The 72089-nt window shown below is 33.9% G+C and overlaps 2 protein-coding genes across 2 annotated transcripts; both read left to right on the top strand.

The window, feature by feature from the left end:
• Nucleotides 1–3099: 3099 nt before the first annotated feature.
• Nucleotides 3100–11485, top strand: LOC128211888 (uncharacterized). The gene is made up of 6 exons (XM_052916999.1): nucleotides 3100–3556; nucleotides 5389–5666; nucleotides 6408–6597; nucleotides 6766–6837; nucleotides 7547–7657; nucleotides 9225–11485. The coding sequence occupies exons 1-6, from the start codon at nucleotides 3350–3352 to the stop codon at nucleotides 9540–9542; spliced, it is 1176 nt and encodes a 391-aa protein (XP_052772959.1). The 5' UTR covers nucleotides 3100–3349; the 3' UTR covers nucleotides 9543–11485.
• A 1936-nt stretch (nucleotides 11486–13421) lies between these two features.
• Nucleotides 13422–24495, top strand: LOC128212318 (uncharacterized). Its single transcript, XM_052917712.1, has 6 exons — nucleotides 13422–13822; nucleotides 19435–19694; nucleotides 20332–20521; nucleotides 20677–20748; nucleotides 21330–21446; nucleotides 23412–24495. The coding sequence occupies exons 1-6, from the start codon at nucleotides 13616–13618 to the stop codon at nucleotides 23724–23726; spliced, it is 1161 nt and encodes a 386-aa protein (XP_052773672.1). The 5' UTR covers nucleotides 13422–13615; the 3' UTR covers nucleotides 23727–24495.
• Nucleotides 24496–72089: the final 47594 nt, after the last annotated feature.

Below are 72089 nucleotides of genomic sequence, written 5' to 3' on the forward strand. Positions count from 1 at the left end.
AATTATCTTACTACTATATTCTGATTAAAAAGCCATATTTAAGGGGAATAAAATTATGGGCACATGTAAAAATAATCGTATATATACGTCTGACGCGGCTGCCATGTGTCGCTTTGCTGCATTTCTCGTCAAGATAAACTTCAGTGAAACAATACTTGAATATTTTAAGGATTTTTTCAAGCTGAATAAAACTTACCAAATCGTAACCAATTGGATTATCGCCAGATGAAAATGAGATGCTGGGTGACTGAAATTCAACATCAAAATTACCCTGACCATGATGTTCAAAGTAGACAAAAAATCAGTTTAATGCAAACATCAGTTTTAAGTCTACCCTACGTCTTCGTGAACCACCTGAGTATATGGACGTGTATAGATCAATTAGTATTATCTTATATGATATTACATAATCTTTTGTATTTTTTGTGTTTAAGCAGATAATTCAATTGATTGCGCATTTTTCCTTATGTACGTGTTATATATTTGTTACTTTGATGCATGTATGTTTGTGCGCTTCCATAGTTTGAAATATTTGTTTCGTTTATATAATAATGCTCCCGTTTACCGCCACATGGTTCTTTGTTTATTTGTTTAAATGGGGACTTCTTATTGTATGTTTCAGTTTGAATAATTTTAACGAAATTGTTCCCCTTCCGTTACCTGAATAACACTCATTTATAAATTATAAAGTGCTTGCAAACCGGTTAAAAATCGATAAAATTTTGAAAAATCAAAGAAAACCCATTTGTTTATTAGATTATTCTCCACCAACAATAGAAAAGTGGAATACGCAAATCAGTTCAATATTCAAACACCACATAGTTTGATAAAAATTAAAATAAATTATAAAGCTCCGTACTGTTTTATATTATTCGAAGTTAATAAAGTTTGAATACTTTTATATCTTAAAACAAAGTTTTACATCGAAAAATGGATAAATAATCACTCAAACAGAGTCGCCATGTTGTACAGCGTCTCGCCACGTAAGCGTCTCGCCATGTTAGCGTCTCGCCATGTTATACAGCGTCTCGCCATGTTATACAGCGTCTGCATTAAAAAAGGCTCGATAAGGATACAACAGTGTGACAATATTTAACAATACTAAATCACACCAGACAATCAGTGCGCGATTTTGTATCCGAAACGGTTAGCTCAGCTGGTAAAGGAACTGACTTCCAAGCAGAATGAGTTTGTGTTATACTGCTCAATTAGCTCATTTGATAGAGCACGCAACTTGCGGGCTGAAAGTTCCAAGTCCATTCCCCGTGTTAGCGACCCCTTTTCGAAATAGAGAGTTAAATCGAAAAATATAATGGTGTTCGGTACAAACCATTCCTCTACAAATTTTCATCATCAGGGCTTATCTTTCTGCAGTCGTTTTAATAAATAAAACTATTACCAAACCATCCCAAAGCCAATCGACAACCCAAAACACCATTTATATTATCACAAGTGTAAATTTTCTGAAGCCCATACTATGAAGAGCAGAACATGTGTATAGCCTAGCTATTGAGCTAGCTTTTATTGCGACGCGGTTGTGGTGTTAATTGCGGGTCGAAACTTATGGGGTTCAAAACCTCATTCGGAGATGCACTCTTCTTTTCACAATAGATGTTTGGACACTATCTATATTTCAAACTCCAGTGTTTTTATCATAATCAAGTGTCTCTTGAAATGCATCGATATTAGTGCATTTTTTTCAAATCATTTGACAGATTGCGGAAGATTACGCCCACTGAACTTTTAAACAAAACGGCATTGTTACCAGTAACGGATGCCATAATTTTGCATAACATCGTGAACTGGCAGATTTTTTTGTCTTAAACACTCCATAGTAAATGAAATATTACAGCTTTGAAATTATTTTTGTGGTGGCAGTCATTTTTATTATTCTACAAATTCCGTATGCAAGCCTTACCGATGTCGTATGAATTTCCGTAGACCTATGAAAACAGATGCACATTTTGTACTAAAAAGTTACATAAAACGGCAAATATTTGGGGAGATACATGTTTTGCTAATGTGTTTAACAATGCTTTAAGACCGCCAAGGTAGTAAATCACATAACTCAATTCTTTACAAAAGCTATTGATTAACACAGGAGTTTAACTAGACGAATATATTTGTCAATTGTCAACGTTTACCTCCCGTGTATATTAAAAAAGTGTTGAGTAAATCATGCTAAAGAACAATCGAGTGAAAACCTAAAGATAAGGGTCATCGCACCGTATTTAGTTTATGTTAACACGGAAGTATAAGCATACTAGTTGATGGGAACGAAACCATATTTTTTTCTACGAAAAGGAAACCTTACACCCGAAATAAGTATCATAAGAACTAACTGAATTTACGTCACTTTAACTTTTAACTTCTTTCGATGTCAATCTTTATTCGGAACCCTTTCACTCGTTTCGGTCTTAATCGTTAATATACCTATGGACGTCAAAATCATAATTGTGTTTTGTTTATTTGTGCATGAGTTGATTTCTAATGATTTATTTTGTTCGATTGTGAAATACGGCTAAATGTGATCTCGTCCGTTCCCATGGATGAAATCAGAACGGTGTCCCATTTCCGAGGTCATTATAATGCTAAAGCCAGTAACCTATCGAGTGAGAGGTGGACCCATTATACATAAGACCACTCCTCTGGTATAGTAGGATTTGACATAGTGGTAAACATTAAGTATATTTTTAGACAGGTATCAAATACACGTCAAAAAGCGTTTAAATTCAAGTTTTAAAACAAAGTTTAAGATTTTTAGAGAAAATTCTATATAACTGTTAAAAGTGCTCTTAACTGTGGGGTTAACGGTCTTTATATGACAAAAATTTCCAAGTATTTAAAGTTTTCTTTACAAAGCTACCTAAATCGAGATATGTTGTTGTCTTTTTTTTGCCGTGCACTTTACCAATAAGTCACTTGGGTCTTCCACCGCGTTATTAATTTTATCTTTATCAAAGTTTAAACTTTACCGTTTGAGCCTGTGTTTCACAATACGGACATATCTATCGATATGTAACGGGTATCTACCAAATACGTCATACACAGCAGTATTAAAATCAGAGGTTTAACAATCCTGATATTGACTGATCAATTTTACACTAGTATTGATTATCGTGAACAAGGAAGTAAAACACTATACTGTTGAAAGGGAGGACAATTAGACGAGTTCTTTGAAAACAATCTCTATCACACAAGATAACATTGTCAGAAACAATCCAATGGTACAATTCTAAAGGAATACTGAAAATAATGTGTTAGTATAAAAGGCAACCATCTTCAAATGCGGATATTTTGAAAACGATAGGGTACGCGTTATAAGGTTGACGGTTTATGTTCATATAAAATGGCCAAACCTTATGTGCCATTTGATTTCCATGCGGTAAAACCGAAACATGGACAGACATTTTATGAAGCATTGTTCGAACAATTTGTTAAACAGTGGTATGTAATGAAGAAAAATGCAGGAGCAGCCCTTTATGAAAAAATAGGCAAGGAGGTTGATCTTTTGACTGGCAAAAAGAAAAAAGAAAAGGCTGAAGGGAGTAGGAAGGTAAGTTTTCAATAATCAGTGTGCTGCTTTTTCATTGATAGTTGTAACTAAGTTACTCCTTCTTCTGCTGCTGAGTAGTAGTATTACTACTACTAAAAATACAACTACTACTGCTACTGCTATTGCTACTGATACTACTACTACTACTACCACTGCAACTGTTACTGCTACTGTTACTGCTATTTCTACTGTTACCACTACTACTACTACTAGGCCTACTGCTACTGTTAAATTTTAACAATATGGGTTATTACTTAATGTGAACTTGTTTCTCAAATCAGATTCCGCACAAACTATTTATTTGATTAAACACAGATTTAAGGAAAACTCTCATACACCCGTAACAGTGTGTAATTTACATCAAGTTATGTTCTATTGGATTCAAAACGAAAGTAGACGGTAACATTTGACTGATTATGTTAATTCTTAAAAAGACAGCGTTACTATTCTTTAAAACAAAGTTGCGAACGTTAAGTATAACTTGAGGTTTATAAACGGCGCTTGTGTGCCTCCTGTCCATAACGGTACTTCTCATTAATGGCCCGAACGATTTCGCTTTAAGGGAGGGCCGTTATTTGCCATTTGTTATGCATACGCTATCTTATAGTAAGAAATAGATATAGCTCACGTTTGAAGAACCTATATACTGACGCATTAGTTCACATTTCTTTCCGCGTATGTTTAAAGTACATTTACATAGCATTTCAAATTAAACACAAACTGAAAGTGAAATAAATTGTGTAGCATGAAACCGGTAAGTTTCAAAATAGTTAAAAGTGAAAGTGAAAGTTGAACGATGATAAATACTAACTCATACCGGAAAAATGCATCATTTTTCGAGTGAGTTAAATTTGAACAATCTTTGATTGATTTTCACTCAGTGGAAGCGAAATCTCTTTTAGTTATATAAATGAAAAGGTAGAAACCAGTTAGCTTACATATTTTATGCAAAATGAAACACAACAACAAACAGCAGCACAAACGTACATGTCTGCCATGTCATGTCTACTCATGTGAGACAGCTGAATCTTTAACGCACTTATGTAGTTGAAAAAGCTATAAAAGGAAAGATATACATAACAGAAAGAACGTCAAAAGTCAATGTATAAAGCACTCTACTTTAAAATAGGTCGCATCAACATACAATGCATCCTCTAACGATTAGTGTCCGTGACACTTTTCACCATCAAAGTAAGTGTATGCACACACAATCAACAGCTACTGATCATTGACTAACATGGCAGCTTCATGTGCACAAGTATTTGTTTGCGTTCGTGTTAATTTATTGCCTTATAACAATCGCTAATATTCTTTGGTCAATATGTGTTACAATAGTTTGTATAATTACATATCTAAGATCATGAAAACATTTTAGACCGGGCGATGTTAACGTGATTTCAAATAACGTTATGATAAGGCAGATTGCTGTTCTTATTATAATGCATCGACTCTACGTTATGACATAGTTTGTCAATAGACATGTAATGCTACACAACATATTTGACATAAAGTGGACATTTTGCAGCCTTCTTCAAGATTCCATATGATCTTTTTATTACACCAGCGCCCGAGAATTTTTTTTATAGCATCGCAGACTTGTTAATCAATAAAGAACTTTTAACTACAATTCGATAAAACAAACAAGAGTGATCAAATGCTGTTATTACACTATGGTTATTTAATAAAATACTTTGATTAAAAGTTATGCGGTCTGTATGCGTGGTAATCGTAATTGCTGAGATATTTCATGAATCAATTAGAGGCAGACAAAACATGTTCGGATCTGAAATAAACGAATGTCCATTTAGTAATAGTCTTTTTGGTACTTTCAGCCATCAAATACATATTCCACTGAGGCTGAAGAGGTACGGCGTCTTGCTTCAGAACAAACTCATGCGAGAAGGCAAAATACATTGAAACAAGACGAATCTTTGGCAACGAAAATTAGCCTTTTAGAAAGCGAAAACGCCAAGTTAAGAAACAAGACTATAAAGAAACGGGAAGAAATTGCATCGTTGGATTATGACTGGAGAGATGCCTTAGACCACATTGAACAGTTGAAGAAGCAAGTTGCCAATCTGCGAGATCAGAACAATGACTTATCTACAAGGTATGATTCGCCAAAATATAGTATTCATGATTTGCGAGGACTTTATTTTAGATATCTGCAGTGCAGAGACAAACATCATTGTAAGGTTATGGTTACATGTTTGCTGTAGGGCAAGACCATTAAAATTATTATTTACGCAGTAATGTCGACGTATTTGAATTTTCAGCTTACAATCATTATATAGATGCATTTTGACAAACTATGCTTTATCGTTCATTAAAATGAATATTGTGATAATGATGTCTTATAACAATTTTGGGATGTTTAATAGTATACAGTTATTTTATGGTTATTTGGATAACAGTAGAAACTGTTGTTCCGAGGTGGTGGGAATCTGAACTGGTGCTTCCATGTTATAACTGTTTGATAACTTGATCAAAAAGTGATCCAAACAAAAAAAGGTTATCACTGTTTTATTATTCAATCAAAAGTTTTTTCTATAAAATGTAACTGCTTGACTATCTGATCTAAAATGTTAATGATATGCCGTCTTCAAATACATTGGATTTTATAATAACGTCATAGCGCTAGAGGGAAACAGTTAAAACTGTTTACCGGGGAATAATTCCATCAAATACAAAGTTATAGCTGTAATGTTACACAGCAACAAATAGCATATGCATATTTTTATGATGAATCAGGTATTAATAGAAAAATCAAACAAATATACCACAATGTTCATACGCTTGATGGCTAAATACAGTATATAATAGACAAACTGTAAGATCCTGTGTATTGCAGGCTGAGCAAATTAGCAGGAGATAAATTAAGGGATGGGAATCCAGATATCGCTGATCTAAGCGACCCAAATAGACCAACACAACTTGGAAAGGAATTCTCTGAACTGTACGATAATGAGTGGTCCGACGCGTTTGAGGAACTGACAAGGAAAGACGAAGAGAAAATAAACGCATTGCATGTGATTATGAAGGTACATGTATTAAACTTCCAAAGAATGAATAACTAGCATTCGCTATATGACAAGACTTGTAAAAGGTATACACAAAACATTTACGTAATTCAACACTAAATATAATGTAAACGTGACTATAAGTTAATACTATACAATCACAGGTGCAACTACGTTCTTAACTTTCAGGATTCCTTCAAGACGGCTTGCGACGAATTGAGTGAACAGGATTTGACTATAAAATCTATTCTCCTAAACGATGTGAGTACCTTAAGTAATTCTCAGAAGATTATGATTTTTAAAATCTGTCGACAATTTCCATAATAATATTATAAAACCGTCTTTCAAAATTAACGTGACGTAAATAGAGGATATTATATGAATGGTTATTCAAAAACATATGTGGATCTATTAAATGAAATTTCATCAAATTTATTTAAACAAATTAAAATATTTTCGTTTTGAATGTTTTGAATCGTTTCAAAAAAAGATCATAAACAATTTGATGATAAAACGCTATTAAGCGTTTACATTTTAAATTATATTCATTTATGTAGTTATAATACACATGTTACTATTTATAGTATAATATAGGCTAAATCCCTCGGGCAATTATTCTTCCCACTGGGGAAAATATCAATCAAAAGCCATGGTCAACTATGTATTATTCTATAAACAAAAGCCTTTTGACCAGTATATAACATATTAAAATGTTATTGAAAGAAGGCGACGCCATTTATGAATTAAATACTATTAAATACTATTGTCTTTTGAATTTGTTTCAACACACATCAATAAACTATTACAGCACAATTACATTCAAAACATTTCATTAATACAAGTATTATATGTATATCTCTATCTAGCAGCGATATTTACAGTATTTAAGTATAACTTTTTTCTTTCTTTAAGTTAGTAATTGAAAATCTTCGCAGCGTCGTTAGTTGGTTGTATACCTTTATGATTACAGAGAGAAACGACAGAAACCATCCCTTCTTCAAAGTGCAGACAAAACGTCCATAATGTGCTTAAAGATACTAGAAAGTCGATGTCAACTTTGTCTGGTGAAAACTTTGCAAAGGTGAGGCTTTTTTCCTTTCGGTGGTTATATAATATCAAAACTAATTAAATTTGTTTTAGGTGAACACATATCAGTCCGCTTACGTGCTATAAGATTACACTATTATATTTTGACAAGCGGACACCTCGGTAATACATCTTCCGAAAAAGCTGTCTTATAAGAATTAGCTTCACGCTAATTTACAATATGTACGCTTTAAATGCTTAAAAAATCACGGTTAAAATCTTTGTGTCAGTCACCGTTTCGATTATCTGGTTAATTTCATTTCATGTCAGGTGTCTATATTGTGTCCCCAGTTACTGCGTCTGATTTTGATCCTGTCCGATATTTTTGTCGAAAAGTTGTACAGTTGTGGATTGAGCTAAATATTACTTTGAAGTACGCAAAGAATTATCAATTTCATGACAGAAATACAAATCATTCTGTATACAAATGCATTTCTTTTAAAATCTGCCTGTAATGCGCGTTAGCTAACATGAGTAATTTAACACGTAATACGTGTCAATCTATCCTGTTCCGCGTTTTGTGTAATTGTGTTTTGTTTAGATGTAAGCTTTAAGAAATAACTTGGTCTTTTAATGCATCCATCCCGTCCTTTTATTTCAATGTTTTTCTTTCAAGATTTGCTACGGAATAGCTAGAACTCTGACTGTTGTGTTCATACTTCTCAATCTGCTTTGTTTGGCGCGGCTGCCAGTATTTCTGACGTGTTAAAAATATTTAAAATATGTTGATAAATACAATCATACTTATACTTCTTAATAGCACGGATGCTTATACATTGGTACTTACGTGTTTCTTATAGCTGTTTAATGCACTTTAAAAATATGGAATGAAGCTGTAGTTAATCAGTGATAAAGCTTCAATTGGGCTTTTACTAGCTGTTCCTTTGATTAAACATTAAGTAATCGTGAATGTCTTGCGTGGTGCCTACCTATGTCACATTGACATTAGATAAAAGTGATTTTAATAAAGATGTTAGTCGATTTGAGTCCTTAGAATGAAATGACTCTAGTGTCACAATTTCCTGATTTTGCTTTAATTGTGTGTGAATTGAAAATAATCCCGATTTAAAGCGGACATGAGGTTTGCGCATTAACTTTTTTAACTCCTCCCCTCACCACCAGTAAAAGTACATTTTACTGATCGTTCTTAGGCGTATCGTTTTTTAGTCACAGACCCTATCGTTTGCTTGCCACAGGACAATGTTTTCCTAATGCTATATATTAATGTTCTGATATTTATTATTTTTATGCATTTCTAGTACCGCGAAACGACGTGGATGTAACATTTGATAGAGTTTCTAGTTAAGAAGACAAAATAGTCGCATGCCTGCGTTCGCTTAAAAATTGTTTAATACTATCATAACTCTCCTGGACTATAAAACATCACTACCTACAAACATACCCTTTTTGGCACTGAAATAGGAAATAATGTCATTGATCTTAAGCCGTGTGGTTGCTACTCTTAAATTCTAAAGTATGAATTGACACACATTGAACGCATAATTATGCACTTTTGTTGTTGTTTTGTCAGAAAAGTTCATCAAACACATTATGTTTTACAGAAATACGTAGCAAAAAGATTTCGGGATCTATGCAAGGTATCTTTTGGTCTATCGGATCCTGGTCCTAATTTGATGCAATTTTCCGCCAAATGCGCAAAACTTGGATGGCTCATGAATGTTTGCGATCCACCGATGGCTGTTTGCGACGGAAAAGCGGGCGATGAGTTTAAACCCGACTTGTACAAGGCATACACAAAGTCGGAGAAGGGAATGAAGAAACCAGTTGTAGAATTCATTGTGTGGCCAGCTTTACATCTGCATGAGGGTGGTCCACTGGTGTCTAAAGGAATATCCCAGCCAATTGAAAAGCATAAATAAACAATTATTTACGAATAATGGTTTTCTCGTACAGACTTGAACACTTACTAGTATTTTAAACAAGTGATCGCTGTACAATTTTAAATCAGGATGTTGTACATATAATCATAATCATGAATGCACATTCGACGGTTGATATGAAATACGCCGACCTTTGTAATTACTAATCATTTTGAATGCATAGCCTGATGAAATTCATATCTCGACTTTAAAATGATGACATCATATTTTCATTATTTAAAATCGTTTTTATGCCAATTTAACGGGATATACGTCTTCTTGCAGAGCACGACAAAATACGTCATATTTAGGCAAATATATTTCATATAATATTTGACTATTTGTAAGCGCATTCGTTAGTGCACTCGATTTTCGTTTAAGTTACCCGAGTTCGATTCCAGGCCTTGGCGCATGTGAATTAGGTTTGTGGTCACAAAAGCGAAAAAGTGGGTTTACTCCGGATAATCGGGTTTCCCCTCCAACACAAGCCCACACTCTCGCTTACAATCATGTAAACGAGAGTGATTGCTATAATGTTGTAAAAACTTGTTTCACAATCGCTGTCAAAAGAATATGTTTAAAAGAATGAGACTGTTATCAGTGTTGTATAGATAAGAACGAGAATGTCTAGAAAGAGAATACTTTACAAAGTAATTCAACTTGATGTTGTTATTTTATCGACAGAGGTGTCGAAGAGAAAATAACACAAAAAAACTTTCATTGCTCTTCTATGTTTTAAATAAAAGCATGAACACAAATATGGGTTACGTAAACATGCAATAATTGTTAAGGATTTGTTGGATTGCATTGTTTTGTAAATATATATTGAAAAGCTTACACATTCAAATGCAACAGTAATTACACATTCAAAGCTTCATTATTTCTTGCAAGTAACCCGTCTTTTTCTGTCGCAATTGATAACAAGGTTAACGCTTTTGAATTGGTATTTATCATCAACGATCATCTTAAATGTAGTAGAACTTCTCCTTTGTCCATTTGCTTTCCATTTACGGCAGAGAGATTTAGACAGCAGTCTCTACTGTCAATTACGGTTTGCTCTGGGTGGCAACCCTTTAAAGAGTTTAACTCATTATTTCCCGATAAAATGCATCACCTGAAGCTATATTTTGCAACATCTTACCATAATGCTATTGTCTAAGTCGCATTTAAGAATAAGGCACAAAAGACTTCTTGAACTAGATGGTACTGTAACATTTAATTGCATTCATGTCTTTAAATTACTTAGGCTTAGTGCAAGTACACATTTTGTTGTTTCAAGTTCCGACTTTGACTAAAATATCATCATAAGTTTTCTTTTAAAGTAATTCGAGTAAATTTGTTAACATCTCATTCATTATTTTAATTAGTCATTTTTCACACCAATTATCAGTGAGAACACAGGATCACGTCAATTGATGCACTTGAAGAATATAATGATGCGTATTGGTCTGTAAGGACAATTCATTGTTGAAATACATAAAACGTCGCGAAAATATGTTTTCAAGTTGGATACAATAAATAGTATCAAGTGACACGACAGACTGAGAGAGAAATGATATAGGATTTACCTTCATAATCGTGAATCATGAAAATGATTTTGAATAAGAAACAACTGATACCAGTTTTCTTTTGCCGTTAACGCAGATCCTTCGACGCCAAAATAAAGTTTGTAATATCATTGAATAAAACTTGAGACCAGATTGTCATTTGGTTTGAAACAAAATCTGATTTGTATTCTTGTCGTCGTAAAGCAATATTTGGAAAGTATTTTATATCAATGCGTTTTAAGTATTTTAGAATTATTTAAAGATTTTTTTTCCATCGTGCAACACATCCCAAACAAAGAACGCGGAGATAAAAGTGTCTGTCAGAGTGCTATCAGAGTAGTGTCCAGTTGTGCATCGACTTTTTCTTGTCAGCTGCCATCAGGCCAATGTGCGCTACAATATTATTGTGGTACAAATGACCCTACAGAGAAACTACCTCGTGCCGTTTTGGACACGGTTGACAAGTTTTCAACATATCTTTATCATCCCGGGCAAAATGTACGCCACACTATTCAAACAAAACAAAAAAAATATTTTGTAAACCAGTGTTAGGCATACAACTCGGTACGATAAGTTTTAAAACTTCTCATTTTCCCTCCAGTAATAATAAAGTTAGGATTATTTTATTTTGCGAGTTTTTGTAAATTTTAGACATTTGTGGATGACGGGCCTCTATTTTTACACTGATATACTATCATGTGATTCATACATGGCAGTTGTTTATTGGTCAACTTGGAAATGTGCACAAGGTATTCGTGTTCCACGTCGTGGCGCGAAAGTAACATATAGTATATATACGACGCCAAGGGACAGAAAAGACCGACCGTTACATTGACAGGACTATGTGTCCACAAAATACTGCATTTTTGGCCGGTCCAACTTAGTGGTACGTTTGGCAAAGTAGACGTCCGGTAATTGGTGCAGCTCGGCACTACGTGTTAATTTCCTATTCATAATGCAAGGTAACCTTAACTATTTTTGTATTATTTAAACGGTGTTTAGGCAGGGCTTCATACCTGCGTTCATGACACGGAATTTCATCGCATTGGATAACGGTGGCAATTACGTAGTATTAAGCTTTACAATGAGCAATACGGAGATAGATTTTTGACGAGTGCACAGCTTGGAAAACCATATTGGACAAACCGTTAGTCGAGTCCAAAATGGTTTTCCCAGATGTGTACGAGCCCGTCTTGTACAAACACACGGTTCAATTTCCTTATTAATTCAACTCTTTCAACATTTTCAAGTCAGATTTTCATTTCGTTAAAAAAATTTGTTCTACTACACATTCGTGCTTATCAGATTCAGATAACATTATGACGTTAAGGTTATAAAATCAAACAACAATTGATCATGTTTTACGGAGGATTTACGTCAATCTTTCTTTAGAACGTCTGTCAATCCCGATTTTCATTCGTAACCTTTTCACGCGTTTTGGTCTTAATCGTTGGTTTTACATGGGACATTTTATTTGGTTCGGATGTGAAGACAGCTGTAATCTGATCTCGTTCGTTTCCTTGGAGGATATCATGACGGTGTCCCTTTAGCGAGACAATAGTGGTGGTCGAGCCTATGACCTATCTTGTGAGGGGCGGACACCTATACCACTCCTCTGGTAGAGTTGGATCTTAAATAGTGGTAAACATTATGTATACATTACACCATGTACAAATACACGTCAAAATTGTTAAAAATTTAAAACACTGCCTGAAATATTAATTTTAATATGACTCTCATGAAAAACATCAAATTTTAACATTTTGTTTTCTAGTAATCTTTCTTTGTAAAAATCCAGAAAGACTTCTTAAAATTGAATAGAGTTGTTCCAACTGGCTTTCATGCAAAAGATCTTCCGATGGCCATAGTAGGTCAGAATTGTTTTATGTATTCCTAAGTTGATGAACATTATGTAACTCTATGATTCATTGTCATAGTATTATCTAAATGTTTAAGAACTCCATAAAAAGTTAACACAAATGTTTTTGTTATATGTATTCGTCGTAAACAATCCTTAATAAAGTTGTTTTCGACTACGCACAACTGTTAATTATAACTCCAAACGTAATAAGAAGCCATATCGTTTGAGATGTTGTTTTTATCAAATTATAATTTTCAACATTAGTTTCTAAACTTAAGATATTCCACGACCGATATATTAACTATATCAATTTTTATTTTTCCGTTCGTGCCAGTATTTCAAAATACAGACATCTGATATTAATACGTAATGGGTACCTTCCCAATACGCCAGGGTTTTACAAATCTTGATACTGATTGATCAGTACGATACCAGTATTGAATATTGTGAACAAGGAAGTAAAGACGCGACTCTGTTGAAAGGAAGTTAATTAGACTTATTCTTTGAAAACAATCCGTTTCATACAGGATCTTTTTTTCTGTAAACGAACCAATAATACAATCCTAAAAGAATATTGAAAGTATCAATTTTAGTTTGAAAGCCTACCACCTACAAATGTTAATATTTTAAAAACGTTAGACGGTTGACGGTTCAGTTCATATAACATGGCCAAAGCTATTCCGCCATTTGATTTTCATGCGGTTCAAGTGAATGATCGACATACATTTTATGAAGCATTTCTCGGACAATTTGTGCTACCTTGGTATGCAATCAAGAAAAATTCAGGGGCATACCTTTATGAAAAGAAAAGAAGGGAGGTTGATCTTTTTACTGGCAGAAAGAAAAAAGAAAAGGTTCATGGAAGTAAAAAAGTAAGTTTTTTAAAAGATCCTTGTGCTATATTTTATTTTTCGTTTTGGCTTAATTAGCATTGTCAATTAATAATAAGAATAATTCAGAACAAAATCTTACTGGTTCTGATGCTGCTGTTGTTGCTAATACTTCTTCTTCTGATACTACTACTTCTACTACTATTACTGTTCCTACTGATGCTGCTGCTGCCACTGCTACTGTAACTGCTACTGCTACTGCTACTACTACTACTACTACTACTACTACTACTACTACTACTGCTGCTACTCCTACTGCTTCTGCTACTGCTACAGCTACAGCTACTGCCACTACTACTCCTACTCTAACAAGTGACACCCATAATTTGACTTTTGTTTGTTTGGTGGATTAATGAAGTGAACAAGAAGCACACGAATTTCTAAACCTGATTTTCCGTGAGACACCGAAATTGAAAAAAAAAACGTATCAAATTAAACACAAACTAAAAGTCAAATAGCATGAAATCGTTGTCACAAATCTTGTATTGAATCAGCTTTTTGTATGTTTTGTTTTAAGTTTAATTATAAGGGAGGCATTTTTTTCTCATGAGTTATAGTGAATTTAAATCACTAAATTTTATTGTTAAGGTAGAGAGGTTTTTCTACCACCTCAGATAAGTAGATCCAAAAATTTGACCATGCTAGAAATTTTCATCTTGCTCACGGGCAAAGATAAAAACAAGTACCCGTATGGAACTGCCTTTTTATTGTCATCACACAGTTACCTTCCTTCTTGAAGACCGTCGTCTGTATCATAATGGAAACCTTTTCTTGTGGCAATATTTAGAATCCTTGATAATTATTTCTCGCTTCAAATGGCACTACAAAAAAGTTTTACGCTCCATTCAAGAAATAATGCTGCACTCTACTAAGAACTATTTTAAGAACGATTTGGCTTTAACATAATCTGAATCCCTGCGCGCATATCCATGACAACCACGAATATTACAAATGTATACGCATTTATTTTCACTACGCATAAATCAGTTCCAACGAAAAATTACAATTTACTTTATTTTGTTGAACTGAGGTTGGAGAAAAAACATCTATCATAGTCGCTCGTGTAAGAAAGTTCATCCCAACCCTCGCGCATTGTGTTCTACGGAAACTTGGTAAACATCGTTTCCGCAAAACACCTTACGCTCGGGTTGGGATGAACCTATCTTACACTCTCGGCCATGGAAGATACTTATAAGCTACCGATTTAATGATTTGCTTGGCTGCAACTAGACTCGAATATCACTATACTACAACCTGGACAGGACTGTTTGGTTGTTGGACGGACAAGTTGTTCGGCTTTTGAAGCGCATGTTTTTGGGAAGTGGGATGGGCTGTAAAGTAATGATTTAAAATGTTATTGAACACCTGACATCAGGGTAAGTACAACGTTTTATTACAATTTTTATTTTGATCAGTTATCATTGCTGAGTGAGGTAAATATGTTTAAAAAGAACATCTTTCAAAAGTAATTCAATACTTCATTTTTATTAGTAATAAATTGTATATTGTTATATATTTTTTGGTTATTTGCTATGCATTGAATTGTATTTCAATTTTTAGGTTGTTTTTCTTTCACGTTATATACATAAATCGATAGGAATTGTTCTCTTGTACATAATATCATAAATGTTACATTGAAATAATTGTCAAGGTCATTATAGCTTGCAAGATGCGTATATGTTCTTATCAATAATATATTTCTTTGATATTTAGGAGTAGCATTCTTATAGCTTCCTATAACTCATCAGGTTACTTTGGTGTACTTTTGACGATGTGGTTTACGGCGAGCAGGGACGTAACAAACACTCGTGGAAGTTCGTGCTTCCGGTCTGTGTGGACAGGACGTCAGCATAGAGCATAACTTTATGTTGGAGGTTTTGTTTTGTCACGGAAGAATCAGTGGCAATTGACGCTTTGTGGTCGTCCGTTATGCCAGTTTCTATGGACGTTAACATCGATTTACGTCGGAGGAAATGTACTGCGGAGCCTGTGACGCTGTGTGATCGTCTTTGTGGTCGGTTTGGCTTCAGTGAGCGTCAACATTCGGGTGACATCGGAGTATGGGAATAGGGGACGCTGCGTGATTGTCGTTGGTTTGTTTGTTGACGTCGGAGTGTTATTAATCCTTGTGATTATTCAGGCCTGTGTCGGCATTGTATGCTGCTTGTTGACTATACCAGGATTTGCCATATTAAGTACTAAATAACTGACTAAAATCACATCTACACACTGATGAACAATTTATTACAAAAGAAGGATAATTATTGTTTTGAATGACTGTAGCATATCATTTATTTTGTATTTTTATTACATATGTACATGATTGTTTGATATACTATTTAAACAAAAATTTCATTGTTTAAAACAATATTGTTTGGGTTGTTTGTCTTCCTTCAAAATCGATTGGTCTGCCACCGCTCCACACTCAGACCTTTGACAATCGTATCGTTTCAAAAAAGGTAAAAATGAAAGTTTGCACGCTTTGAACACAATATTGACACAATGTTAAGTGAAGAAAATTGTAACTGATTGGAAAAAAAGCAATTGTTTAAATTTTAAAGGTACACATATACTCAAAGGAAAAAGTATGTATACCGCTTTTTTCAGCCATATCATGGAAACACAAGTGTTAACTAGTCCTACAATAAATCCCAGTTTACGAATCGCGTTTACTAATCCGATTTTGATTTGCACGTGCAAAGCCGACTTTTCGCTTAGTCTCCTTGTACATGGCCAATATTTGAATGATTGCGCTTCTTTATTGTGTAGTCTCTGTTTAAGGACAGATAAAAGGCCAGTGTTAACATTGCATTTTCTGAAATGGCGAGACTTTCAGAGGCTGAAAGAAACAACGCTACTGGCATGCTACAGGCAGGTTTCTATAAACGCCATTTTGCGAGAGTCTTGAACTGTACGAAGCGCACAATTTACAATATGTTGTATAAATTTCGTCAGTTTGGCCATGTTCGAGACCACCCCAGGTAAGGAAGACCCAAGGTCACGACGCAGCGACAGGACTAGTACATTCGCTTGTCACATGCCCGCGGCCGCTTTCAGACGGCGTGTGCAACAGCACGGCAAACTCTCGGCACCCAAAAAAGACCTGACAGCGGAAGGACTGTACGGCGTCGCCTTGGAAATATTGGACTTAGAGCAAGACGCCTTTACAATGTTGCCATCCTGATACAAAGGCACCGCAAAAATCGCTTGACATGGGCCTTTTATCATAGGGGCTTGTCCTGAGACAACTTGAGTGAAGTTATCTGCTCCGATGAAAGTAAGTTTAATGTCATTTTTTTGCAGACGCCAGGCGATGCGTGCATTGGAGGATAGGCGAATGTTTCACACAGTGTTATGTTTAAGAGGCAGAGACCGATTGGGAGGTGGCAGTGTGACTGCGTTAGCATTGGCCACAAGATAGTGTTGCACGTCATGAGAGGACGCAGAAATGCCGTCAACTACAGGGACATTATCTTACTACCTGCTGTGGTTCCCTTTATGAGAGCACATGGTCTACGTCATCTCCAGCAGGATAACGCAAGACCTCATGTTGCAATAGTGTGTATGGATTTCGTACATCGCCAGCTTTTTAACGGCATGGACTGACCGTCACTGAGCCCGGATCTCACTCCGATTGAGTATTATGGGACAAGCTTTGACGACGGTACCCGGTCGCGCCCAGTGAAACCAGCTAACGTCAACTAGCTTGAGACCGCCCTTCTGGAGGAGTGGAGGAGACATCCGCAGAACGTCGTTCGACGTGTGATTCTTTCAATGTGTCAGCGTTGTCTTGCAGTGATGAACACACAAGGTGGCTACAATAGATGTTGAGCTCAGTTTCTTTTAATCAGCTGAATAACTGACCATAAGCTTTGCGGGAATATTAAGTTTCACCCCCATGTCATTTGCCTGGTAACCAAGCCTCCAAAAAAGGACGTGTCCGATATTTGTTTTTGCAAGTTTTTTTTAAACATGTAAATGTAGTTTTTGTTATGATTTGATATCCGTAATATCACAGTAGAATAAGTTAAGATAAGTATAAGGCTGATGTGCACATACTTTTGCCCTTGAGTAAACACAAGTTTATGTAAAGAAATAAATAAACAACAAACACCAGCACCAGCGTACATGTCTGCCATGTCATTCCTACTTAAGTTAAGGGTCGTAAGCGGTACAGAAGTCGATTGAGGGAACAAGATTTTAAATGTTTAAACAATCAACTTCAAGTTAGTTTTGAGATATTTATCAAGCATGACTCATATATCCGATGCAACGTGAAAAGCTGTATTTAGGAGTTGACCATTTTTTACGTAAGAATCTTTTATCAGATTTCCAATCAAAAAGAATTTACGTTTTCCCGGAAATGTCTTAATACAAAAATTATATGTTTGTGAGTCAAATGTATCGGAACTCTTCAATCAACAATGTCTTGTGACTTTGTGTTGATTGTATCTATTTTGAAAAAAGATATATGCATTTTTATAACCCGGAAATGAATTTCATCCTTGAAATTTCATTATCTTTTCTGAATAACTTTCTTATATAACAAGATATCATCAAGATCTCGCAAGACATTGTTGAATAGGTAGTCTGAGGTATTTTGACGTAAAAACGAAGAACAGACGTCGGCAGACTTTTCCGTAATAATGTGAATGCTTTTTTATCCAAAATCTATTGATTTGTTTTTTGTAAAAATTGTTTAACTCCTAACTTACCCAAACCATGTCGCCAAGAATAAATGTTTCACTTTCAAAAATAATCGTTCCGCAAAGCTAAATAAACATGTATTTTTTAAACATTTTAGTTTTTTACCTTCCCTACCCACTTTTGCATCGCTGCCGGCCCTTAATCAGCGGAATCTTTTAAGCAATAACGTTGTTGTAGTAGCTATAAAAAGAGAGAAAGTACGTTCAAAGTCACTGTTTCAAGCAGTATACATTATTAGGGTTGCATAAACATACACTACATACTCCAACGAATCGTGTCCGGGCCTGTTTTCTCCACCAAAGTATATGTATGCACATATTGTTAGAAAATGTGTTTGTTTACATGATCAACAACTACTGATCAATGCAAATAGTGGCGGCTTCATGTGCATATTTTTTTTCGTTTGTGTTCATTTATTTAACAATCGCTAACATTCTTTGGTTAATATGTGTTACAATAGTTTGAATAATGATATGTTTGAGATCATGGAAACATTAGGCCGGGCGATGTTTACGTGAATTGAAAACACTTTATGATGAGGCAGATAGCTGTTCTAATTATTATGCTTCAACTCTGCTTTAAGATAATAAAGAATCCATAAAATCTTTTTATGACACCAGGGCCCGAGAATTTTCATATACATCGCACACTTGTATACCAATATAAACCTTTATATAACCTCTCAAGAAAACAAACAAAAGGGATCGATTGCTGTTATTACACAATGTTAACTAAATAAGATATAATAAATAAAACTTATTCGGTCTTTATGCATAATAATCGTTATTGTTTAGATATTTCATGTATCAATTAAACGCTTAAAAAATCATGTTTAGATCTGAAATCAAATAATGTCCATTTAATATTATTCCTACCGGTACTTTCAGCCATCAAATACATATTCCACTGAGGCTGACGATGTACGTCATGATGGGAGGAGGCAAAATGTGTTGAAACAAGACGAATCTTTGGCAATGAAAATTAGCCTTTTAGAAAACGAAAACGCCAAGTTAAGAAACAGAACTATAAAGAAACAGGAAGAAATTGCATCAATGGATGATGAATTGAGAGAAGCCTCAGACCACATCGATCAGTTAAAGAAGCAAATTGCAAATATGCCAGATAAAATCAATGACTTATCTATAAGGTTTGCTTAACTGATAATTATTTAAGTTTTGCAACAACTTTATTATGATGTATAAAAATAAACATCATTGTAAGAGTATGGTTACATGTTGCTAAAAGACAAATCTAATATAATTATTTGTCTACGCAGCAATGGCCTAGACGTATCTTATATCGCTGCTTTCAATAGATCTATTAATGAATTTTGCTTACGGTTTCTTATGATTTGTAAAGATTTTATATTTGGGAAACAGTCAAAACTGTTGCCCGAGGCCGATAGGACGAATAACCATGAAATAACTGTTTTATTATTTGATCAAAAAATTATCTTAACATAAAAAATGACTCTTTTATTACCTGAACAAAAACGTTAATGAGTTGCCTTCTTAAAATAGAATTTGGAAATTCCAATGACGTCATAGCGCTAGAGGGAAACAGTGAAAACTGTTCACCGGGGAAATGTTCAATCCAAGACAAAGTGATAGCTGCCATGTTACACAGCAAAAAATTAAATATTTATATTTATATTTCAAATCAGGTAATAATATAAAATTTTGAAGATACGATTCAAACACATATACCACAATTTTTTACCCTTGTTGATAAGCTGACATAAAAATGTATATAAAATATATGTTGTGAAATCCTTTGTGTTGCAGGCTAAGAAAATTATCAGGAGACAAACTGAGGGATGGAAATCCAGATATCGCTTATCTAAGCGACCCAAATAGACCAACACAACTTGGAAAGGAATTCTCTGATTTGTACGAGAATGAGTGGTCTGATGCGTTTGAGGAACTGAAAGGGAAAGACGAAGAGAAAATAAGAGTATTACATGCGATTATGAAGGTATTAAACTTGCTTAAAACAAATGACAAGCATTCGAATAATGAGATTACATGTAACAGCTATTCACTAAATTTACGTAGTTCAACTCTAACTATATCGTATCTATAAGTTAGATGTTATACAATACAAAGTGCAACTACGCTCTTAACTTTCAGGAATCTTTCAAGACGTCTTGCGACAAATTGAGTGAACAGGATAAGACTATTCAATCGATTCTCCTAAATTATGTGAGTACCGAAAACCATTCTTAGCAGGTTATATTTTTTACAAAACTGTCGGCAATTTCCCTTTTATTATAAAACCGTCTTTCATATTTAACGTCAGGTAAATAGAGGATATTATATGAATGGTCATTCAAAACTGTCTGTTTTGAAAGGAATTTCATGAATTTTTTTAAACAAATGATGTATTTTTTCGTTTTCAATGACCACTAATGAAATATTCAATAAAATATCATAAATAAGTTGATGATAAAAAGTCGCTGTAGAGCGTTTTCATCTTTAACGCTTATTATTTATGACGTAATAACGCCAAAAACTAGTATATAACATAATACGTTATTTAAAGAAGGTGATGACATTGATAATTTAGGGACTATTGAAGACTTTTAATGTATTTTCAAATTTGTTTCAAAACGCATCAATGAACTATTACAGAACCATCAATTCAAAACATTTCAATAATACAAGTATTATATCTATTTCTCTATCCAGCAAGAATTTACAGCATTTAAGTATGACTTTTTCTTTTTTTGATTTCGTAGTTGAACAATTATACATTAATTGATTGTATTTCTTTGTAATTACAGGAAGAAACGACCGAAAACCTCCCTTCATCGTCTGAAAAGTGCCCACAAATTGTCCATAATGTACTTAAAGATACTAGAAAGTCGATGTCAACTTTGTCTGGTGAAAACTTTGCAAAGGTAAAGCTTTTATCCTTCTTTATCTTTATCGAAACTGATTAAATTCGTTTAAAATGGCCACATTCCATTATACGTGGTTTAAGATTACCTGATAATATCATGACAAGTAGACACCTCGGCACTATCTCTCCCGAAAAGCCCCTCTTATAATTATTTAGCTTCACGATAATCTACTATATGTAAGTTTAAAAGGTTGTACAGTTACAAGGTAAGAATCTTTGCGTTTAGTCATCAATGCGATTTATCTGCTTATTTGTCACTTCTCAGGTCCGTACGTTTTTTCACATGAACATTTCAGAACTCTCTCAAACAAGCCTTACATTGCATAGGCAAACATTTATTTCATACTTCTCAAACTCTGCCTGTAATGTGCCTTTGCTAACATGTGAAATTCAGTGCCTGCAAATGTTACATGGAACCCGACAATAATCAAATATTGACTTGACTTGACTTGCCAATCTAACTTGTGTAATAAGGGGTACTTATATAATTGCTGTTGAGTCTAATTGATGCTAGCTTTAAGAAATAACTTGGTATTACAGTTATTTCTTCCAAAGAAGTATTTTTGTGCATTCATTCCGTCCTTTTATTTCCATAAGGGGATTTGTTAGTTTTGCTAGAGCAGAGCTAGAACTCTGAATGCTATTTTTATACTTTTCAATCTTCTTTGTTTGGCGCGGCTGCCAGTATTTCTGATGTTAAAAATATTTAGCATTTATATAAATACTTATTGCTTGTGTTTGTCAGTTGTTATTTATACTAATGAATTTGCTTGACGTCGCGATCATTTTTCGGCAAAATATTATTTCATTCTTAAGTAAATGTTATATAAAGTTTGGTTTTGTTTATAGTATAAGTCACGGAATTTTATTTTTGTCTCTTAGCCATCACGTGGACACAAGCAATTGATCTGACCAGGCAATTGTTTCACACTACCAATTCTTGACGAGCCGTATTTCTCACTATTTATTCTTCCCTTAGAGCTGCAAGGGAAAAAAGATATTCATTTACTTCAAGTTTGTGTTATAATCGGTGCGATGTTATGTTTGACAATTACGTATTTCCTATCAGCTATGCATATATACTCAAATTTGAGCAAATACGTTGATAAATGCAATCATAATTATATTTCTTATATGCACGGATGCTTATACATTGGTACTTACATGTTTCTAGTAGTTGTTTAATACACTTTGAAAAAGTCGAACGGAGCTGTAGTAAGTCAGTGATAAAGCCTTATTTGTCCTTTTTACAAGTTGGTCCATTGATAAAACACTAAGTTATGCCGTGAAAGCCTTAAGTCGTACCTTATGCTACATAGACATTAGATACAAGTGTTTTGTTTCTATAAAATGTTAGTCAATCTTAGTAGTAAGATTGAAATTATTTTAGTGTCACATATTCATTTGCTTCAATTTTATGTGAATTGAAATCAATCCCTTATTATACCAGACCACAAGGTTTGCGCACTAACTAGTTTAACTCCAGTAAATTTACAATTTTACTGACCATTCCAAGGCCGAACCTAACAGTCCTTGTTTTTCACCACTAGTTTCATATATTAAAGATGTAGTGTGTTGTCCGGACCCTATCGTTTAATCGCCACTGGTCAAACATTTTCCTTATGTTTTATATTTATGTTTTGATACTTATTCTTTTTATTGTTTCTATTACCGAGATAAGGTGTAAATGTATCATTTCTATTGAGCCTCTAGTTAACAAGAAAAAATGGCGGCATGTTTGTGTTTGATTTTTCATAAATACCACCATAACTCTTCGAAACTAAAAAGCATAACCACTTACATACATACCCTTTTTTGGCACTGAAATTTGAAATAATGTCATTGTCAGTGTTGCTGCTACTTCTAACTTCTGAAGTATAAATTGATACAGTGATGGCATAATTGTGCACTTTGGTCATTGTTTTCTCAGACAAATTCATCAAACACATTATTTCTTTTACAGGAATACGTCGCAAAAAGATTTCGGGAGCTATGCATGTTATCTTTTGGGCTGTCGGATCCTGGTCCTTATTTGAAGAAATTTTCCGCTAAATGCGCAAATTTTGGATGGCTCATGAATGTTTGCGACCCTCCGATGGCTGTTTGCGATGGAAAGTGGGGAGATGAGTTTAAACCCGACTTATACAAGGCATACACAAAGTCAGAGAAGGGATTGAAGAAACCAGTGGTGGACTTCATTGTGTGGCCAGCTTTACATCTGCATGAGGGTGGCCCACTGGTGTCTAAAGGAATAGCACAGCCAGTTGAAAAGCATTAATAAATAATTATGTATGAATGATCGTTGTGTCGTATGGATTTGAACACTTACTAGTAGTTAAAACAAGTGCTCGCTGTACAATATTTACTCAAGATGTTGTGCATTTAATTATTTTCTTTCATGAAGATACGAGAGGTGATATACAATAAGCTGACCTTTGTAATTACTTATTATTTTGAATGCATGTGTGATGAAATTCATACTGTCCATGCTTGACATTAAGTTTTCGACTAAAGAATGATGACTTGCTATTTTCACAATATTAAATCGTTGATGGCCAATTAAACGAGATATTATTCCTTTTGCAGGACATGCTAAAACACGTCATTTTTAAGCATAAATATATTATATAATTGTAAAATCTTTATCATGTCTCATTTATTTCCTAGAAGTATCATGAGAAAATACATCTGCTGTTATCGAAACAGCACTTTAATTATTGGCGGTATATTTCAAAGACATTCGGTACTTTCATGTATATCGTTAAACTCTTTTATGGGTTAAAATCATTGTACAAAATGTCTTCGGTGCCACCACTCTAGCTTAGTCACTAGCTGTTTAATTCTTATTCTGAGTGTTAATTTATTGACTCATGTTAAATTTATACTCACAACTCTTGCTTAAGCTATTATTCCGAAAGTTGTTCTTAAACTGTAATAATATTGTTTTCTGAAACAAACTTTGTCTCAACGGCGTCTTGGTTGGAAATAATGCTTAACCATTTGAGCGTATTGATTGTATCATAAAGATTTTAGCCAATAAATACAGAAGAGCAATTAACAACTTGTGACCTTTTATTGGCCTGGGATAGCAAAAACTAAGATTAAACCGGAAATAAGTAAGATTAAACATACCTGATATTAAAGGTCTTTGAATAGTCGTATCATTTTAGTTATATTTCTGCACTCAAATATTTCTTACGCTACCTGGGTTTGTTTCCAGGCCTCGGCGCAGATGGGTTGGATTAGTGGTTACAAAGCCGCAGCATTAGTGGGTTTACTCCGGGTTCTCTGGTATCCCCTACTACACTATACCACGCTCTCGCGTAAAATAATTCAAACGAGAATGATAATTATTACGTTGAAAAAACTTGTTTCACAATCACTGTAAGATAAATATGTTTAAATTAATGAGACTGTTATCGATGCTGTAAAGGTAAGCCTTATTGATATTTTACCATCTCGTAAAGACCGACGAGAATTGTAATATCTAGGATGAGCATACTATACTAAGTCATTCAACTTGGTGATTATTTATTAACAAAGGAGCCGATGCTTAAATGTCACAAAAAAACTTTCGGATTTGTTGGATTTGCATTTTCTTACATGTAAAGAAACATTGAAACGGTCACAAATTAAACTACGATAGATATTGACCATATCAAAGCTTCCTAATTTCTCTTGTATTTAACGACAATGTTTACGCTTTTGTATTGATATTTATCATCAACAATCATCTAAAACAGAACTTTGCAAAGAATGTTCTGTGACATTCTCCTTTATACATTTGCTTTCCATTTACGGCCTAGTGTTTTAGACAGCAGTATCTACTGTCAACTTCCATTTCCAGCAAAGGAAACAGTAAAGCATTTATTTGATGAACTTGCAACCAATTCCATGTTACAAAACCCAAAAGCCTGTCATTTTGGTCATTTTACGGTATATGCCTTTTTAATGCTAATATACACACAGAAATACAATAACAATAACAGTATTTCAAATCGATGAACCGATCCATGGGTAAATTCGCGAATTAAGGTTACATCTAAATATCCTTACAACGGCTCCAATATGTCTATCTTTTGAAGAGTTTAACACATTGTTTACTGATAAAGTGCATCAGCTGAACGCATCGTCTTACAATAACGCTTCTGTCTCAGTTGCATATAATAACTAGGCGAATTAATAGTACTGCAACAATTTAATGCATTCAGTTCATGTGTGTAGGATGCGTGCAAATACACATCTAGTGTTCCAAGTTCCGACTTTGACTAGAATATCCTCATACAAACATTTCCGAAGCTATTCGCGTACATTTTTAAACGTCATATACATTATTTCCAGTGCGAAAACAGGATCATGTGAATTGATGCATTTGATGAATGTTATTGTGCGTATTCATCTGAAAGAACAAAACATACGCAAAGTACGTTTCCAAGTTGGATTCGCTATTAAGTATCGAGTGGAACGAAAAACTGCTTGACAATTGGTAAAGGATTTATCGTCATAATCGTGTTAATATACTATTAATGTTTTTACAAAGAAAAAACAGTAACCTGTTTACATTTTCCATTTACGCAGATCCTTCAACGCCAAATTAAATTGGCGAAATAATTATTTATAACGGAAACGAAATTGCCATTTGGTTTAACACCAAATGTGATTTGTGGTCTTTTTGACAACAATCTTCATAAAACAATATACGGAAAGTATTTTCTTTTCATGCTTTTAAAGTATTTAAGTATTGGTTAAAGAAGAAATATTCATAATGCGACTATTCCACAGAAGACTACAGTTTAAACATATGTTGCTGTTCAGCGAAGCGTCCAGATGAGTGTCGGCAATCTTCAGGCCAATGCGTGCTTCATTATGAATATGGTACAAATTACCTTACAGACAAATTTACAGAATTAACAAAATATCCCACATACATGTGTCATCCTAGACAAAATATCCGCCACACTTTTTTTCCAACAAAACAATATGTAGCATCTTCTTTGTCAATTGCAGAATAATATCATTGATAGTTTAACATACATGTGTACTTCACACAATTAATGTTCTATCAGTTTAATGTTAATATGCATTCAGATACATCCGGAATTGGTGACATCAATAAGTGAAACAGAATAATGAGGCTGTCGTGGCTGAACCATTTCTGTCTTCGGCCTTTGGTATCCTTTTTGTAGGATACATTTAGATTTATTGAAGCATATTGTTTGTGTAATTGAAACACAATGTATAAATTTCACCACTTTTACACTTTAATTATTTACATTTGCACGAATTCAATTAAAATCATATCTATATATTTTGAGAAGGGAAACATGGTACTCGATGATAACGAAATACTCAAAACTACTTTAAATTCAGTCTATTTGCATCGTCCGGGCAAGGATGCAAACGTGTTCCTGGCATGTACAGAGCAGGGCAAAACATTCGCCTATATGAGTGTCAAATGTTGGGGTCATTTTGTCTCATATGAAGTGGATTTCCTTTCAAGCATCCGGATTTTTTTTTTAAATGTCAATTTATTACATGCCAAAATATACTGGTTATTACGAATTACCTGTTTTTAACCTTTCCACAGCAAAGTTTTTACTATTTTTTATTTGTTGATGAATAGCACTCGCGATAAAATAAAATGCCCATAATTAAACACTAGCTTCCGTTATTGCCTTTTTATGTCGAATACATTGCATTATCATCGGCCTGAGTTGGTCGTGAATAACCCGAAACTTATAAAATGTTATTGTTTAAGTAATAAATTAGTCTTTGATTTAAGTCATCATTAAGAATGGAAATATTAGAACCTTTATACTAATTGGAGTCCCCAATTTATTAATGATTATAAGAACGCGATGCAAATATGGTGTTTTTGTTGATGCAATATTACATATATGTATATATTTTGCACCTTAGAGTAGGAAAACAATGAGTTGAATTTGCTTGAATGGATATACTTGTTTTACTTGGTTATGGTGAAGTCATATTCTGCGTATGAAAAATCATAGAATGATGTCAATTTTCGGAATACGCCCAAAAAGAATTCCCAAAAATTCTACGGCATGAATATTTTGGGTGTATGCATAACGTTAGAGTAAACCTATAAGAAATATATTCCTAACTTATATACAACTGATGACATCGTATCACAGCGTATGTCCAGCGTTCTCAAGTTACGCCCAACGTATGAGTATCTTATAATAATTTTATTCGCAGCGCGTGGACGGCTGCAACACATCGATCGCGTTGCTCATATGCTTCTTATAAGCTACTCATACTGTCTTGCACGGCGCCGAAAACGACAGTAATCAAGACGCCCGCCAGCAGCCGATGTAGAGGAATGACGAACTAATCTACGCCGTCATCCTCACCATCATCGTCCAAAGCCGCCGATTTTCACACCGTCAACAATACACTAGTTGTATGTTAACATACGTTATTATTTTAGTCCATCGTTAGACATACGTCTAAACACGTCAATATGCGTTGAGGATATGTCAGATATATAGCGAATACTAGGTTAGGGCTGGATGAGGTTTATTTGCTAAGGCGAAGGCGAACCCGTTAAATTCCGCACCCGAGCAAGATAAACCTTCTGAATCCACGGCGCGAACCTAGTATTCTTTTTATCCTGTTGCTGTGTTTATTGAAACAATATAAAATACCTTAAATTCATCAAGTACCTCTATAAAATGGGGATAACTGTTTTTTTTTCTATAAGCGTCGGTACACTCGGTTTCCATGTTTAAAAGCGCCCCTAAAATAGTTATCAAACTGTTCAATTTCATTCAATACGTTTATAATCAAAGTAATTGCTTTTTAAGACGTCGATATCAATTCAAAACATAAAAGCTTTTAAAAGTGCATGAACGTAGATCGGTCACCAACATTATCTTATCATGTAATAATTATTCCGCAATTTACAGACTACACAGATCATGGTTCAAGGTTACGAGTGTTTACAATCAATCGCCACATGTACAATGGATTTAATTCATTTTGAAATTAAAAAATATAGTGCTGGATGTTGAAAATTGCACCGGAAAAGAGAAAATTAATTTCTGTTGGAAGTGAGATTTTGTCATTTACCACAGAAATGGAATTCACTATCGTTGACTGCTGGGTGAGTTGTTGCAGAGGTCGGTTGTTCAAGAACTATTGATGAGATTCGGAAGCAGTGTTTGTGCTTTTCCTTTGACATTTCAGAATACATTATAAGTATCTTCCATGGCCGAGAGTGTAAGACAGGTTCATTCCGACCCGAGCTTATGGTGTTTTGCGGAAACGAGGTTTACCGGATTTCCGCAAAACACCCTGCGCGAGGGTCGGGATGAACCTATCATACACGAGCGGCTATGGTAGATGCTTTTTCTCCCACCTCAGTAAGACAAAATTAAGTAAAAATGTATTTGTTTGCTGGAACTCTTTTGTGCTTAGTGAAAATAATTGCGTATGGATATGCGATAATTCGTGGTTGTCATGGATATTCGCGCAGTGATTCAGATTATGTAAATTGTCTGATCGGTCTTTAAATAGTTTTAAGAAGAGTGAATCATTATTTCTTGAAAGGTGCGTGAAAACTGTTTTCTGGTGACATTTGAAGCGACAAATAATTAACTAGCGTTTTAAATATTGCCACAAGACAAGGTTTCCATGATGCGCTTCAAACAGAAGCTACAGACGACAGTCTTCAACAAGAGAGGTAATTACAATGTGGTGACCATTAAAAGAAGTTCCATACGGGCATTTTATCTTCGCCCGTGGGCAAGATAAGAATTTCTAGCATGGTTAAATTAATGGATCTATTTATCTGAGGTGGGAGAAAAGAAGTTCGGTTTTGTCGGGACATGACCATCTGACGTCTCAAGTGGTCTACTATCCTAATAAACTAAAACTTACATGGCACCTTATTATTGGGCCGATTTTTATGCCAGTAACAGGATCACGATTTGATTTAAGTTAGAATTAGATTTTGACATAAGTATTAAGTAACGTATAGGTTATCAATACGTTAGCGGTACATAACCCCTTCATGCCAGTGTATATCTCGATATATGAGTAACCTTCCTTACTTATCTCACATATGACTAGCGAATGTCTAGAGTAGGCCTACCGTAACACTTTAATCTGGAGAGGACGTCGGCATACGCCAAACTTAGGTCAACGTTCACCAGCGTGTTGGTAAGAAATCACATGCATCGGTATAACATACTACCGAACATTATAGTGTGACTGCGCAGCTAAACGGAAATATACGTTATGCCAAAGAAATAGCAAAGTTATTGAAGTATACTGTTTTAAGAGTAAACGACGTTATTTTAAGTTCAGGGTGGAACGCGATGTGGTCATATTATAAGACGTTTTAGTTTTTTTCCACATCGTTTGACATTGATTAATACTTAGAGTTTGTGTTGAAAGATTAGTTAAGCTACAAGATACTAATGGCACTTTTATGTTGGAACAGTTTCAAAATACACGCTATTTCTCAGTTATTATTGTTCAATACATTCTCTTTTTGAATAATATCTTTTAATTAAATTTCATTATTGATCTTTTTACTTCACATTCAGAACTTGACTATATTGGTAATGCAGCCTGTATGTTTCACATTGTTGTAATATTGTTTTCTTATTTATTTTCCCATACAAATACAAACAAACAAATACATGTTCACCTCTAAATAATTAAACACTTCTTAGTTTTTCTATCAAAACATACACACACACACAAACGGACCCATTCGCACATATACGCATACGCACGCACTCGCAAACGCACACACACGCACGCACGCACGCACGCACACACACACACACACACACACATACACTTGAACAAAAAAACTCTCACAAACATAAATACACTCGTTTTACAAACACACATCTGCATACGCACACTCACATATGAAATCGAGGTCCCCGTTACTTAAATTTCGTAAAGATAACCTACAATGAAGATCGTTTTTGTTATAAACTATATAATATTAAAAAAGTTATTGTGTTTCATTCAACAATTGTTACGTTAATTTCAGTACTTCCCATTTTCTGTCATTTTTCAACCATATTTGCTCTTCTATTTAAATTCTTAGTTTAAGATACATCATATATGCGATATATGATTCAGATTATTACACTTGGGATTATATAACTTATCAATTGCAAATATTGCTGTTTTTGCTTTACATACTTTTTCCGATAAGCAGTGCGGTGAAACGACCTGCACCGTACCATTCAAAATGCAAACAAAAACCGGTCTTTTTGGATTTGAAGAGGTAATTTTTAACTATGTCTCCGTATTTAGATTAAACCTGAAGCAGAAAAAAGAACCTGTTCTTTCCGCATCTTTTGGTACCTATATCGAGTAGAAGTTTTTTTTAGAATAAAAGTTACATGTGCATTGAAAATTGAATCGTGTGAAATGACCACAATTTCACAGGGCAAAGTGCAGTACATTTTGCAATTTTTCATTGCATTTTATCCAGAAAGTAATTTTGTTGGTAGACTCTCTAAATTTGTAGTGCCATTTTTCATGTCATGTTCAATGACAAATATCAAAATCGAACAAAGCACTTGTGTTCAGCAAAAGTGTCTTATTCCTATTTATGGTACGGCGCAGTGCTATAAATATAATTGACAAAGTGCAGTGCATTTTGCTATTTCTCACTGTGTTTTTTTAAAGAAAGTAATTTTGTTGGTAAACTCTCCAAATAGGTAGTGCCATTTTCATTTCATGGTCATAGACATAGTTCTTGATCAACAAAGCACTATTACTCAGTAACATTGTCGTATTTCACATTTGGTACGGCGCAGTGCTTTAAAATAAATGATCAAGTGCAGTGAACGCTTCTCCGTATAACCAAGTGACATTTGTGTAGTCTCTTTCAGACTGGCAAGACGTACATACCAGCATCAATTGCCAATAAGTTGCCGTACATATACACAACTATACACGATTTTAACATTAAGTAGCAATGATTAAAGATACTCCTTTTAAATAATTAACTAATATTTCAATTTTCAAAATTTCAATGCGTAATTGATGAACTGTATTTCTCCATAAGCCTACCCGGTTAACAATGCCGGTAACAGCCTCTAGTGTCAATGTCTGCTAAACTCAGGTTATAAATATATGGGGATTAAATATGGCGGACAGTACACATCGGAAATTTTACCTGTAGTGAAAAAATGGATTTTCAATGATTGATTAATTTAATAAAAGGATCTAAACCAAGTGGATTGAAAATGAAATAGAATCTAAGGCAATGGAATTCAGTGAATTACTATCAGATTTGACACAAGACCAGTAGAACCAGGATTTATTTTCAAGCGCGGGAGAAAGAGCAGGAGAACAATGGCGAGTCGTCGGCGGCAAGAGGGATCCGAAGCGTAAACGTGCAGATACAGGTAGTGTCGAACTGGACTCTTTCCAAACCATGAGCACGGACAGAAAGTTAAATGTTCTATTTACAAAAATCGACACAGTGGAAAAAGCTCAAAGCTCTGTGATACAGGTAGAGGCCAGCCTTGAGCAGGTGAAACACAAAATTGAGGAGCATGACGATAAAATAACAACTTTAACATATAAGCTCATAGACCTACAAGCAAGGGAGAAACGTTGTAATGTGATTATTTATGGGCTAGACGATGATCAGAGGAAAGAAATTTACGATCTAGTCAGTGATTTTCTCTATGACATGAACTTAGACCCTGACGAGTTTTATATAGAACATGCAGACAGGTTGGGTTCCTCACAGCGCGCCGGTCAGCGTAGAGCTCGTCCGCTTATAGTGACGTTCAAAAACGGAAGTCGACGCGGTCATGCGCAATGCAAGATATTTGGCTGGGTCGAGATGCGCCGTGGATAGGGACTATCCAATAGAGATACGAAATGCAAGGAAAAGATTATGGCCAAAGTTTAAGGAATGCAAATCAAATCGTGCCAACAGAGTGCAACTAAAATATCCCGCCGAACTCGTTGTAAATAACCGAACGATTATAAATGAATTCCCGAACTGGCATACTTTACTAGCAAAACCCATACCCCGACGTTCTACGCCATATGTAACTAGTGAAACCGCGCCGACACGAGATCCGTCGGCGTTTCAAGCGGTGAGTGGCGTTTTGGGTTCGACATCCAGTGGTAAAGTTGTGTCAGGTGAGGACGTGCCCCTTAGCACGACGGGATCTGCCGAGCCAGCGCTTACACAGCAACAGACCAGTAGCAGGCCTTTTCCGGAACATGTGCCACTTACGCAGACGGCTGGTGACATCAGTTATCTGACATATTCTTAGACATTATCGCAGTCATTGATTTCAGGTACTCCGATTAACAGTGCTATTGTTGATAAACAAAGTGCACGTGGTCGACCCCGATCACGTGGCCAGTCATCAACTAATCGGAGCAGACCGAGATCAGCCAGCGCTAAGCCAGCGATTACCACGTCACGAAAGAAGACACAGCTGACCAATCAGAGCGTGGTTTCAAATAGTGAACCGCCTACTGGGGTTAATACCTAGGACGGTTGTAGTACTACCGGTGTATACATAAACAATGTAAATAGTACAGTTAAATTTGCTTTATTGAACATTCAGGGATTAAAACTTAAGCGTATAAACAAACTTGAAAGTAATGATTTACGATTGATATTTGATAAGAATGATATTATATGTTTAACTGAGACTTGGGGAAGTGATGATTTAGATTTTACAGTTAGTGGATTTCAACATGTAGTCTTAAATAGAAAAGAGAAACTTAAAGGCAGTACTCAAAATTCAGGTGGAATAATTTTATATATTAGAGATAAGCTAGCAAGTACAGATATGTGTGTTATGCAACAAAATGATTCTCATTTTTGGGTTAAATTAGATGGAAAACATTTTAATCTTATGACTGACTTGCTGATTTGTGTATGTTATATCATACCGGCTAACTCCAGCAGAAGTGCACTTGTAGAAAATAGTACTTTTGACAATATTTTAGACAATATCGCCCATTTTCAGAGCGCAGGGGGAGATAATAAATATACGTTTATGATTCTAGGCGATTTTAATTCACGCATAGGAAATTTACATGATTTTGTCGAGGATGATAATGTTGAATTATCAAATCTAAATATTTTACCTGATGATTACATTGCAGATCGATTTTTAGCCAGAAATAATAAAGATTTAAATGTTAATTCGAATGGACGACTGTTGATTGATTTTTTAAAACAGTCCGGGATGAGAATAGCTAACGGGCGTGTATGCGTGATTGTGGTGATTTTACTTATGTTGGCAGTAATGGGTCAAGTGTGGTAGATTACTGTATTGTGAGCGAACATTCATTAAATGTTTTTCAGTGTTTTGTCAATCATGGACCAAATATTTTATCGGATCACTGTCTAATAGAATTTTCATTGTTGAATAATGTTAAGCAAAACGATTATAATATAGATTGCGAACAAAATGAAAGTTATGCGCCTGGGTTAAATATGAATGCATATTATAAGTGGAACACAGAACATAAAGATGTCTATATGAAAAGTATTAATGATATTGATTTTATAAACCATGTACAACAACTAAATAGTGATATAAGTAATATTGCTTCAAATAGTGACATAGACTTATGTATAGAGACATTGTTATATCATATTGATAGTGTTTGTAAACCATTATTTGAGAAACATTCTAAAACATTTTCTGACTGTCATGATTTGCATAGAAATGCAAAAGGTGGTGACGCCTTATTTTCAGATATATGTATTGAAAGTAGAAAATACTTTTATAACAAATTAAATATGTATAGGCGTGAGAAAACTGCAGAGAATAGAATAAGTATGATACAAGCAAGAAGTGTGTATAAGAAAAATGTAAGATCTTTTAATTACAATAGAAGTAGAATAAAAACCCAAGATTTGTTAAAGGCACGTTTTAAAAATGCTAAGTTGTATTGGAATATGTTAAAAGAGACTGTCACACATAAATCACCAAAGAATATCTCATTAGAAACATTTACTGAATACTTTAAAGCTATAAATAATCCTGGGAGTAGATTTTTTCAGGCTGATGAAGATGTATTATTTTTTAATAATCAACTATTAAGGAGTGAAATGAAAACTATGTTTGCAGAATTAGACATGCCATTTACTATTGTTGATATAGATAAAGGCATATCAGAATTGAATCTGGGGAAAAGTGGAGACCCTGATAGAATTATTAATGAATTCTTGTATTATGGTAAAAATATATTTACTTTAGTATTAACAAACCTTTTTAATAAAAAATTAGAAGTAGGCTATTTTCCTAAATCATGGGGAGAAGGCTATATAGTGCCTATACACAAGAAAGGAAGTGTTAGTGAAGTAAGCAATTTTAGAGGAGTAACTTTATTAAGTGTTATAGGAAAACTGTTCACCAAAATTATTAATACTCGCTTAACAAGATGGGCTGAGAATTATTATGTGTACGTCGAAGCTCAAGCGGGTTTTAGAGCAAAGATGGGCACTGTTGACAATGTTTTTGTTCTAAACGCATTAATAAATCATTGTTTAAATAATAATGACAAGCTATATTGTTTATTTGTGGATTATTCCAAGGCATTCGATTATATTGTTAGGCCAAATATTTGGCAAAAGATATATAGACTAGGTATAAGAGGTAAATTATTTAATATTATAAAGTCAATGTATAATACTGTTTGCTCACGTGTTAAGTTACTGGGTAAAACAGGTGATGCCTTTGAATGTTTACTCGGTGTCAGGCAAGGTGAAAGTTTGAGTCCATTTTTATTTGCAATGTACCTAAACGATTTAGAGGAAGAGCTTATGACAAAAGGTGCAAATGGCATTGATGTAAATACACTAAAAATATTCCTGTTGATGTACGCAGACGATATTATTATTTTTGCAACTACACCAGCAGATATGCAATCAAATTTAGATATTCTGGAGCAATACTGTAAACGCTGGAAATTAATTGTTAATATAGATAAAACAAAGATAGTTGTGTTTAGAAAAGGCGGTAGACTGCCTAATGATTTGAACTTCCGTTATGAGGGTGGGAATATTGAGATTGTTAACAAATATTGTTATCTGGGTATTGTTTTCACGCCTGGTGGTTCGTTTCAAAATACATGCAAGACATTAGCTGGCCAAGCGCTAAAAGCTATTTTCAAGTTGAAGAGATACTTATTTCATTTCACTAATATTTCCGTAGAACATATCTTAGATCTTTTTGATAAGCTGGTTAAGCCTATCTTATTTTATGGATGTGAGGTTTGGGGATTTACAGATGCATTGTGTGTAGAACGCATACATACTTTATTTTGCAAATCAATACTGAAAGTTAAGACATCAACGCAAAACGATTTTGTATATAACGAGCTGGGACGCTTAGACTTTGTTCATCTACGTTATGTATCTATTATTAAATACTGGTTTAAAGTGATAGAGTGCTCGGATAGAAAATTTATTAACAATGTGTATAAAATGATGTTAAGAGACATTGATAATAGACCAAGAAAAAAGAACTGAGCCGCTAGTGTTAGAGACATGCTGTGTAATTTTGGGTTCAATGAGGTATGGTTAACACAAGGTGTTGGTGATATAAATGTATTTATCAGCTTGTTTAAGCAAAGAGTCAAAGATAACTTTATTCAAAATCTTAATAGTCGGATAAATGATTCATCTAGAGCAACGTTTTATATATCTCTCGGTAATTTTGAATACCAAGCATACTTGAATATTGTTAATGTAGAAAAATATAGAATTGCTATGTCACGGTTAAGACTTAGTTCTCATCGTTTACTTATAGAAACTGGACGATGGTCAAATGTACCAAGAGAAAATAGGATCTGTAATTTATGCCAAGTACTTGAAGATGAATACCATTTTTTGATGGAATGTAATCTTTATAATACTATTAGAGATAAATATATAAAACGATATTATAGACTTAGGCCTAGTATGTATAAGACTGTACAACTTCTGCAGTCCGAAAACGTTAATACTGTAAGAAACTTATCAGCATACATATATCATGCTTTTGAATTAAGAAAATTAAGAATGAGTGTAAACACGACTTAGTGTACGGTTACATTGTATTTGAATAACGGTACTCTTTATGCTAGACGTAGAATGTATATATGAAATACAACAGATTAATAAATTATTCGAAATTTGTTGACACACATTAACCGGTATCGATGACAACCATACATATTTGTACGTACAAGCCTGATTTTTGTATTCCATAGCCTATCTTTCTGTTAAAAACTTAGTCCAAACTAGCAAAACATTATTGAAGTTATTTGTAGATAATGAGTACAGTAGTAACGAGAATTGCTTATCAAAATTCATGGTATCATTGTAGTGTTGTGCATAAGTCATACAGTTGATAGATATGTATTTAAGTTATAACTCATAACCGATAAAGACAATTATATTAAATTATATGAATATAGTTGTTAAATCTGTGAATATATGAATAGAGTCAATCAATCTGTTCCGCCATACATGTATATATAAGTCATTGTATTACATTGATTTGATCACGGGTCATGTTGGCCTATTTCAAATATGTATTGTGTGATATATTTCTTTGAATAAACTTTCTTCTTCTTCTTCTTATACCATTAAACATTTCCACATTTCAGAAAATAAGAAGCATATGTGAACTCTGTGGCTTGTCATTTTCAAGAAAACGGTTTCTACAAATACACATCCGTGAGCTACACGAGAAGGCGTTGCCTTATAGATGCTGCGGTCGGAGGTTTCGTGACAGAACGAAGCTTTAGGAGTAACGTAAACGAACAACACTGATAAGTTGATGTGTTCAAAAATGCTCTAATTTATATACCATGATAATCTTACCAAACTGTGCTAATTTAAATGCGTATACTTCTCAGGTATTGTATGGTGGTTAAAAGCTCAAACAACTTCTCTAGGTTGTTTTGAATCATCCATTAACATTATTGATATTAAAGAAGTTTATTTTATCCATCAAGTTTACTAGTCTCAAACTTAAGAGTTACTAAATATGCATATAATTGTCAGCATGTTCAATATTATGTTATTATTATATATTGCTGTGGGTATACATTCTTGTTGATTTATGTATTTCAATGTTAAGAACATTTTAACATTGGTGAGTACTATTGTGATATGGAACATAAACATAGTTCTCATATCATTTATTTATCTGATTTCGTATGTAGTCCGAAAAAAATAATACATGTATATTTTCACATGTTCATCAGCGATTATCTGTGATTAGGATTTTAACAACCTATACCTGAGATCATACTTGATTTGTTCTTTTACACTTATTGTCTGTGATTTCATTCTGATTCTTAAACTGATTGTGATACATGTTTTTGTCTATATTTTACAAATCAACCGAGATAAAGCATATATATCACGTATCTAATACACTGACAATGTAATGATACTGGCTTTTTACACCAGAAATACATTGTCATTTTCGCTGGAGATGTCCATAGTTTTAAGTGGTGTTTTGGTAGTTTCCGTTTGAAACCATTTTTCACGGTAAACCACGTTCTGCAGCTCGTGCGTTTCGGTTGTGCATTCCTGCACCCGTATCGGCCAATCAAGGAACGCTTTTTTTCATGTTCTGCAATAATAGCACACAAGAAATGTAGATAACGTACTCTAGACATACAAAACGATTACCGTCTTTTCGGAAAAACTCAAAATCTATTACTTTGTATGAGTCTGATGAAAAAATGCTTCTGTTTAAAATATTAACATATCGAAGCAGTCTACTTCTACAGTTTAAGAAATAAAGATCAATAGTTAATCTTTTAAGATCAAACATGTATCAAATCTATCAATTTTGACACTCATTGTATGTGTAAAACTGCGGGTCATGGTTGGTATGCTACTTAACTGACAAGTACCAAATGGCATTGGCTTACTTAACATAACAGTCTGAAAGAGACTTCGATAATGTCATTTGGTTATACGGGGAAATCGTTCACTGCACTTTATGATTAATTTTATAGCACTTCGCCGTACCAAAAATGAAATCCGACAATGTTACTGAATAATAGTGTTTTGTTTGATTTTGAACTTCGTCATTGAACATGACCTTTACCCTGTTAAAGCGTGGTCATTTCACGTCGATTCAATTTCCCATGTACATGTAACTTTTGTTGTAAAGTGAGTTTCTACTCGACGTCAGTTCCAAAAGATGTGGAAAAGTGAGGAGCAGGTTCATAACTTTTATTTTGCTTCAAGTTTATTATAAAAACGGAGAAATAGTTACAAACTTACCTTTTCACATCCAAAATGGCCGGTTTTTGTTTACATTTGGAATGGTAAGGTGCAGGTCGACTACCCGCCCTGAATGAAGCCTCGCGTTTATTGATAACGATGTTAATTGTTGTTGAAGCCATGAATTTATTTAATTTCTTGCACAACTGTTGTGGTTCACAGCACTACCAATATTAATGTTTTAATGGTTCAGCACTCGAATTGCAAAATGTTCATACTCGACAAACGACAAGTTTGAACTTAAAAAGTAATGTATTTGTTGGTATTATTTTCAATAAAAAAGGTATCCCTACAGGTTACTTTTTCTTGTCTACCAACACCAAATTCAGGTATTTTGTAAGGCAACTATGATTCTTACAATATATCTATATCTTTCAACACAACAGCAACCAAAAGTGCTGTGATTCCGCTGTAAAGAGCTAAGTCCAAAGTTTAGTTCCTTCAATATCATTCAGATGATGATTACACACAGCAAATGTGGGCTTGGAGGACCTTATCACAAACTCATAAACAAATTAAATTTGTGTCAAGTATAAGTTCCATATTAGCAAATATAATGCATGCGTATGTTTATACACGTGGATAGTTTATACGAGCTAAACATTGTTTCCCTATTTTATTTCTTTGATCAGAGATGGGCTGAAAAAGTATTTGCATTTTAACGCGACCGATTAGGCATGGTTTCTTGGGCAAAATTGTTAAACACTGGCTTTGTGACGATTACTTCTTTTTTTAATAAAGAGGTTGGAATTATTTTACTGATGAACTTCGGTTTCACTTCGTTATTGAATATCTTTCTTATTTCCAAATATAACAGCAATACATTATTGATTGAATCACCTGGAAAACTTATTTAAAATATATTCATAAAGTCGAAGGATTTGACCTTAAAATTAAATCGAAATTAAAAGAAATATAATTTGAATGAATTGATAGTTCTAGCGGTTGCATCTAGTGGATGCACTTACCCTTGTTGTCAATCAACCGGTTTGACCAAGACGGCTGTTTCATACGTTGCTGGTAAATGGTTCTTTCTAAAGGCTTTAATTTCAGAATTAACTTTGATACTCGGTTTAAAATGGGTTCAAAAAGAGTATTGAGTACTTACAAATATAAAGCGTTACAAAGAAAGTAGGAGGGTAAATCTTATTCGTACATAGCTGGGAAATGCTTTCATTCGATACAAATAAATGTTACTTTAACCGTAATAACTAGCAGTGATAAAGTGTATTTGGCATTTACCCAACAGAAACTGGGAGTGAATATACAATTTTTAGTGTTTTATTTTACATTTAAAGTATTTCAGTGATATTCAGCTTGAAAAACGTCGTTGAATCGTACAGGCTTCCCTTTTCAACCGAATGTTTGACCTACAATCACTGAATTTTAACCCTGGACAAACGTAACAAATGTTGGTTTAGCCAAGTTGTTCATTATTATCTGGTATCAAGCAACTCAGTCCCTAGTTTGCAAGGTAAACAATATTGATTGCAGTGAAGACCCTGTAACTCAAAATATTAATCATGAGATTGCTTTTTTGAGCCATATGTCGAGGGAGATTATAAATCAGTCTGTCAGGTCTGTATCACAAAACAGATACGTCTTAGAATACGCAATACAAATTAATTCTGAAATTACAGAATTGCCCGGCTACTTTCGCGACTTATTTTTGCGTAGCTCAAAACATATGCATAATTATCAACAAAACGTCTCATAAGTGAACTAGCGAAATATGAAAATGTATTTTCAATAGAGCAACGAATGGGGAAATGAGAGGCTGAGCAACAATAGGTTCACAACATGCTCATACGTGGGGTAGTAGAGCCAAACAATAGTCCCTGGAGCTCCCGAATAGTTATGGTTACTAACAAAGATTGTTCCATTCTGTTTTTATCGGACCCACAACATACTTTACATCAACTGCCAAAGTAGATTTGGGTGATCTCGCCGGAGCATAATGGTTTAGTCAAAAGGAGATCTTTTCCAGGTGTTTGTTCGTCGGCAAGGACAAGGAGGACCGACATAAGACGGCCTTTGCCACCAGCTTTAAACTCTACCCATTGAATGTCGAGCCTTTCGACCCCACTTACAGTCCATGCACATTTGCACGATGCATTGAAGATGTGCTGCGCGGTTTACAATGGGTAAAATCGTTTTCTACATAGATGACAATATATCTGCGACCAATACTTTTGGGGAATGTTTAGAGAACATTTTAACCCGTTTTCAAACCACTAGCTTAACCAAATTCACCGGAAAAAGCCTGTTCTTTCAGAAGAGTAAAACGCAATATCTACTCATAATGATATGAAAAGGTTTCGTGAGCTCGTTATTGGTCAATGTTAAGCCAACGAGAAGTTTTTCTCGGTTAAGCTTCATATTTCAGAGGTTTTGTTTATGACTGATTGCTCGTCCGTATCACAAATTGTGTGAAAAAGGTGTCGTTTGTCTATAAAACAGGGAGACAACGAGCCCGTTGTGGCAAATATAATTAAGATGCTAAGACGACAGTAAACAGTCCTTCTGTAAAAGTATCTTGCGGCTCGTACTTTGCTCTGTGAATTCATCACTTTGTCTATGGGCAGTAACAGGTAATGCAGCTATCAGCTTGTAAGGAGATATTTATGAAACAAAAAGATTGGAAATATTACTCAAGGATATTTCAGATTTAACTGCTCAGCTAAAATACCCAAACGGTCAGAGTTAGCTTGGCAGTCGTCTGGCATTAGTTTAACGGGCGTAACACCAACACGGATGTAGGCTGGTTGCAGTGCTCAACTTTTGGCACAGGCTATCGTGTAAATGTGTATATGAACTTTTAAAGGGAAATTATTGTCGCTAATTTTGTGATCAATAAAATGCTTCATTTGATATAAAAATAATTGCGATTGAACATACGCGTGAGCGTGAAGTCATAAATAAGTACTAATTAAAAAAAATGCCAAACAAAGCCCAATTGAAATTTAACGTTTTTGTTCCTTTTAACGACATATTACAATAGACACCGTCATGAAATGTTACGAGCATTATAAAAAACCACATAGACGTCCGTTGGTGTTTGCTCACACACACACAAAACTGACGGATATTAGACGGCTACATGTTGAAAATAAAACCGTCTGCCTCGATAAACGCGTGAAGGTATATGACATAATGTTAAGTGTTCGCGATATTGACTTAAAATTATTGTTGTTATATGTTTTTTTCAGTTATAAAAGAGTCCTTACCCTGACAATATGTCTGGTTTGAACAATATTCGCTATAACGTGGTTTTAGCTCGAGTGGATATTTGAAAGGAAGAATCTCAAAAAAAATCAGGTGAAAAAATTCTAAGAGGAAACCTCGCATATACGAGAAGTAGTTAATATTATTGAAACCTGTCTTTCTCTAGCGTTTGTTTTGTGCAAGTCCTCCATCCAAAAACTCTTTGACATAATAATGCCTCAGAAACTGTTTGATATAGGTGAGGTACCTTATATAGTTTTTTTCAATATCATTAAATATGTAGTGTATTCACTGTGTTTATCAAATACCCTGTGAAACACCAACATATCCCCTTGGGTACTTTTGGACGCAAGTATATTTAAATTAAAAAAAACAACAAATTAAATAGTTTAAATAAAGCAAAACAATTGTTTAATAACAGGAATATTAAACAAATATCGTGTTTGTGTATGGATGTCAAAGATTTATGATTGTTCGATTACTTAAAATAACAAGTTTGTCGCAGATACGGAATCAACCATTGCTGCTGCTAGTTCTGCTGCTCTGCTGCTGCTGCTGCTGCTGCTGCTGCTGATGATGATGATGATGATGATGATTATGATGATGATTATGATGGTCATCAAAGAAGATATTTTCGGTCTATGTTAATATAATTTTCAAACATGTACATCAATTGATACAAACGCATGCTAATGATGGATTGAAGTTTTTCAATTAGAACGCTAATCTTAAAATTGCTAATAAGCAAACGGTGTTCAAGCAATACTTCACTACGCCATATCTGTGAACCTGCCCAACAGCGTGAGACAGAGAATTCCTGTGAGTAAGATCCGTTCGATCAGAAGTCGGCCTTTTATGGATTGACGAGACAGTGAACCAGCTGCATCTTTATGTTATGAGTGTGAGAGTGTTATGTTTGGATAATATAATATAGCAGGTACAGTTCATTAAATATAGTAAATCTTTATAATTTGCCATCAGAATACGAACTACGCTCTCATATTCATTCATTGAATTAGTATTTCAATATCTCACCACCATTATTACTTGTTAAAGGAACTTTTAAAATGCTGCAGCCGTTGTATTCTGATATTTAAGCAAAATTGGTAAGTAGATTATTTGATACATTTTTACAAGCTGTCTAATATCAAAGACGATCTGACCTTACTCTCATTTAAAGTAATGTATTAAAAATAAAACAGTTTCTGATAAGCATATACAGTTGGCTGATTTTTCGAAATCATCATTTGTACTTGTATGTGTAATAGGAACCTGGAAATCACTGATTGTAGTTAAATCGAGGGGAAGTAAAGCAATGGCAACGGTTGCTACAAGTGGTGAAGATGTTCAATTTTCCGTCGACAACGAGTCGAAGAGACTAGGTAAGCATCATGAGCATAGTCATTGTGTCTACTTTTTCTTTAACCACATCTTTGTATGTGTGTAATTAACTGTTTGAAAATATGTATGTTCTGTTCGGCATCTTAACGTTTTTTTACAAACAACAGTTATTTTAACGTTTTTCAAATCAATTCCATTCAATATCGTTTTTTCCCTCCTAAAAGAAGATATGCAATGTATATGTACATATTTAAAATGAGTTTTTCAGATCACTGGGTTAAACATCATGTGAACATATCTCAATATAAATGAGTTTATACAATTTATGAAGTCAATATATTAAACAAACAAATACTCGAAATAACATAACAAGATTCATAAAAATATACCAGCATCCGCTTGTAGATGTATATCATTCATAACAACCAACTATGTAACTAAGAGAATATTCATGTAAGCATATGATTGGAATTTTTATATAAGTTATCTATAGAAGCGCCGTAATTGCCGCATGTTTCAATAATGGATAGATAAGGTGTTCCCATAAGTAAAAAAATCCATTCAACGCAGACAATTGATGAGAAATAATAAATGTGCACCATATCTCAACTGTAACCCCTCACAATGATATTGTACGTGTTAGAACTGTCCCAGTATATTTAAATGTCTACACGGACTATCATGCCAAACACTTGAAGTTTGCAGTGCTGGCAAATACATTTCTCTCTTCGATATGCAATATTGTGCATATGTGTATTTTATTTGTCTAGTTAGATATCTTATTAGGAATGGATGAGCAAATTTTGTTGATGTTACACTCTGATCTCTAGATTTCCACTTTCCGACTTCGTGGAAATACACTACACGTTTGACAGTATTTCTCCACATCAGCTTACTCGGTAATGAAGGCGGATAAACACATTCATTGTCTTTAAACGAATGGAACCTATATTTACAGAGAAGGTTACATATGTCTGGAACAAAACTGTATAGTGCATTTGATTTACATGATGAAAATGACGTATAACTACGATGTATATGTTTAGTCGAGGAAACTCGCGTTTATTGATTGTTGATCAAACATCTGCTTTTAAATGTTGGTTGCATCATTATTTCGAGTAGTCTATCATACAATAAAGAAACATTACTAATAACGTGTTCCAAGTATTTACGTCAACGTAGTCGTAAATATTGACATATAAAACGCTACAGATTGCTTTTATCAGCTAATATCAAGATGTATTTGTATCAATATTGCTTAGATGTTTTGTCTGGATGACGAGTTCTCGGCATCGCGTAGTGTTTAACCTAAACGGTGGTATGTCTGAATTTCAGGCGAAAAGGATAAATACATACTTTAATACGTATGCTTTATTTGTCTAAATGCGTTTGGCATTTGGCAGCGAATTTAGAAAAAAAATGCTTTGTTGACATGTTTTATCTATAATAATAGAGCTACTTTGACGTATACTATTTAATTTATCACCGAGTTTTGATCGAAAGCGACATTTCTTTAAAATATTAAATCTTTAAACATGCTAGTATAACCCATTGGAGTGTTTTTTCATGAAGAAATGTTAGGTATTGTACCCACCGACAGTTACTTTGTTGTCAGTGCATGAGAATATTCAGTAGTGAGAATTTTGCCTTTTAACAACTTTCTCCTCTTTATCCAATAAATGGATCAATATCATAAGAGAAGAAACAATGTATTATTTAATTGCTTTTGTTTACTTCATGCATTTATACCCTAATAATCCAGCCATTAAACAGCTCGGGCTTAAAACATAGCCAAATATTTATATATATTTCCATTTAATTGTTGTGGCCTCAATATGTCTGTCAAAATCATGCCCTTCGGCTCAATCAAGCTTTAATTAAAAATTCATGTTTTATTAAGTTATTTTTTGTTTCAGCTAATTTCCATAGCTGTTCATTTCAAATCATCAAAATCCAAACTACCAAAAAGCTCATACTTAATTGATATCTGATGCATTATAGGTATTTGCGAAACAATAATTGCCTTTATTAATGCGACAATTGTTTCTGTTACTTTGAATATTTGTTAATACGATTTGATAATAGCAGTTTACTTTCTGTAGACCATGGATATCAATTGCACTCTTGACTCATCATTCAATGAACTTCTAAATAAAGATAAATCAGAATTATTCATGTGACTTTTTATTCCGCAAACAATACTAAAACTCCTTTTGCTCTCGAATGTAAAACATATATGTAATAGTCACAACCTAGTAAATGTATAAGTAATACAAGTGGCGAAATTTCGGTTGAGAGCTGGCTAAGAAAATGTTAATCGCGGCATACCAAAAGACGTTGAAAATATATCAATGGAATTTCTCTTGCCTTGAGTTCGGCATAAAGATTTGAAAATGTGCGCGTGTCTACTAGTCTACAGTGATCTCATTTTTCACCGACCGTCTGTTGCTGCTGTACGTTGTATGTCTATCGTTCAGTGTCATTTGTGTCCTAGACTTGTGCCTCTTAACAGAGAGTTTGCATAATAAGGTGACTATTGAGTTTTGTCCATGTAGATTTCATAGTTTTGTTATGAATTTTTAAGATTATGCTTGTTATATACTACCTTAATGCCAATTACTGTCTTGTTTTCTATAAGATGGATGTATTTGTGTTTGTGTCAGTGTAAAAACACGTAGGCTTTTTACAATGCACTTTAAATTTGACCTTGGCTATCAAACTAATAGACATATCTATCAAACGTCGGATTTGACAATGCGGGAATGCAATCTTAATTAAATCGGACACAAATGCTTGTGGAGTAATGCATACATTTGTTAGTCACTCTTAAAAATGATTGAGCTATACTTGTTACAGTACTGTTATGTTTCTGCTTAATCTTTTTAAAAAGCATTGTTAACAAACTGCAATATTTATCTTAGTTATATTAATCATATATCTAGTTTGATACAGTCTTTGTTTTGCATCTGTCCCAAACGTAATGTCAGGCATGTTGAAAACAAGATAAACGCCAATTGTAAACCATAGTCAAGATGAAATCACAAGACCCAACGCTAGGTTATATAGAATTAGTTCGTGAAAATAAGTCACACCACTTTATCAATACCTCTGTATAAGCCGGTAAACTGATCGTTTGTAATTAAAATTATAAGATGTCTTCTTCCTCAGTTATTCCTCAGTTACACGCATGTTTGTAGCGAATGAAGACATGCCATTCCCACCAAAGGTAGCATCCTAATACTTGTGCATATTATCGCATGCTGTCACTATAAAACATAAATGTTTTTTACACCGTCTGTTCATCACGAATCCAATGTTCTTCCATAACACAAACCAGTTTCAAACTTGCTAGGTTTCATCGATATGCAATTTCAATAATGATCATGCCATTCACGTACAAAGATGGCGACTTGAGTTTCCCGTCGGACAGTTTATGGCCAACTAATCGCATGAAACAGAGTCCTTTGGAAACAAGCATTATGCCTTTTCAGCTTGAATCTGTAATTTATTACCTCACACTGAGCTGATAGTGGAAGCATTTGCCTAAAGTGTTTTTTGATATCATCATTTTTCTTTATTGATACAATTCTACTATATCGCTGGTAACCAAACGCAGTTGCTGCACTAATCATTTAACAATCTTTTGATTGTTTAGGTGGCTCATACATTTGTGCAGTTGTTTAATTACGCATGATTGGTAACAAAAGATTAGGGGTGCAGCTGTGCACAGCTGTATTCAGCTATTCGTTTATTTTAAAGTTTGCGTGCATCCTTCATTGGAAGTGGGGACGCCCTTGTTTGCTTTTTCGTGCCACTGTATCATAAATACGTGTTTAAGGTTCAGTCCTTCGGGCAAAATTGCAATCATTTTTACTGCAATGAAGATAGGGTTACAGAAGTGTTATATACAGTAAATAAACCTCAACGATATTTACAAGCTTCTTTCGTGCGCTTATAAGGGCTCTTTTGCTAACCATTTATCTGTACAAAAATCATATGCATTATTTGTTTTGATCATTTAAAATTATTATATTACCTGTTTCCAAAACAATGTTTTGACAGTGCTCAGTCAGACGGCTATTTTGTGAAAAGGTTTGTCGAAATGTTTTAAGAAACTACACTCTCAATCAAAGTCTGGTAAAAGACCGAAGGCGGGGCTCCGTTATCTTTGTTTAAAGTCTTCATTCGAAGCTAAATATTGCCTTCCGACGAAGCTTTTATGACGCAATTTATCACGTGGTACACACACGCCGATGAGGGCTGAGAGTTATACTATGTTTTCATGTAAATTGTTCGAAACTATATAGAATAAACCATTAACTCACTTCCTGTGGTAAAACGCTTTGAATTCAATTGACTTTATGGAAGGGTATTTAAGTAAAAAATCAATTCATATAAATGAATTATTCTTGTATGTAAATTACATTAATATTATGGTAAATTTATATTCTATCATTACTGCTAACATGCGCATACATACTATTGTTACGCACATTTAGAGATGTTACTACATCTTAGTTACAAATAGCTGCCATATATGATATTCATATAAATGTATTATTCTTGTATGTAAATTACATTGATATTATGGTAAATCTTTGTTCTATCATTACTGCTTACATGTGCATTCATACAAATGTTACGCACATTTAGAGATTTTACTACTTCTTAATTCCAAATTGCTGCCATATATTAGAAACTTGTTAATTTTAGATTTTATCTGCAGACTGACAAATGTCTGCTGACTACTGCCTAATAACTGCTTGCGTGAATCTGAACGAATAGTTTATTTATAATTCAAATTAATAAGTTAAGGTTATGCTAAACGAAAACATCCAGTACTATAACACAGCCAGCAAGCAGTAGACAACAAGCATTTGTATAAATCCGTGACGAAGCTAAATTCATATAAAGCTGGGGACCATTATCTTCGGTTGTTTCCGTGATTCGCAAGGTGCGCACCGGTGTTACCTGAAAAAAATACCACGGCAAATTCCTACCGCGAGGAGCGTGTTCCCTCTGGTCGGCCCAGTTGTCTATCCTAAATTATGATCGGACCTGCTTGAGGCCATCAGAATTATTAATGTCGTTCATCTTTGTCGTGATATTTTTTTTTTACTTTTATGTTATAAAAGGAAAGGCAATATTACTATATTATAGTATATTCCATACTTTTTTAGGAGTCTATCATGAACTATTGTAATGCAACGTTTATAAATACGTTGAAACTGTTGTCTATCACAGATTATTTAGCTTGACGAAATAGGCTATTGAGCAAACAGATTTTAGGCTTAAAAGTATCACGTTTATGAAACTGTTGTCCGCATCTCAATAATATGTACCTTTTAATACGAAGTTGTTAGTGTCTATCAAAGAAATATTTTAATTGATATTTATGTTTGTCATACAAAAATAACCCTATCATATACCATTTCTTTTATGGACATTTGAAGGTACATATTAACAAAATCAATTGATATATTTTATTTTTTGCATCAAATATGTTCTTTGATAATATAAAGAAAAGTACATTGATCAAACAAGTGTAAGTGAGAAAGAAATAGAATTGGCTTCAATTGCCAATCAATAATTTCTGCTCACAGTCTGCAGTCTATCACAGATCAATGAGCAATTGCAATGGCCAACAGTTAACACAAACGCTTCCGTGGGAGGGGGGATGGCACACCCGGCACATGCCCCATCACTAAAGTCTTCAAAGTTTGCATTCGATCTCAAAGGAGTGGAAATTAATAAACTACACCTTTCAAATGCCATCATGTGCAGGCAATGTGAACTCATAAAAACAACAAATTCAAACAGCGCAACCTCCTTTAATTGTGTCCTCTTGATGTTTCTTCTTCGTATATAAACAACGTCTTCCAACAATTTCCAATACTGGTGAAAATGTATCCATCATCCGTGTGATATTTGTTGAAAACAAGAAAAGCATACATGCCATAAAACTGAGAAAAAAGTTATTTTCTCCAGTCTTGTAGCAGAACGCAATCCTTGAACATGTGCAAGATATGCCATGAAGTCAATATCACCACTACTTGAAGGCCACCGATGTGTTATGTTCACTTGTATGTCTTTCTGATGTCTTCACAAATTGCTTACGTCTAGCGGACCCTTGGGGGGAGGGGTACGCCCCTTAGGTATGTCCTCTCTTGGGGAGCGGAGTTCGCCCCTTAGGTATGTCCTTTCTTGGGGAGCGGAGTACGCCCCTTAGGTATGCCCTTTCTTGGGGAGCGGAGTACGCCCCTTAGGTATGCCCTCTCTAACGTCTATTCCTGAACTCTCCCCTGCTTTTAAGATAAACTTTCATAACCAGTATCACTTATTACCTTATTATTATAATAAAATTCATTAAACTTATCTTGAAGCCATGTGATGGCAGATAAACAATGGTTAAAGTTAAATGAACAGTAATGTTCATTTCTATTTTTTTTTATTGATAAGATTAAACCCAGTATGAAAGATTCATTTTATATTAGAAAATAAATAAAATATATATGTTTAGGAAAGACAATTAAGAAAACCATGTTTTATGATAGACAATATTTTTTTATGTAAATGATAAATAAGAAAAAATATTCTTATTGTCTATCATGAAATATATATTTCTTATTGTCTATCATGAAAAATATTTCTTACTGTCTATCAAGAATTGTTTTTATTATTGCCTATCATGAAATATCTTTCTAACTGTCTATCATAAATATTATCATATTTTATGATAGACAATAAGAATTTTTTTTTTAATATTTCTTATTGTCTATCATGAAAAATATTTCTTATGGTCTATCGTGAATTATTTTTATTATTGTCTATCATGGAATATTTTTCTGTCTATCATAAATTTTAATACATATGTTTAAATTAAATATTTCTTATTGTCTATCATGAATTTTTTTCTTACTGTCTATCAGGAATTATTTTCATTATTATCTATCATGAAATATTTTTCTTACTGTCTATCATAAATTTTAATAAATATATTTTATGATAGACAATACGAAAACAAATTATACATAATTACAGTAAAGCAAAAACCATGATTGACTGTAAGAAACTTACTACTTGTGTTTTCATGTAATTATAGGACAAATAAGAAAAATATAAATAATTCTTATTGTCTATCATAAATTTAAAAAAACAACAACATATTTTACGATAGATAATAAGAAAAAATCTGGATAAACAGATAAGGCCTGTAAATATGAAAATTTGTTCATGCTCAAGTCAATCGTATGATCAAACTTCAAAAGATTAAAACAGTAAAATGCTTAATGTTTTACTGATTTTCAATATTCCAACTCATTTTAGCTCAAGTTAGGCTCTTCCCATCTTTAATTTAGACAAGAGACATAGTGGTCCTACATCGCTCAACTTATTAAAAGGTTACAAAAGAACCATTGCAAATAATCTTTGTGAAATAGCCACCTCAGGACCACTGAGACACACAAGGACATGCAAAGACACCTCAACTTTAAGGGAAAGCTACTTTAAAGCACTGTACTAGGTATTAAGCAGTTAAGAACTAAAAAAAAAATATCACATAAAATCATTTTTACCGGTTAAAATCGTTTTTGTTTGTAATAATTACAAAAATGTAGAAAGGGCTCAAAGTCTCAACCAAATGTTCCCCTTTGTCTTTACTGGTTTAGAATGTCTATTTCTATGTTATTATCCTTGCCGGATCAAGTAGAAATTGATCTTATTAACCCTTATTAACCCTACCCTGGCCCTAAATCGTAGTGGTTATTTAGGTTTGTCGTCAACCAATTAACTGTTAGTGTTTCTTATGAAACAGTACCTCTCATGGCACTCATAATATGCATGGACTATTTAACACTATTAAAACACGTTATTTAGATTTTGACGGACTAAAACATTATAATTGATGTCTTTCAGTACATATTTTAAAGCTTTGAAATAGATTACCACTACTGTTAGTGTCTTTGTGTCCTAGCTCGTGTGTCTTGGCGGTATTTACCAATAATAGTTGAGCTAAATTTTGCCCCCTCCATTTGTGATTTCTTGGTTAGATATTTAATTATTTTTCCAGTAATGCATATATACCTGGTGATGATTGAACCCGTGACACTGGAAATCCTGCTCTCTACCGCTAACTGAGCTAGCTGGGGACCTCAGAGTAAACAGTGGCTCAGTTAGTAACGGCATGAATTTACATAATTTCAAAGACTTCTCTGCCCCTAAACCAGCCCTTTTTATGATTTTTGATATTTCATGTTGCTGTCGTAGGGTCAGAGGAATTTCTATAGTGAAAATGTGGGACTCTCCTCCCCCTCGCAGGAGAGGAACTTTAAACCACTATATCTTTGTAAAACATCATTTAATAAAGATTTTAACACTATGCATCTGTTATCTAGATATTATTGAACCTATCTGAACAGAAAAAAATGTTTTGTACACCTCAGATATGTTGTGGTAAAGGTTACAGCAAATATGTATGGCATAAGTACATTTATACATGAGGCATTTGATTTGTCAGATAACTCTGAATTGGATTGCCTCTAACTAAGACCTAATGGTTTAAAAAACAAAAGTTAAAGTTCAGATAGGTTAATAAATATATTGATAATATATTTGTAACATTGAAATATTAATCCAATGCATGGTTACAGAGATATATTGATTTAAGTTCCTCTCCTGCGAGGGGGAGCAAAGTCCCACATTTTCACTATAGAAATTCCTCTGACCCTACACCAGCCACATAAAATATCAAAAATCGTAAAAAGAGCTGGTTTAGGGGCAGAGTAGGCTCAGATTAGGTAAGGGGGGCCAGTCTTGCAAGTTAGACGTGGGTTCAAATCATTGTCCTACACTAGGTATATCTCCATAAAAGTACAATTTACGTCTAAACAGAACTTTATACCGATCGGTTAGTGCAAAACTAAAATTGATTATAAGATTTGCACTGACCAGACAATGTCGATTTCCCTTGAACACTGTAGAACGATTTTGCTTCTACAGATTTTTAAATTTATATAGAAACTGTGAGATAAATAGTCATTGTTCCAGTTTGCGATGAGTCATTTAACGTGTACAACCCAATTTGTAAAACATTAAAACTTTCGCACAAGTTGCAAGTAAAACATTAAAACTTTCTCACAAGTTGCAAGTACAATGTATCCGGATTGACGTATCCGAATTGCATGCTTGCGGTCGACAAATATAAACTTCTATTTGGACAAATATATACTCCTGATTAAGACGTAGGAATGTTGCGGCTTGTTTAATGTAATTTTTCAATGTACAATGTATGTTTATTGATATTTACCTCATACGACGTGTATATAATATGTGTTGTTTTGTTATCGTCGTTGTTCATCGTATTATCTGGGGCTGTAGGAATCGGGTAATGTTTATCCATGCACCGTCTCGTCACGGAAAATCCCGAAGTTATGAAGATGCTTGACAGAGTGACCTCCCGTTTATAGGAATTTGCGCTAGAATTTTGTTTTTTTATTACTGGTTCCCTTCCATATCTCGAATAACACAATGCACAATGCTTTGTGCGTTATGAGTGCTTATATTGCAAAAATCAGAACATTGAATTTGTGTATTTCTAATTGATATAAGGTAGAAGTGCAATTTTAACATTAGAATCTACATGTTGAAGGAAAGTTTGATTATGCTGCATGCAGAAGTAATGAAGCAACACAATGAACTCGCTCAATTACATGCACGAATAAGACGGTTATTATTTACACGCAATAGCATGCATAAACATCTTGGTAATAATAATAGAATGTCGATTTACCATTTGAGACTATGCAGTTGTCACTAGTATGAATACACATGTCACTAGTATGAATACACATGTTAGCAGTCATGATAGAATATAAATTTACCATAATATTAATGTAATTTACATACAAGAATAATGCATGTACATGAATTGATTTTTTACTTAAATACCCTTCCATAGACTTCAATGGACTAATTCAAAAAGCAGAACTGTTTGGCGAATGTTTCATTCATCGTCCATCTTAATTGAGAAAATTAAAACTCCAAGTAGATTTTCATAATTTTGCCCTAAAAGAGTATGCAGATATCGTGAAAACTGTCGGTGAGAAGGACATGACAGATACATTTTGAAGCGGACGACCTAATGTGAGAGAGTTTGGACAGTTTATGAGGTTAAGTGAAGATATTATTGACAATATATCAGATGCTGTAAGGCAATATATCACATGCTGTTAGGCCGAATGACTGACAATTTTCATAATTTTTACTTTGTCTAAATATGTAATTCTTATCACATTTCAGTATTTATTGGGTATTCGTATAAACAACTTTAATTTTAGCTTGCAGTCCAAATATTTAAACAAGGAAAATGGTGTTGGTAGAATTCGACACTACATTTAAGGAAACAATATGTCCTGCACATTCAAGACTTATGTACCGGTAAACATACAATTTAACGCGCTTTTTAACATATAATGCAATACAACATTGATAAAATCAGTCCGAAACCTGATAGAAAGTACATACAGGTTTTTGATAAGAATATTAATTGACTTGGAGCTTCGAGAGTACATCTGTCCTTTTAATGTAAAATACGTAAGGATGAACACATATATAAGGCTGACTGCATGATTCATACAGCTACCTCCACCATTGTTTTATTTGTACAACTATTGTATTAAATGAGTTAAATATTTATATACAAATCTCGTTAGTACTTTTTGATGCATTTTATATTATTTATACTAGTCTCTCCGAATTATTTCTCTTGTGATATACTATTAAAGCACCTTTCCGATATGCGCACATCTGTGTTAAGTTGTATTCAAATTTAAAATAGTTATTAACAAATCAATAAAAAATATTTGCCTTTATAAAATGTTGATTATTTGTTTAAATCAAATCAACGCTACCCATTTTCTAAGCTCCAAACTATCATTATTTTATTTAAATGTACACATTTCAGATGCTTTTGCACTGTGCTGTTCCATGTTTCATGTTTGTGATTTTCTGTTTTTGTGTTCTATAAATGTCGTGTTTACCTTATAACGGGTTTATATTTAAACTTTCGGCTACACATGAAAATGCTTTAAAATTAAGAGAACAACAACAACAACATTATGTGCATCAACCCATTGCGTGTACCTTTAAGCTATGGTTATGATTGCTACTGGTGAGAATTAAGTTTCAGATGACTCCAATATAGAAATGCAGATTGAAGGTCAAGGTAAATACTATATATATTTAACATGGAACATTCACTTAGTGCTTAGTATTTTCTACATATGTCCAACATTGAGTCTACGATTTTTTTTAATAAAGATGGTTTTTATGTGAAGCATCCTCCTATAAATGAGGTTTATGCAATAAATATGCAAAAAAGTATCATCACGTTTCACTTGCTCAAGTGTTGCTTACATAAACTGTATAACTATAATTGCTAATTATGGTATTATTTCTTGATGACTAGTTTCTTGAATCAAGAACCTTCCGATGCTTGATGGTTGTTTCTTTTCAGTAATGAATGTACTGAAGGCAAACAGGATGCATGCATATTTAAGTGCGACTCTGGTTAATTAAAACAATAAAGTAAAACAAATCCAACTCGTTTGTGTATTAAAACAAAGCAAGACAAACAAAAATGATTGTTAGGCAAAACCTGATACTATCGACAAAGTTTTGAAGTAAATTATGTAACACAACATGCATTCTACATTATTTTCCTACTCAGACAGAATATTCATAAATCAATCCTGTTTAAAAAGGCCTTTTGCCAAGTGTCATTGTTTTTGTAGATATGTAAGAGGACTTTTATTGCACGAGAATATTATGTTTGGGGACTTTTAGCTCCTCACTTCTGTTCTGCTTTTCATGACAGAATAATTTCTCCTCACTTCTGTTCTGCTTTTCATGACGGAATAATTTCTCCAGATAAGAAAAAAAAACGTAATATTGCAATACTATTATCTGTTTCATGCACATGTCCTCTGTGTTTGAGATGCTCTATTCATCAAAACGTTCGGGGTTTTAAACCTAGCCAAATCTATTACCCACGCAGAAGGGGTGACCAAACCTATGTCGTGCGTGAAAGATCTTCAGTCTTTTTTCACTCTGTATCTTGCCCCGGGTTAGGTGAAATATAAGTCGAGTACGTTACATGCAGTACCAAGATAAAGTATTTGTGTCAAACGATAGAAACATATGGACGCCATTATCTCACATTCACCAATTCACCATTTTCATTATATGCAACCGTTCCAAACGCATTATTTCTTGACATATGTTGCATTTCATCCTCCATTTTATTCTGGGAACCAAAAAAAACAAGTATTTTTATATATTAACATTAAACTTTCTATTGTGATATATTGATTCTGTCATAAAGGGCAATAACAGTTTGCTAAAAATAATGATACAATTACCGAATTGTCAGATTGTACAAATAGTCTTTCTTTTTCATTAACATACTTGTAAAGTTTATATATGTATGGGTTTAAATTGTTGAACTGTCTCTTATTTTTCTAAACTTATTTTCGGTAAACTGCATTGGTGATTTTTTTTTATATAAACTAAGCGTGGAACAGCAACCGCCTTGTAAACGCTTTCCTAAGATTGTTGGCCATTAACCCCATGCCAATTGTACACATAATATAAAAGTATACAATTAGCAAACCTTATTGTGACTACGTGTATCCAATTCAAGTTGGATACTACTGTGAATTTGGCTGAAACTCTGAATCCGTGCCTTCATTAATGCTTAAACATTTGTATTTAATATATTCTAATATACATACAAACTTCCAGCCAGTAAAGGGTTACTTAATTCTTATTACTTATGTCTTATTACATAACACTATTTTGACCAAACGGCTAAAAATTATTGCCATCACCTGCCAAAGACAAAATAACTGATGAAGGACTCACCTGGAATTATTTAGATATCCATTAATGCATTTATCTTTTTCAGTTACTTTTGATATATTTTAATAACAAACAATGGGAGATTATTAATTCATAACAAACACGTTCAGTCGTCTGTACATCATGGTCATTATTTCGTTCTAGATTCTGCTTGGAACGTCATAGCATACTGTGAAGGTATAAAATGGTATTTCGTGTGGCTTATACCGCACACAATACTAAGATAACAGTTGTTGGCCCGGTTGTTCAAAACTCTCGTTAAGGATTTAACGTTAACTATCATCGTTAAATATTACATTTTTCCATCAACATGAACTGTGATAACACAGAGATGAGACGCCGCTACCGTTTTGATAACAATGGGATTGAAATAATTGTACAGCTGCTTGCCCAAGACTTTCAACAGAAGACTAAACGGTCGGAAGCGGTGTCAGTCCGGGAACAAGTGTGTTTGGCTCTAAGATTTTACGCCTCCGGGTCATTTATGCAGGTTAATATTCTGAAATTATTTGGTAACCATATTTATTTCCAAGCCTGTTAACAATGACTTAAAACTTGTACTGAACAAAAATAAGTAGGGAACAAAATAGTAACATGTTATCTAAACTATTTCTGACTTACTTGAATGAATTGTTTAAAGGTTGTTGGTGATTCTACTGGCCGCGACAAGTCAACAGTATCAAGAATAATATCAAATGTCACGAACAGTATGGTGGACATATCTCATCAATTCATCACCTGGCCAAATCGTGTTCAACAGCAGGAAATCATGCGGGAGTTCTTCACATCTGCTGGATTTCCCAACGTCATAGGAGCTGTTGATGGCTCACACATACGTATCATTATGCCAAAAGCTGGCCACGACTTCATAAATAGAAAGAATTTCGCGTCGATCAAAGTTATGGCTGTATGTGACAGCAAAGGTACAAAACATTTTTTGTTTGAAGTTGAAGGTCAATAAACATTTAGATAAAACGGCATACTGTAAAACGGGAAGTTTTCTCTGATGCAATGGGTTTAGACTGGGTTACGTGCCCTTACCATTTCATTTCTACTGTTGTGCAGAGTACACTGGGAACCAGACAAGCGATGGTTTATGCATGGGGCAGGTGTCATTGCAGTGTACTGTATATTTTACTCTTTCAATTATGGAAAATCTTTTGTATAGGTGTATGTAACAGCTTTTTAGCATTTATGTTGTATGTATTTCTTTAGACCTTGCGGTCAAGTATAACCCTTGAAAGTGCAAGCACGTATTTCCAACGGGGTCCTTTGTTTTTTGCTGAAGGGACAGGACACTAAAGAGACAGTGGTGGGATACAAGGAAGTCCGGGTGCGATACCCTAGCTCTATTTCGAAGAGACCCCTTGGTTCTTTTACGTGCTCGGTGTAAAGCACAGATACACGGGGTACAACTTTCCTGGGTTAAACCTTACTGAGTACACCTCTTTTCCAAGCACTACCCTTTAAATGCCGAGCGCCAGGCAAGGAAGCTACTTTTACCAACTTTTAACGTCTTTTGGTATGACGCGGCCAGGGATCGAACCAACGACCTCCCGCTCCGTAGGCGGACGCTTAACCACTAGGCTACGGAGACGGTTACGTACTAACACAAAAATGAATGATGTTCACTTACAGGTTGTACAGTACCTGGTACAGAAAAGTACCAATAAAAAATGTGTCTTGAAAGTTGTATTTTTGATTTTGAAAGTTTGTTTTTTACGAAGATAAATTATTATATAAGTCTGAATTGTAATTTTGATTATATAACTCTGAATTGTAATTTCGATGTATAATTGAATCGTAATAAATCACTGTATGACGTAGATTGCCATTATCTCAATATATATAACACAATCTAACATGTGTTAGTAGGCTATCGTTTTCATTGTTTGCCAGGAAGGTTTTCATTCCTTGACGCCAGATGGCCAGGCTCATCGCACGACAGTTTTATTTATCGTGCAAGTGATCTTGCGGACCACATGGACGCAATGAACAGAAGTTGGACTGATGGCATTTTAATTGCTGACAGTGGGTAAGTAATAATAACATTCAACACAAACATATATTGTATTCACATGTAGTTAAATATGCATACATTTAAAAAAACATACAGGTTTACCAACTTTTTTAAAATAACCACCAAACATAACAAAACTATAATAACAACTTTAGATAGTCTGCATTTTATATCATAATATTCAAAAAATAGAGCAGCCGTAGGGATGGAAGTGTTTCACCAAATTCTTCAAATCAGGGGTTGAGATGGCAAGGGGAACTTGAGATGTATTATATCACTGGTCTGAACAAAAAAGATTTAAAATTGTATATTTAGGTATGCCTGTTCTCGTGTCATGATGACATCATACAGAGTGGCCGATACTCAGCAAAAAATGAATTTCAACCGGGCACACTCGAGGACAAGGGTTGCTGTGGAAATTGCTTTTGGTCGCTGGAAGCGACGATTCGGAATTCTACATGGAGAGGTAAATATAAAATACGAATAAAGCAGATTAGATTTAGTAAACTATATTATTAATTCAAGTATTTTTTTAAATAATATGACGGTTTTCAAAACAATATCAACTGATAGTTGTGCTTTTTAAAACGTCTTAAGCAAAGGGCTAGTAATTCAATAAACATGAATATCATAGTGTTATGTAACCTCGAATCATTTTCTATTTTCTTCCTTCTAAATTTTCTTTGTGGTAAAACATGGCCTTGACATTCACGAAAAACGAAACAATAAAATGGAATATTAGTTCCAGTTGAAAGAATTTTGATATATATATGTATGGAAATGTGTTGAACTAACTTAACTAAATCCTGCTATATACCTTTAAGCATTACGGTTTGTTTACAAAAAACACATCCTTGTTATGTCATTATTCATTTAATCTAGCAAAATGATGAAATGAATAATGAAATACCACCATTAGTTACTACGTCTTATGACAGTTAAACAGTATAAGGGGATTAAGCCTTCCAGTGGATGGGGTAAGTTTAATTGTTTTTCGATACATAAACAAAAAGGTCCTTGGTTTGATTACCGGTTGGGGAGTGTTTAAATCAGATGTTTACTTTGTACAGAATTCCGTAATTGTTGAATTAATAAATCTTAGGTGTATTTCCCATCTAGCTACGTCTGAAGCCAGCTAAAGCGTCTAAGGTCACTGCAGTCTGTGCTGTACTCCACAACCTTGCCATCGACCTAAAGGAGCCTGATGTGGATGACGTTGTTCCTGTTGCGCCACAGCCAGGCGATGATTACAGAGGACAGGAGCAGGGGCAGGCCATAAGAGATCATATTGCTAGAGCATACTTCAATTAATATAGGATAATTGTTTTTTTCAATGTAAGATCTATTTCAACAAGTTAGCATCAAAAGATAAATTTCACAAGTGACGTAGCTATGAGTTAAGTATTCACTTTTGGTGTTCACGAGGTGAAATATATTTTAATTACACTGAAACAGTTTTTCGTTTTTATTATATGCCTCAAAATGACAATAAATCAGTCATCGAAATTAGACTTTTGGATCCCGCTAGTGTTTGGCTGAAGGATTGTTCCTTCTCTTGCATTTTTTCAGTGGCACACTTGAAGAATGTCTCCATTGCTGCAAAGCTTCGGATCTGGACATCTGCCAGTTCATTCTGTGTTAAAATTGCACTATTGCAGTGAATATGGAAACCTAATTTTAGGCATTTTCTGTCAAAGTAAAAATTGCAATATTTAGATGGCTTCTAAGAGAATTCTCTATGATGCAACAAACTGCAGAAATTTAAAGAAAAAGAAGAATGTCTTTAAATTTAACAATTTTATTAACACCATTAACTCTTGCAACCCCTACCCAAATTTTTGGCAACATTTACTGATAGATATGAATATATATTTATATGTACAAAGACTAGCTCATTACCTGTTTTTGGAAAAAGATGTACTGCATCTTGTTGATGTCTTCTGTTGTCACCTTTGTTGTTTTCTTGGCAGTTTTGTAAGATTTTCTTAAATAGGGAAATGTTTTTAAATATTGAACTGGATAAGTTGTCCAAATGTTATCTTTTGGCCAGAATGTTAATCTATATTATATGACTGGCTAGAAAAAACCATTGGACCATAAACATGGTTAAATTTCCCAATTTGTAGTATGTCAGGCAATTTCATATCACTTCATAACAATTCTACATTATTGTGTTAAGTTAAAATTGTAACATAATCAACTACTACACATTGTTGAATTCACCACATCCTCTTGAAACCTTATTAAATTTGTTACCTTTTTTGTCCACCAGGTATGCTGACATTTTCTTGTCCACTTCCACTGACAAGGTTGTTTATCTGTAACATTAATAATTTAATATTAAATTTTTCAAAACTGCACTGAGAACTAAAGGGACATACCTGATAAGAAAAACATTTAAACAAACAAACATTAAATGAAAATTATCACATGGCCTTGTTTGATGATAAGGCCACAACAAATTGATCATTTGTTCGTCGGATTTGCCGCACCTAAAATTCGAAAAACGAAAAAAAAAAAACACTTTTTTTTTGCGCCCGCACTTACTATTTGGCCGCGCATATTATTTTTTTGTTTACTTCTGATTTTCCTCTATTTTCTGAAGTTCTTTTAGTTAGAATTTAATCCTTCAACGTCGATTTCGCCTTTTTGAAGGTATTTCCATGCTTTACATTCTTCGCGAGCAAAATTTCCTCGTGTCAGGACAAAATCAGGTCCGGGTAACCGCAAAACAGCCGATATTTGTTGACAGTCTTTTTTGTCGGGAATATTTTGCAGGACGCGACGTTGTTATTTATTTCCGGTATTAATTTTCGGGTTACTTTCAGTTTTCGTAATGTAAAATACACGTTTTAAATGAAAATCAGTGTCAAAGGCAATGGATTCGGTCTTTAGTAAACAACAACAGTTTCACAGAGTCGAAGGCAATAATTATTTATGTGTGTTTTAAGTAATTCAATGTTTTGTACTCAAAATTTTGTGTTAAATTATAACTAAATCGGATTTTGAGTGCAAAACTTATATTAAAATACACGGACACGCGACTTACAACAAATGAACATGTTTTCGTGAGTTATTTTTTAAAATTTCTAAAATGCATTTCTCAGTTTTCATATAATCATAATCGTTATAAACAGATAAAAATAGTAGGACTTGTAAATGTTTTAGAAACAGCCTGTACATTGTATTTATGAACCAGTCAATCCACGGTAACCACGCCCCCTCCCCCCAGGTCCTGGGGTATACAAGGGATAGTCGGGGAAATGGGCCAAGTTTTTACCTTCCAGGTGGCCGCCCCACAGTGCCGGGTGAATGCAGTGGATTTACCCGGAGTTGGCTGGACCGAAAGTTAAAGTCCCCGCTGTTCCCCGGACCTTGGGGCATGGTTACAATTGACTAGTTCATTACATATACATGTACAGTATAAAAAAACATCAGTAAAATCAGAAAATAAAACCGTTTATAAGTAAAATGACTGTTTTAATTTTCTCAATTCATTGTTTTTATCCACTTGTTTTCTTTGATCGATTTGTATAAAATGGCCTGTACGGTAATTAAACTGGCCTGTTTCTTATGGGCATTGAAGCTATGAAGGCCGACATGATATTCTTTTTCAAGGCACGGACCTATAAACCATAGGTTCGGGGTAAAGGCGGGTTCTTTAAAGGGAAATATCTTTATTCCACCAACTGCTCTAATATAATGACTGGTGCCACATTTGCCGATTTGTTTGATACTGCTTCATTTATGTTGTCCAGCAATTTAAATCACAGTGTCTTTTTTTAGATATGTTCTCTGTGTTATTTACATTTTCAATTTTTTGCAATGTCAAAGTCACTACTATTTAATCATGTGCTTCAAGAGGTTCAAATTTAGACCTGACCCAATATTTAGAAATGCTCAAATCATGAATTACTCTTACAAGTCTAAAATGTTTTTTTGTGATAGTAAGTTACGGAATAGTTTTCATTTTGGTCTTCGAATAATTGTAGGTTACTATGAGGAATGTTGTCTTTACAATAAATCCTTGTTTAAATTGAAGTTAATAGTAAAGCACTGGACCTTATTGCCATTTGTTAAATATTGAGACAGATTTGCATGTGATACAATCAAAACCTTTTTATTAATAACTGAGAACCTATGTTTGCAATTAAAAAGCATTTCTTGACATAATTGTATGATAAATTTGGTTACAAATAAACTTTTTTTTTTTTTTTTTAAATTTTTCGCTTTGCGCTCGCCTCTGATTTGCCTTACATTTAAAAAAAGTATTTTTTTTTTCGCTCGCTCGCTCCTAGTTTTTTTTGGCAAAATCCGTAGAACAAATGATCAATTTGTTGTGGCCTAACTGTGTCATTCTATGGAAGTGAAAACAGACATATGTGCATATCAACATTTAAAATAGAAGACTTTTTTCCAAACTTAAAGTTTTTCAAGTTAAATTTACATGAGTTTATGTATAAAATCTGAACAAAACGTCAATTAATATAATTTTTAAACTAATGCTTCTTACGAAACTCATCCGTTTCTTTTCAGCTATGTAACTGACACTGCGTCTGCAAATTTATCATTTCCCGCAATGAGATGGTTTACAAGAAACAATTGAATTGAACAATTGAATTAATATCAGCTATAACAGAACACATTAACAAGACCTCACTGGAAATATGTTATACAACTTTCCTATGATTAAATATAATATTATAACATTATATATATGTTTTATACATGTCTTAGTAAAAGCTAATTTTCAAATGTTTATGTAAAAAAAGGCTAAATATCTGTGATAATAAATTATATGACTGTTCATAGTCCTATATTAACCTTGTGCAATACGAATTTATTTTACATAAATCATTATGCACTTTAAATTACACTTATTCTGTTCCTACATTTCTTAAAATTTGTTAATTATTTTTGTTATAATGCCATTTAATGTTAATATCTATGTTATTCAAATATGAGTAATAAACATTATTGTATCATATAGGTATTGGAACTCACGATTTCTTCACAGAGGGGCCTTGATTACCACATTCGTTTGTCGTACCTGCATTCTGAAGATGCAAACAAATTAATATAAAAAGGCATTTGTTGGGGTTATTCTACACAGGCATTTGTTTAAAAGGCATACCCAACAATTTCAACATATACGAACAATGGTCCCTTCACCTGGCTTCCAGTTCATCCTATTGCATTAATTATTTTTAAAGCCCCTATGTACTGTAGTGTGTGTAGGTAGCCTACCGGCTAGCTCAGTTGGTTAGAGCCCCTTGTTATTGTCCCGTCACCGGGCACACTTTTCCTCCCAGGTTTACTTGGTACATATAAGTATCTAGCATTTATTTTCATTAACATGTGATGTTCAAATTATATATATTGCTTACAAATGTATGAACGTTATACAACTGATTGAATTATCTATAAAACACTCATATCTTGTTTTGTAACTTCAACAAGTACGTTGGGAGGATGAATAACTGTAGTATCGCCAACAGTGGTCTCCTCAAGCAGTGAGTCTACAAAAGTACAAACATGTTAAAAGAAGTAAGTTAAAGTATTTTTTTTATTCATGTAAGCCTTTTAACTATGTAAGGTCATAAGACATTAGTATTGTGTTTGCAGCAGTACTAATCCGTTATCGATCAAAATCAAGAATTGTAAATGTACGGAAACGAAACGGTTAACTGGACCAGAGGTGTACGAAACCGAGGACAAAGTTTTCTAATACAAACAATTAGTTACTTTCAGGAATGTGTCAACCAAAGGTATTGTAACTTTTCATATTTCCGTTTTGAGTTAGATATTCTTTGCTCTTAATATGATATTTATTCTTAATAAATGCCAGTTCTTATTAGTTCGTCTTCAAAATTTGGAGACTCCCGAACATCTATTTTTAGATCTTAAATGTATATATTTAGAAAGAGGGCTTTTCTTACATGTCAGACGAGCATTTACATTTTTCTAAAGATATAACTATATTTTTGTCATCTACATCGCCTTGTTTAAGTGCTAATTGGCTATAAATATATACAGTCTGACACTTACCAAGTTTTGTTGCTACTCCCCAACAATTCCGGCATATTTCGTCGAATTTACCGTTGCACTCTCGACAACCATCTTGGAAATAATTGATGGGCTCCTTGATGGAGACCCACCTCCTGTGCCCTTCTGGTGTTTCTTGTAGCTAACATGCTCTTGCTTTGCTACCCTGTGGACATTTGCCCACTTATTTTTACACTCTTTTCCAGTTCTTAATGAAATCCCAACACTTGTAACATCCTCAGCAATCATCTCCCAAATGTTTTTCTTATCAACATTGCTACTTTTCAAATACTTAAGTTCTCTTTTTCTGTAGCTTTGCGTCAGCATTTCTATCTCTCCATTACTGAAGTTTTCATTCCTTTTTCTTTTGTTTACTTCAGGAACTGAATTGACAGATTGTACAGCCTCCATCTTGGATTAAAGCAGACGACAGGAAATTGTTAAGGATTATGGGAAAACAAACAGGAAGTGAGCTTAACGCTGATGCTAACGCTAACACATAAGCGTTACATCAACGTTAGCTAACGCTCACATCAGGAGGGATTTGAACAACAGGATAACGTTAATGTCGTTAGTTAACGTTGACATTGATGATATAACGCTAACACGTTAGCGTAAGCGTAAGTAATTTAACGAGTGTTTTGAACAACCGGGCCGTTATCAGGTATGATATATTTATATCAAGTATGTCATAACCTGATATTTTTAAAATGCCAGTGGCAATTCGGAAACAAAATCACCTAGTCAAACCTTATTTTTAACGACTGGGCCTGCAAACGAATTGTTCAATGTAGTATTATGCAAAGTTCATTTAATGTGATTAATCTGGTCATTACAATCTTGATTTACCAGTCACTATCACCCATCACAAATCCACACGCACCAAATGTCGCAATAAACGGTAATCCGTATTTAACTCTACTGCAATACGGCAGCATTCAACTCCAGCGACGCCTTAGACAAGTGCGCGAACTACTTTCATCAAAAAGTCACGAATCTATATACATAATATTGAAAAGAAAGTAAACATGTGTAATGGACGGTAAAAGATATATAAAACAACGAGATAAAACTGTTTTAGTTGTGAATTATATCTGAAATTATTAAAATATCATTCAATCACTTGCTATGCATATAATAAAGAAGGACTTCGTTTATTCTGCATTCAATATGGATGGAGACCTGAATTTACTAGATAAGGACAAAGAAAATATCTGTTTGCGGAGTATTCCTTTGAGGGGCTACCTACGGATTCTAAAGTGAGAGGTGAAATTGTGAACGAGGTATATTGTGCTCTACCCATTTAGCTATGCTGGGACTAATCTAAAAACGTTTGTGGTTCTAAGCAACCGATTTCCGATTATCATTAGTGTAATAAAAATGACGAGGAAGACTTTATTAAAAAAACTAAAAATCCGAACACATTAAAGAAACCTCTAACAGCAGTTCGGCAATTTTAAAGATCTGTATAAAATATTGAAAATTTACACTAGTTCAATATTTATTTAAGTACTGGAAACTTTGTCGATTCTTAGTTCAATTAGATGCATTTTTTAAAATGATTCAAACGCGACCGCTTAAGGCTAGTCAATTTTGCAATTTATCAAGATCGTAGCCCAACAATCATTTAAGCCAGAGTGATTGAACTTGCCCATTGTCACTGTCAACATGTGTAGCAAATCACTATGTCTCCACAGTCATCCAAACAGTCCAATCAACCTCTCTCAATTTTAAAGACCGATGCCTGTTTTATCCAACCAATCTCAGATCATTTCCTTTATTTATCAAAATTCTAATGGCAATAATGTTGGATATTATTTTGTAAATTCAAACCTGAACAAATACCAAATTGTTGTTATCCATATGTACAGATCCTCACCTCAGAAATGCCGTTATTGACAGCGATAGTGATTCAATTATGCACTAGAAACATTCAAATCAACCGCTAAATTACGGAATGCCGTTAGAGCCATCGCCTGTTGATGTGTTGATCTGAAACGCGATATTCGAAAGAACGGTGATGAAAACGCGAACTCACGAAACTAAGATGGTGAAAACGCGACAGTTTGATGATGAAAACGTGACATTACGATAACGAAATCGCGATAATACAATGATGATAATGCGATAAACTATCGTGTTTTCACCATCGTACTGTCGCGTTTTCGCCATCGTAGTTTCGATGTTTTGCGTTTTCAACAGTGTAGTATCATACTATCGTGTTTTCATAATCTTATTGTCGCGTTATTTCCAGACATCAGGCTGTAGCTCTGTTATTTTTGTTTACATGACTGTTGACTACTAATATTTAGGTTTATAAAACTAACTCGTATGCACAACGAACTAAAACAAACAATAACTATTTAAGGCAGTCAACAAACATTATTATCAGTACACTAGATTATCAAATCGGTGCTTTTGGTCGTGAATAATAAAATGGCAATGGCTGATCAACAGCTGATTTATGTGTTGTGCATTGTTATAAACATGTATATTAGTTGCGCACATAGACATGCATTTTCAGCTAATTAACTTAAGTGAGTTTGTTATTACAACATCATCGCATGATTCTTCTATAACAGATTATACTCATAATACAATCAATGTTTCTTTTAAAAAAATAAGAATATTTCTCTACAGTGTGTGAGTGATTTTGTTAAACATATTAAAATATAAGCTAACACTTCACCTTACAAAGTATGTCAACTTACTGTTTAGCACATTGTTTGTGTGTTTTTGCTGAAGATATTTGTATATGTTGTTTTTTTTTATTACAAAATGAACGGTTTGTCGTATAATAATGACAATACCTAAAAGAAAACAATCTATGTTTAAGTTATATATATATAAGTTTTAAATTGCCTAATTGATATTGCTTTCAATGATTTATTAGAAAATTATTATCATATCATTCACCTACGAAGAAATTGTATTGAGTTTGTTTTCTGTCTGATAGTTAATGATTGAATTTATCATCCGAATACTCTAGTCAAGCAGATTTGCGGTGAATTGTGTATGGGATCATGGACTCGTCTACTCTTCAATCTTGAATAAGATCCGTCATACTAAGCGGAATTGAGAAAACAATACGTAAATTGAGTTGATTCCATCTTGATTATTTCCTATTTCTTAGATACATTGTTAATATATTACTGTTTACAAAACCAATTTGCTGCACTTGTCTTTTAACAAACATTTGATTGCTTATGTGGCTCTTACATTTGTGCAGGTGTTACATTAAATGGGTTTTACATTAACTTTCAGATAAATGATCCATTGAAAACTTTTTGCAATTATTTATACAACTGCTTGCGTGCATCCTTTATTTCCTCCAGAATTATTGGGTTGTTGACAGAACCCACTGGTAAATAAAACAACAGCAAGGGAAACCATAGGCAGTTATTTATTTGTCAGGAAAAATATGATTCGTTAATAAAGAACACTCAGGCATACCCCATAACCACCAGCAAAGACCTTGATATTCGAATGCCGGTGGCTTTGTTTTTCTCAATTCTTACAATTCGATCAGCTAAAATACTTTGTTTAACGGTTTTATGCCAAGTAAATTCTTTTTCACTGTGTTTAAACTTCTATATTCATTTTTTCAAATGTTACTTATTGTGTGTTTAACTGTAAGTATGTGTTAGTCAAGTTATCTTTTAAACCGATATTCAACTGTTCACGCCTGAATCCCGTTTCAGGTATAAATTTTGTCTCAGTCATACAGATTACGTAAGTGCCTGCAGTGCGTTCATGGCGTACGCAAACCAAACATCAGCAGAAGAATGAAAATATATTTTACAAAAAGTATTGAGTATCAGTATTAAAAGCCCATTTGCCATATCACACGTGCTTTTTATTAGGATTGGATGATTTAGCTTCTCATTACTGTCCTCTATTTCACGAAATTATAATTTCTCCAGAGACACCATAAACTCGCATGTTTGCATTACTGCAATCACTTTTGTGCACATGTTATCTGCGGTTACGATGCTCATATCCTCAAAAGCTCGGGGCTTAAAACCTAGCCAAATGTTATTCCCATGTTACGGTTGGTGGCCAGAAATTTGTATTGTCTGGAATCTTTATCCCCTCTCTTAATCTACTACATTACTTGGCATCAGGGTAAGTTGAGATATGCATCGGTTGAATCACATACAGAAGCAACAAGGTTTGAGGGCTTAAGTGAATTTTGATTTAATTCATACAAAAAGATATACAAAATATGGTCGTCATTATCAGACATTTCCGGAGAATATGGTCGTCATTATCAGACGTTTCCGGAGAACCATTTTAACCCTATGCACTTATCAAAAACACAATTCTGCTTGACTTTTTTCCATTTCTTCCATTTTTAGTGAGGAATAATATAAACTGAATGATTTATGATCATATTTTTTTATTTTGGCATATTGCTTTTGCAATTAGAGGTAATAAGACTTTATAGTAAAATTAGTTCTTATTGATACATTTATAAACACCCAAACAAGGTTAAAGGTTGTTTTTGAAAAAAAAAATGAATATATTTAAGGTTAATATTCTTGTTTTACGGCATGCATTGGCTGTTTATCTTATTGAAAATAAGCCTGCAACTCCAAACACCTTTGCATTGTAAATGTTATCAAATATGTACTTAGCACATAGTTTTCAAATTGTATTATGTAATTGACCTTCAATTGAACTATGGGTGTTGTCTATATAATATAAAACTACACACTTAACATTCATTAGGTCATTGGTATGTATGTATTAAAGCCAGACTTAAACGGTTAATTTGGCTAAAATATTTTCATTAAATATAATTTAATATCATGCCACCATACATCCAAATTGCTGATAAACGATCATTTAATTGTTATTCTTCTTCTGATCATAATATTCTTATTGGAATACAATCTTAACCAAACGAAGATTAAGCAATGTGCTCGACTGAAATGACGAATAATTGATATAAATATCTAATATGTTTTAGGTATTTGAGAAAAACAATTAATGCCTTCATTAATGCAGTTACCTGATCTATTACTTTCAATATATATTAATATCAAGTCGTCATAAGGGACAAGGAATTCCTTTATGACACTCCCGCATCTGATCTTACTTAACGTTTTTGTTTGTTCTAGATTCATCAGTGAACGTCATCACATACTATGATGATAAAAGAGGCTATTTCGGGTGACCTTAGATACCATACATAAAACTAATACTAGTTTGGGTTCAGATATTATCAATTTTTAATTTTGACATAGAAATTTATATAGTGTCGGTTGTGAAAATTTCGTAAAAAACTACGTTAGAAAATGTTGACCTCGTAATACCAATTCGTTAAAATATTTTGGACCATGTACTTATATCATTTGATGCATCTATGATATATAGCTCATTTAGACGTCGGAATTTAACAAATGACTGTTAAAGTTTACCTTTTGAGATTTTGATGTATGAATGCTCCATGGAGAGGATTTAACAGAACGTTTCATGGAATGCATTTATATATAAGAACAGTCAGTTCAAAACCAATCAGCTTGGGACTGATGTTTAAAGTTTCCATGTTTTATTTTCTCATATTCAAGCATTTGTTGCAAATTCTGAATTGTTGTAACATAGTCTTTTGATCACTTATTAGCGTCACTTGATCTTGCTCGATTTTTAACCAAACTCGTAAGAAAATAACAGTTAGTGTTGAAACATTTAGTTTCGTTTTCTAAATTGTTAACATAACTTTACATCAACTGCATTTAACTATTGATCTTTCAGCTAATAAACAAAATCGTATAGTAAGTTTCCATCAAATTGATCACAGGTAAAAGTGGTATATCTAGATAAAGTCACGATAGCGTATGGACGTTTAACTTCACTTTATTTACAGCATTATTGCATAACACCTCTATAAACAATAGCGTTCATAATAGATCCAATGTTAACCAGTGATACATTAACTACAATTATGTATTTTCATTGATGAGCTGATGTAGGAAGCATATGAGTAAATTGAGTTAATTTTATCATTCTGATTACATGTATATACTTGTAAAATACGGCTTGTTACAACACGTCTTCTGAATTAATAGTAAAACAGTATTTGGTTGTTTTTATGCGTCGAACAAATTTGTGTTGAAATCTTGATAACCTTTCACAAAGCTAGATCAAAAGAACAATTGAACATGTTAAACGTAGATGCATTGATAGCAGAATTTGTCCACAAATTTCAATTATTTATTGATGAGATGTTAGAATATATTGATTAAGTACGCAACATCTTCAAATCTGCATAATGGCGCGAAATAGTATATTCCGTTTGATGGGCGCCTATTTATGCCTTAGGGAGATTATGAACCGGCTGAATCTTTGCAATATGTGAGAAATCATGAAATTAGAAGGTACTGTACTTGTGTAAAGTGTTTTCTCCTTTTTTATCTATACAGTTGTTACTTCAGTGAAATATATGTAGTTCAATGTTACACTAAGCAATTTGTTAATATTTTCCACATAAAAATAAAAAACAATTACCAGGTTTCGTTTTTCAAAGGTAAATTTTGTAAAGCACCTTTTGGCTATTTGATATTCGCTGACTCATGCTTTACGACGAGCAATCTAAACCATTCGGTTCATTAATACATTTCAGGCAGAACGGTTCTATGCATATTTTAACCGGGCCGGCTTTGATTTTGTCATAAAACATTCTACTTCTGGTATCTGAAAATGAGAAAATATAAAATTTAAGATTCTAGCGCATCCAATTCAAAGTGATTTTATTACGAATAGGTGAGCCGGTCACCGGTTTTAACATTTATCGTTTGAATCATGAGCCATTTATAAGTGGACCATATTATGATGTTTTACATCTGGGTATTGGGCTTGCCCGAGGTGATAAATAACCGTCTTTGTTTTATATCGTCGTTGGCATCTGGATAGTTGACAAGCCCCGAGAGGGTAGTATTACGAATTTATTAACCGTGTTCTTTTTCTTATTTGGTTGACTTGGAACTACTATTGTTAGACTTCAAATAAAAGACAGGAGTAAAAGAAACACAAGTGTAAGTTACAAAGTCGTATGGAACTCAACGAAAAGCAATACTCATACTAGGTATCCAATGAACAGCGAGTACGCATCAACAGATATATTAAAATATGAGGTTACAATTGGTGTGGCTACTGCAAAATGATTGCATGCATAATAAAATGTGCATGTTTAGTTGATTATTGTACGTTCGTATGTGTCGTAAAACTATGTTTATATTGCAATTGAGCTCACTAAAGATTTCGTTGAATTACCTGCATATTACTTCAATAAATCATTTGCAAGTGTTATGCAATTATATTTTATGCATGCAACCACTTTAAAACAATAATCTACAACGCATAGCTTCTGATCCTAGAATGGTCTTGAATGTTGCATGTCTGAACTTCAGGCAGTACGCATCTATGCATTTTATAGAACAGGGCTTGCTTTGATTATGGTCGACCCCTGGCATCCAATCATGCTAAATAGCTAGTAAATCTGCTTGATGTACTCTACTTTGTTCACTTGACTAGTTTGGTCATTTTAAAGAAAATGCATTAAAATACCAAGTGCTGGTAGATACATATTTTATTCCATCCATATATGGAGAGCATAACATCTTTAAACAACAGGTATAGTAGAGAGTCTAATATTTTGTAAACTTGCAGACATGTTTAAGTTAACGTAAAAGACAGCTTGTTATCAGGACAATTGTTTTTAATATTCAAACTTAAAAATTGACAGTTCAATTTCGTTCTGTAGGCATTAAAAAAAATGACAAATCGTATGTTTGTAACGACTACTTTAGCATTTC

This window comes from Mya arenaria, chromosome 12 (assembly GCF_026914265.1).
Source record: "Mya arenaria isolate MELC-2E11 chromosome 12, ASM2691426v1".
Lineage (NCBI taxonomy): Eukaryota > Metazoa > Mollusca > Bivalvia > Myida > Myidae > Mya > Mya arenaria.

Excerpts from the sequence above, each read along its gene's own strand:
- LOC128212318 (XM_052917712.1), top strand. The coding sequence starts at position 13,616 with ATGGCCAAAGCTATTCCGCCATTTGATTTTCATGCGGTTCAAGTGAAT. Across the intron at positions 20,522-20,676 it reads TATTACATGCGATTATGAAG|GAATCTTTCAAGACGTCTTG; the intron begins GTATTAAACTTG and ends CTTAACTTTCAG. Across the intron at positions 21,447-23,411 it reads CTGGTGAAAACTTTGCAAAG|GAATACGTCGCAAAAAGATT; the intron begins GTAAAGCTTTTA and ends TTTCTTTTACAG.
- LOC128211888 (XM_052916999.1), top strand. The coding sequence starts at position 3,350 with ATGGCCAAACCTTATGTGCCATTTGATTTCCATGCGGTAAAACCGAAA. Across the intron at positions 5,667-6,407 it reads AACAATGACTTATCTACAAG|GCTGAGCAAATTAGCAGGAG; the intron begins GTATGATTCGCC and ends TGTGTATTGCAG. Across the intron at positions 7,658-9,224 it reads CTGGTGAAAACTTTGCAAAG|AAATACGTAGCAAAAAGATT; the intron begins GTGAGGCTTTTT and ends TATGTTTTACAG.